This window comes from Choristoneura fumiferana, chromosome Z (genome assembly GCF_025370935.1).
Source record: "Choristoneura fumiferana chromosome Z, NRCan_CFum_1, whole genome shotgun sequence".
Classification (NCBI taxonomy): domain Eukaryota; kingdom Metazoa; phylum Arthropoda; class Insecta; order Lepidoptera; family Tortricidae; genus Choristoneura; species Choristoneura fumiferana.
The window spans coordinates 9,266,669-9,338,757 of record NC_133472.1 but is presented as its reverse complement, the minus strand read 5'-3'; the positions used below and the strand labels follow the sequence as shown (position 1 = coordinate 9,338,757).

At 36.9% G+C, this 72,089-nt stretch overlaps 4 protein-coding genes across 8 annotated transcripts in view; 3 read left to right on the top strand and 1 right to left on the bottom strand.

Moving 5' to 3' along the window:
• LOC141426407 (uncharacterized) overlaps window positions 1–6,516 on the top strand; it is a 39,061-nt gene extending 32,545 nt beyond the window's left edge. The window contains 2 exon segments of the mRNA XM_074085297.1: window positions 1,864–2,053; window positions 3,620–6,516. Of these exon segments, the coding sequence (XP_073941398.1) occupies window positions 1,864–2,053; window positions 3,620–3,735 (306 nt within the window). The 3' untranslated portion in view covers window positions 3,736–6,516.
• Window positions 6,517–24,908: 18,392 nt separating this feature from the next.
• On the top strand, window positions 24,909–52,933 carry Ctl2 (Choline transporter-like 2). Of its 5 annotated transcripts, none has more exons than XM_074085259.1 (15): window positions 35,181–35,259; window positions 36,384–36,622; window positions 40,247–40,369; window positions 40,457–40,620; window positions 40,851–41,043; window positions 41,203–41,420; window positions 43,398–43,563; window positions 47,343–47,571; window positions 48,230–48,407; window positions 49,262–49,400; window positions 49,860–50,013; window positions 50,117–50,408; window positions 51,729–51,824; window positions 52,003–52,132; window positions 52,327–52,933. In XM_074085259.1, the coding sequence occupies exons 2-15, from the start codon at window positions 36,580–36,582 to the stop codon at window positions 52,422–52,424; spliced, it is 2,223 nt and encodes a 740-aa protein (XP_073941360.1). In that variant the 5' UTR covers window positions 35,181–35,259; window positions 36,384–36,579; the 3' UTR covers window positions 52,425–52,933. The 5 variants fall into 5 exon arrangements, with proteins under 5 accessions (XP_073941370.1, XP_073941360.1, XP_073941378.1 ...); XM_074085284.1 differs by lacking the exon at window positions 41,203–41,420 and adding an exon at window positions 41,742–41,857 and having other exon boundaries at window positions 35,221–35,259; window positions 36,135–36,622; XM_074085251.1 differs by having other exon boundaries at window positions 35,222–35,259; window positions 36,135–36,622.
• Window positions 52,934–55,100: 2,167 nt separating this feature from the next.
• On the bottom strand, window positions 55,101–60,977 carry Rrp4 (exosome complex component Rrp4). Its single transcript, XM_074105350.1, has 5 exons — window positions 60,750–60,977; window positions 60,413–60,650; window positions 59,841–59,975; window positions 57,150–57,335; window positions 55,101–55,349 (listed from the first exon to the last, which is right to left on the bottom strand). Exons 1-5 carry the CDS (start codon window positions 60,887–60,889, stop codon window positions 55,101–55,103), a joined length of 948 nt encoding a protein of 315 aa, XP_073961451.1. The 5' UTR covers window positions 60,890–60,977.
• A 533-nt stretch (window positions 60,978–61,510) lies between these two features.
• Window positions 61,511–71,457, top strand: MED18 (mediator complex subunit 18). Its single transcript, XM_074085217.1, has 5 exons — window positions 61,511–62,091; window positions 64,712–64,843; window positions 65,306–65,510; window positions 66,999–67,114; window positions 68,101–71,457. Exons 1-5 carry the CDS (start codon window positions 61,996–61,998, stop codon window positions 68,224–68,226), a joined length of 675 nt encoding a protein of 224 aa, XP_073941318.1. The 5' UTR covers window positions 61,511–61,995; the 3' UTR covers window positions 68,227–71,457.
• The last annotated feature ends 632 nt before the right edge of the window (window positions 71,458–72,089 follow it).

Sequence of the window (72,089 nt, the reverse complement as noted above, 5' to 3'; positions counted from 1 at the left end):
AAAAAATCTTGATGGTAGTAAGTATATCAAACTTTCAAGGAAAACTATAACGGCTAAGTTTGCTTGAGAATTATTAGTAGTTTATGAGTAAAATAGGAAATCCTTAGAAAAATATTACTTAAATTTTTCGTAATGGCTACGGAACCCTATTTTGGGCGTGTCCGACACGCTCTTGGCCGGTTTTTTTTTTAATCTGTGGGCATAACTGCCATTTAGGTACTTGTTCGTCAAGCGGAACGCCGCTACCCCGATGCTACATCGTAATGTGATTGTATTACTTTTTTTCATTTCTCCAAGAGTTTTTTACCAAAGATTTTAAAGTTGAACACGTATATGAGCCAAAGTACCACATAGATCTTTTTACTGTCTTTTTGAACAAAAGTAAATTTCCCGGAAATTCACGTATATGGGCGTATGTACAATAACTTTTAATGAAAAAATATTTTATTAAAATGTATTCTTTGTGGTTGAAGCACAGTACTATTAGTTAGTGTGCCAAATTTTAGACGTCTTGGATACACCATCTCTGAGTTACGACAGTTTTTGACTTAGCCCGTCCTGTAAAGTAAGGATTTTACACTTAAGCCCTTGTAAGTAGGACCCATCGATTTAGCAAGCAATGTGAATGAGTGATACCTTAAGAGAAAGAACAATTAACAGGCATGTTTTTAAAAATGTTTGAACATTTAAAGGTTTTTTTTTATTTTTTTTATGGCACAGAAAAATGACTGTTCCAACCTTAGACATTTTTAGTAATTTCGAATGCCTCCATTTTGTTTTTGTGGCAAGAAAGATACTTAAAGATTATTTTATTTGGTCCAATACACATTAAACTATCCGAAATAAAAGATTTTGTTTACAAATTAACGCTCATTGGGGCAATATTGACTCGTGTCTGTCAAATTCTGGGTATTTTCCTAAAATTCCTAAATTTTCAATAAAAAAAAATCGGCTAAGACATATGGCTAATAATGTTCAAAAATACCTATCACCCCTTAAAGCTTTGCACGTAGCTACCAAACAGGCTGTATAGGTATGTTAAGGAATATTTACTTGTTTATTAAAGGTAGTTTATTGAGTTCATATTAATACCCACTGTTATCTTTATTAATCGGCGAGTGGGAACCCTGTGCTCTTGCCGCCAAACCGGTTTCGAGTCAACGGTGCCCAACGGAATATGAACGCTCGTGTAACATAATAAGTTTCAATTTCGCGTGCAAGTCGTAAGAGTTGCCTGGAAGAGATCGCTCTTAAGCGATAAGGCCGCCTATTGCTCACCTTGTAATATTTTTTTCTGTGTATCTGTTTTCTGTATCGCTTACTATGTCTGGTGTACAATAAAGAGTCTTTGTATTGTATTGTATTGTTGGTAACGCTTTCTACCTAAACTTGACTTATTCTGTGATATAGGTATGTACGCAAATTATGAAATTAATAGTATCCAAATGTTGTTAAAACCTGAAGTATTTACCACTGTAATATGTACTTTTCTACTACAAAACAGTTTCAACCAAATATATGTAGGTGAAATTAATATTGAGATGAAATTATTTAAATTATTATGCGGTTGCATTTAATTTTAACTTTACAATTTTATATAAAAATAAATTACTTATGTATGTTATTTAGAAAATTTAAAACTTACCGATGCAAAACTTTTTCATTTTATTGGCAACATGTCGTTTTTTTGGAATTTATATACGGCGTTGAGTATAGCAAGTCATAGAAACACTCTTTGGGCGTCCCGACCGGTGAGAGTCGCAGACGAGCGACTTTATTGTCTCACGATACGGCATGGTAGCCCCTGAAACGAACCGGCCAGGAAGGACTTGAAATGGCAACTGAAATTAATGTCTTATATAGATTGGCGGCAACAACGGTCGCTGCGGCGGCGGCGGCATGCCCCGCGGCGGCATGGCCGCGCCGCGCTACCCGGCGCCCATCCAGCGGCCGCACGCGCCCGCCATGCCCATGTATCGCGCGCCGCCTGCGCCCGCGCGCTCGCACCACGCGCCGCCGAGGCACAACCTGTACTACCACCACCACCAGCGCAGTCAGTATTACCATTTATTGCCCCCTTATTGTTAGTAATTAGTCTCGATACATCACATATTTTAACCATTCAGAACTCACTGACGTTATCCGATGTTGACCATGCTGCGGTCATGTTTGTGCTATATAGTATTTAAAACAAGAGTTAATAATAATAATAATAAATTCATTTATTTCGGGCAACTTGGCCCATACAGTAAATACCTTACAGACTAACATACATATTTATAATCAATATTTAAAACTAATTTGGTGACAAAACGGCGTGACCCCGTTGAGTCACCGGCCCCGATGCCTTACGACGTCGGATAACAATGATAATACGCGTGGGGTTCTAAAGGGTTCAGTTACTGGTATGCTATTTCTGGCTGGGTCTAGTAACTCGATCTTGCCACCAGTGCTGACGAGTTACTCGGGCCTAAGGAACTTGCACGTGGCCTGTTTTCTCGCTCCTCAAAAACTAAACCTTACGTCAGCACATTATATTGGATTTACTAGTTTACCCACGGCTTTGCACGTGTAAACTATTCGATGTGGTAGTTACAATTGAAATTCCGGGATTTTATAAAATTCCCTGGGAAATCCCAAAATTTATGTCGTTAACTTCATTGAGGTTTGGTTAAGAACAACTGTCCAAAATTTTAAGACTAAACACACCGTTCGAATTTTCAAGATGTTATCCCTATCCCGTGGGAATATCGGGATAAAGTAACCTTGTTATTATTCTAGAAGTCCAGCTACTATACCAAATTTAATGACTCTAAGCCCAGCGGTTGTTATTTCGAGATTTTATCCCTATCCCTTGGGAATATTGGGATAAAAAGTGCCCTATATGTTAATCCAGGGTATATATTACCTGAATGCCAAATTTCATGGAAATCCGTTAAGTAGTTTTTGCGTGAAAGAGTAACGAACATACATCCTAACAAACATCCATCCATACACTTTCGCGTTTAAAATATTAAGTGGGATTTCCGTGCGTGTGCCAGTTTGGGTTTAATGATGTTCTTTATTCTAGTCACAATTTGTCACGGTTCTTATTCTGATACGAATATAACTTAGTCTCAATTTCTTTCTAAAGTTTGCTATGCTTTCCTATATGCTATAATCTGAAATCAAATAATTTATTCAATAACTATTGCACGTGAATTTCTGTAAGTATTTATTTCTAGCACTTCCGTGTTTCTTAAAAGAGTAATGTTTCAGAATGACGTGACTGACCGATGACGCACATCTTAAATCACGAGCTAGAGACTTTAAATTCCCACAGAATAGAACAATGATATCTTTAAACCAGCAATTCAATTCTTCATCTCAGGTGTCATGAGATCTCGATCTCGAAAACTGCTTTCACAATTTAGATAAAATTTGCTATGTCGGGGTGTCGAGGTGCGAACCATCGATCTAACTTTTATCTCTTGAAAAACGCATGTATTCCGAGTTTTTGTTTGAGAGTAGCTTAGTCGGCCAAGTGCTGTCTCTCAATTAGTACTAACGGTGTTAGAATGTCGTTGAGTGTATATAACTGAAGGCAGCTTATGTTCATAGTAGTATAATGCGGTTCCAGACGGCGGCGGCGTGACGGAGCGCGCCGCGGAGGCGGGCGAAGCGCCGCCGGCCGAGCCGCCCATCGAGCCAGTCGCTGCACCCGACGCGCCCATCGCGGAGGTCAAGGCCGAGTGAGCCGCTACACGCAGCCGACCTTAGGATTTTGGTATTATAAGTTAATCGTAAATTATCGAAGATTAAGATTATGTGAGGTGCAAACACTAGCAGACGATTTTTTTTCATACAAATCTCAATGCACGCATGCATACAATGTTATTATTTTGATTATTGTATTTTCATGAATTTATCGCCATGTCCAGTAAGCGCGAAAACGAAATGGGTGGCTGATGCGATGGTAGGTATTGTTTTATGACGTGATACTGAATTTTCGCAGCTGTTGAATTTAATTACGCTTTTATAATTAGTTCTCTGTAGATTGGACATGACGATAATAACAACGATTGATCGCAAACTAGAATTTAGAATTACTACTCAATTAATTGATTTATTACAAAATATATAATAAATATAGTTTTATTATGGTTTATTGCGAAGTAGACGCTATGGTTTTAATTGCAAGCATGAGCTTCTGCGTACTTCTAATTGTAATGTTAGTTACTTAAAATATCTACGACCAAATTCCAATCGCAGCTAATTGACTCTACCTAAGTTCTATGTTCGACTTCTGTTGCTACCGTCCGACCGCACACTCTGTCTGATGTCAAAGAATTAAATGAGGCTCCATTGAGTTGGTAACATCAAAGCACCCAAGATTTCTCGTCAACGAAAAGGACACATTGCAAGGGCGCAAATATAATATCGCCAAATATATCACCGTGGCCGGTGAAGCTAGACTATTTCCCATGGACGGCCTCGAAAAACTTAGTAGGTGTAAATCAACATGATTGGATCATGTGTTGAGAATATTTCCCATTTAATTTCTGAGTCGCTTAGTAAGAAAATTTATTGTTTAACTAGAAATGTTGAGGTAGTCCATTCGAGCAGGCTTTATAAAGACCTGAGGTCATATTGTTTTAACGCGCTTCGCAATCACTATCGCATTCACCATCTCTTCCTACCGCTTATTTACTGTTTTATCGTTTGATAGCTTGAAAGCAGTGATCGTGATTGTGTCCTTGCGCGCGTTAGACAATAAGCTAACTTATCTTACCGCAGCCTTTTATGAGACGCGCCAACTCTTATCCGAGATCTTTTCGTTGAATAATTTGTAATGTTCTGTAGAAAGCCATGATCTGGATCCTCCACACAGAATGATACATTCATGGGCTACACACGGGTCTGATTTTAGACTTTATGTTATTCTTGTGAATTCCACCAGTTTTCATTACTCTTGAACTATATAATCTGTATCAATGTTTTCTAATTAATAATGTAATCGCAGTATACAAATTTAAAAACTTTAGAAATCATGATTATAATAGGATTATTTATTATAGATGATAATTAATGTAATATTTAAATGTATTATAGTAATGAGACTAATATCTTAAATAATAATTTCTACATTCTGATTGGAAATGAAACAATCTGGTTGGATGCCAGTAGATGCACTTCAAAGTTATATACCTATTTGATTGTTCCTTTTAATAAAATAATCACTTACTTTAAATGTATAATTCATTATAAAAAAATATTTATTTCTCTTTATTTCTTTTGGTGAAAGGGTAATTTTCAATTTAGACTTTTTAATTTCTAAATACATTATTAAGATTTCTTTCAATTAATTCTATGTTCAGTTTAGTTTCAATAAAAATGTATGGTAATATATATGATATTGTTCTATCTCTTTTTACCATCCGCTTGACGAATTAACGTTGTGACGCGTAAAAGACTGATTTAAATAATAACCATTCACCTAAAAGGTGGCATCATGTTCTTGACTTGAACACAAAACCTGCAGAAGGTTGAGCTGTCGAAAGGCTCTAATTTTACGCCAATGTCCTCACGTACTCGTATTAGTTATATAATTTAAAAGGCCCATGCGCGTTTCTATATTAATGTAGATTCGTTTTTGATGAGCAAAACTTCCAGTTTGAAACAATTAAACTTAGTTTTTTTTAGCATTAGAAAGAAGGTAAGCGATCTTGACGTGTCTTTTTATTGAAAAAAAACTTGAAAAATAACTCACAGCAAATATGTAACAATTATCAAGGTCATATTTACATTATTTTGGTAACTATAACTATAGTTACTGTTTTTTCAAAAACAGATTGTTTACCTTATTTTTAATGTTAAAAAACGAAGTACAGAAGCGGTCATTTTGCTATTCCTAAATAAGATAAAATTGTGTCGAAATAGTATAGAAAATAAAAACGATCGTTTCTCATACCTACAGGACCGTGGTAAATATTAGTATTTCATATTTCTTCTTATTTGCAACGTTATTTTCATTTGCAAGTATTTATAATATTAGAACGAAACTACTTTTGTATGGAAGCTTGATTGATCTCTTTATGGCCTATTACGTATAGCTTTTTATCAAGCGTCATCGAGGGGTTGTCAAAAATTGTTTTTCGTAACTTATGTTTGTTTTTGTCTTTTAAGTAACATGCCATTATTTTTATTTTATTAAGTCCCGTGAGTGGTTGGTGCGTGTCCTAATATACCATCTACGAAATGTTCGTTTTTTATTGGAATACTTTAAACTCTACAAAAATATCTCTATCCAGTTCGGTTAATTCTCTCCATTTGACGACCAGATGGCCTAGTGGTTAGAGAACCTGACTACGAAGCTTGAGGTTCCGGATTCGATTCCCGTGTCGGGGCAGATATTTGTATGGAAAATACGAATGTTTGTTCTCGGGTCTTGGGTGTTTAGTATGTATTTAAGTATGTATCTATCTATATAATTATATTTATCCGTTGCTTAGTACCCATAACACAAGCTTTGCTAAGCTTGTGAATTGTCCCGTGATATTTATTTATTTATACTAATTTTATGCTGCGCTCAACATGAGTACGTACAATGCAGTAAGTAAGCTTTTCAATTAGTGTGTATCAGGAATTGGTATTAGGATTATTTAACTCTAACTAGGACAATTTACCCGCTATTGCACTAGTCCGGACGCTGATACAATTTAGTAATCGTGTGATCAAAATAGACCAATGGAATATCTACCAAGGACCGATTTTTAAAAGCACATCAACTGAAATACCTTTTGGAAGTGGTGAAAATCTGTATATTGCTTTAACATTACCGCTGTAATTAAATTCTCGACTTCTTCAAAATTATTAAAGAACTCTTTTTTACTACACTTCTTAAAATTTGAAATTTAACATAGTTTTTCACCATTTATTAATAGTATTTCCACAGGCGGCTTCACATATCTATTTACGGCCAGGCTTATGTGAAAGGATAACACAATGAAATTTCCGTATCACTGTATTCTTTGATATAAGGCAGAGTTATAACACATTACAGCAGTCGACCAATAACAAGTAAATCCTGACATTGCGCGACCATAAAGTTCTGAATATTGACAAAACAATGCTCAAGTATTTGTTGTGTGATAGCTATAATCTTTTTCAAATAACTTGGGTAACGGTGTCACATGTCATTGAGCAATTAAAGGGTTGTGACAATGTAAATTCGAATAGTTTTTTTGCGGTTTTCGATTGAATATGCTAAGGGTATGTAATCTATTTTATTAGTGATTGATAGTTAATATTTTTAACTAGTTTTTGGCTGATGTTTTGCCCCGTATAGAAACTGTTTGCTTGTCTATCGGAATCTCGTAAACCGTGCGGGTTCTTTTGGCACTATATCAAAAATAATAGCAGTAAAAAAATTATCAAAAACAGTAATAACGAAATTTAATAACAAAGTAACAATTCAAAAGATCAAACAATACGAAAAACACGTTCGGTACCGGAATCGATCCACTAAGCTGCCTACGCATATCCCACAGCAGTCGCAAATACGTGTCACTGGCATAAAAGTGACAACTAAAAAGTCACAGTCATAAAACATTCCGGTGCCAGTAACGCAACGTTTGTGATCAAAAATTTTAACTCCTATGCGTCGGTGACGCATGTGTGTCAACAGAATTCATACCTCATAAAGGCTGGCATAGCGTAAGGGCTTAGCGGAATGTTGCCGGAGCCGAATGTGACGACGATTCACTAAGCTCTTACGCTATGCCTACGCATATCCCACAGCAGTCATAAGCACATGTCATTGGCATAGGAGTAAGAAATAAAAAGTCACAGACGTTGTGTCAATGTGTTAAGTTTTTTTGTTAGTCAGAATCATGAAATTTATTTCGCAACTTTCAAAAAAGCTTAATCGATAGATGATGGTGCTTTGGAACGTGATACCAATACCTAACGAGCAACAGCTAACAATTTTATTTTCAGTCTCATTTTCATATAAAGTTACGTCTGGTGTTAGTTATTTTCAACTAACAAAACGTTTGTATTTGTATTAAAACGATAGAAGATCTTTCAATGTAGTAGTATTTAACTGAAGCTTGACAAAGTGTCACAAAACGAAAAACATGTTTCAGGATTTACTTTTTATCCGTCGACCAGTGCAGTAACAATACACCAATGAATCATCTGAGAATTCATTTGGATTCAAAGCGACAACTACTCAGCAATTCGATCATCGATGGACAAGCGTACTCGCCGTGCATGGACTTACGGGACCATCTTGAAAAAAAAAACAGATTTTTAATGCTTTTTCTTTGTATTGTGGTCACACAGTCCACACGCACTTGCTTTGTTAGCCGCGAACTATGTTTTAGCGTAACTGGTAGCATATTATGTATAGGTACCTAATTAAAGTAGATGTGCAATCATTTTTGTTGTTGTTTATTTTTTGATTTGGCCTGCGTTTTAGCGGTATTTTGTCTGTTAATGTTTGGGTTCTCGACTCGAGAAAGAAAATATCCAGTATTATACACTAAAAGACATGACCATGACCTTTTTACTCTTAAAAGCAATAATGAAAACTGCCTTCACTAATAATGGGTTGTTTTGAATATTACCGTTTCAAGTTATAGTTGCAGTACCTACATATCCCTTTAGTTCTACTATGTGGAATAACGTGTCTTACTGGCGCTTCCTCTACAAGCAGTTTAACACAAATATTTACACTTGTAAGCTAGTCTAGTATCGATTTGCTGTGATTATTACTGATTTGCATTTCGTGTTATTACGTAGATTTACAAGAATAATTAAACATTATACTATCCATCAGATGATTTTGTAGTTAACTTTTCCAACGCAATATTATTCCCTCAATACATATTATTTAGATAACATTCATAGTTATTTGCAAAAGGTGCCAGCCACCTCGATCCGCACAAAAATGTACTGCGCGATTGGCGTCGATTTTTGCGCATGGCGATAAAATTTTCTGTATTGGGTAGAAAAATAACATTTGAACTAGGTGCGATTTTTGTGACGGAAGATGACCCAGGGACGTCAGATAACAGATAGATTTCATAGGAACTAGTATTTTTCAAACGTCTCTGACGCCTTTGGATTAAAAGATACACCCAACATAGTTAGACTAAGGACAATTTTGGAAAATGCAAACCAAGCAACCATTAAATATCAACATGTACAACAGACAATGTTCACCAAAAACAACAGTCGGTTTTTTAAATATTTACACTTAATGTAAATACTTATATTTAGAATCAAATAACACTTAGATAAATATTTGTTGTGCAAAACTTACTGCAACTGGATAATAAAATAACATTTTCAATATACGTTAGATAAGTCTTAATCATGTCCTTGTATAAAACAAGTCTCGACTTGGACAAAAAAGGTTTTTGAGCAAGTCAATGTGCCTGATGCTCGGACAATGAGTGTGTGGAGTGGTTTGTGCTATGTTAAGTTCTTTTAGTTATTTCTAAATGTCAATTTTACTGAACCTCACGGCTCAGTTACCATCTAATAAGACGGCTACTTGTTTTTAGCTTCAAGGGGAATCAAACAATTTCCAAGATTACCGTAATTTATGGCGGGGTCATGGTTTGTAACGTTTTCTAAAAGTTTTGCCAAACTAGTTATTTAAAACCAACAAGCTTCTTGCAAAAATTAAGTCTGTCAAGACTTTTAGTTTACACATGGTCACCTTTACTTAGCCAGCCGAGCTTCCTCGGCAAAGCCTTGTTTACGTAATAGTGTGTTGAAAAAAACTTCATTTCTATTGTTATGTACCTATGTTATTATTATATACGCTATGATACTGCCTTAGACTACTTCGAATTTAATGAGTGGTTCTCCACTAACTAGGTAGCAGGCTATTCTGATAAATAATGGTAACAATATTGTGGAGCTTCGGTATAATTACGGAGCGACAACTTTCGAGCTTAGGACCACAATTTATCCTGATCTCCATTTAGATCACTGTCAGTGACTTTGCATGTTTTACGTTGATTATATCGCATGATAGTCAAGATGACTTCACTTGTAATTGAAACCACCATTATGTACTTTCATTTTCACAAGTTATAAAGGATGATGAATTTAAAAGGGACAGTATGATGAAATCTGAAACTAAAATATAGATAAATTTATTCCAAGAAAACCAGACAACAACCCTAAAGCAGGAAAAACTATTTAAGAATTCTGAAACAGTTACCGTGCCCCGAAAGTTGAATTAGGCCACTTTCGTTGAAATTGATTTATACTTTCATTCTTAGTTTTCATTTATTTGTTGTCAAGTTTCTAACTGACTTTCTGGTCTAACCGAGACCGAAAGTTGGCTCTACTTCCGACATGTAAATCCCTTATTTTTCAAAAAAAAAAAAAAACAATTTTCGTAGCTCTATTTTAAATCGACAATATTATTCTCTATTTATAACAATTTTTCGGTCCATTGTATTTTAATTTCAGACTTTCCGATACTGGCCCATTTAGATTGATGACCCTGCATTTGTATTTGAGCCATGTAAGAGCATTGAGGCTTGCAAGAAAACGATCTGTTAGAGTATTTTAGAGTGTACGGTGTATTCCCGCCCTAGGCCGCCGCCGGCGCGGGCGCAGCCCCTGAAGTCGCCGCCGGAGCCGCTCTGCTTGTTTGTATGTAAATATATAAATGCACGGAAAGGGATGGTCTACAAAGACTTATATTTAAGTATAAACGCGAACGACGGCCTCCGCGCGACGGCGCCCGTATGGATGACGCATCGTGCTGACAGATGTTGCCTCTAGACTTCTCACTAGTGAATATGTAGCGACGATTATTGCAGCACGAAAGTTGATGCAATATAAATGAATATTATAATGTAATTTGAGGCGAATGCCGAGTGAGCAGCTGCTCATTCGTCGTCCGCCGATGATGCGCATTAGCGCTCAATGTATCATAATCAATTAATGTATGCGAATAAAAATATTATGATCGAAAATTGTAATTTTATTACTTTTGACAAAAAGCCAATAGCAAACGCTTTAGTATTTTATGCTGAATGCTTTGGCCTTTTGACTCCAACCAATCCCTCATGAGCAGCCCCCTATATGCTACAATTCAAAAAACATAATTGTTAAGTTAGTCGTACCAAAAAGTGACAATTATGTACCTAGAATTGTGGCACTTGTAACTTTCATGAATGATATACGAGGCAGGTGTTCTAAACAGCATAATGCCAAATTCATTGTTTCAACGCGAGCAGCACAACAGGCCGACAAGACTAGCGTTCCGCCAACTTGATTTCTTGTTTTTAACCGACTTCAAAAAAAGGAGGTTATCAATTCGGTTGTTATTTTTTTTTAATTGTTACCTCAGAACTCCATCATATATGAACCAATTTGAATTTTTTTTTTTTAGTTCGTCTAGGAATGCTTTCAATTAGGTCTCATAAGCAGCAAATTAGGATCTGATGATCGGATCTTAAGGAAATCGAAGGAACTCTTCAAATATTGTAGGGACGACACATATGGTAATTTGGATATATTTAGCAGTAACTCGTGCATTTGCTCTTGCAAATCATAATTTGGTTAAGTGGAACTGATGATGAAGACCAGATTTAACCAACGGAACTACTACAAGTGCCTACAAGTTTGCCGAATAAACTTTCTTTCTGTCTTCGTTACGCTTTCACGTCGAAACCACTGAACCGATTTTGATGAAATTTGGTATATAGGAAGTTTGAACCCCAAGGATCAACATAGGATACCTTTTATTCCGGCAGAGGGCGCCACCGCGCGATTACCTAGATCCGCGCAGATGAAGTCGCGGGCATAAGCTAGAATTTTATAAAAGCGAAAGTAACTCGTGTCTGTCTGTTACGCTTTCACGCCTAACCGCGGAACCGATTTTGATGAAATTTGGTACAGAGATAGAATAGACCGTGGGAAAGAACATAGGCTATCTTTTATCGCGAAAAAGAGGCTTTAACGGGTTGAAATAGAGGATGAATTTTATATGGTGGAAGTTCGTCATTGTCGAAGATAAAACCATGACACTTGGCATTTAGGCACTTAATCCCTACTATCCCTACTAATATTATAAATGCGGAAGTAACTCTTGTCTGTCTGTCTGTCTGTTACCCTTTCACGTCGAAACCACTGAACCGATTTTGATGAAATTTGGTATATAGGTAGTTTGAACCCCAAGGATTAACATAGGATACCTTTTATTCCGGTAGAGGGCGCCACCGCGCGATAACCTAGATCTGCGCAGACGTAGTCGCGGGCATAAGCTAGTAAGAAATAAGTCGATATTTGTATGAGCTTTTTTGAAAAGTTTATATGGAAGGTCGTTATTATCGAAGATAAATCGATGAATCTTTATTAAACTTTCCATTTCGGCACGTGCAAAGAGATAAATTGATATTTGTTCGCAAGTTTTTTAAAATTCTCCTTGTGAGGGGTGAAATAGGGGATGAAAGTTTATATGGAAGATCGTCTTGTCGAAGATAAATCGATGGTTCTTTATGAAACTTGGCATTTAGGCACGTGATAAGAGATAAATAAATATTTTTCGCGCATTTTAAAAAATTCTTCCTGTTAGGGGTGAAATAAGGGATGAATCTTTATATGGAAGATCGTCATTGCCGAAGATAAATCGATGGTTCTTTATGAAACTTGGTATTTGGGCACGTGATAAGAGATAAATAGATATATGTTCGCGCGTTTTTTAAAATTCTTCCTGTGGGGGGGTGAAATAGGGGATGAAACTTTATATGGAAGATCGTCATTGTCTAAGATAAATCTTTCTTTATGATACTTGGCATTTGGGTACTTTATAAGAAATAAATAGATATTTGTTCAAGCGTTTTTGAAAATGTTACCTGCGAGGGGATGTTAGCAGATGGGATGATGCAGTGTTAGCAGAGCCTTCTATGCTCATAAGCAAAATGTAGGGAATGTGGAGTCATTTTAGATGGCTTATTGACATAGACAGTCAGACATGAAAAATTATGATTTTCAGATTTTTCTTTTTTATTGTGCTATAAGAGCTACCTTTATGCAAAATTTGTATGGAAACACCTTTTTAATAACTGTAGCTTTTGATTGCCTTGACTTTGAGGGTTGGATTTTTTCACAGCTTTCGGGACTATTGACCTGAGTCTGAATTTAGGGTTTTAATTTCAAGTCGATACCTATACTCCGCGCGTTAAGGAGATAAAGGGTCTTGACAGACAGACGGACGGACGGACAGCAAAGTAATCCTGTAAGGGTTCCATTTTTTCCTTTTAAGGTACGGAACCCTAAAAATCAGTTCTTCGGGCGCTTTTCAAATTTCGACCTATTTACTTGAAAATATGGGGATGAAAGATCTTAAGGAATTCCAAACAAATGTATATAAGTATATTTATCAGAAATATGTGTAGTTATGCTTAGTAAAATTGCCGTCTTAATTCTGAGTCTTAATTATAATCCTTCCCTCCTAACTTACAAAAAGGACGTAAGGTGTCAAGAGTTCACTATGAAGAATTCCTTTTGTGTTGGCATGGTAGAATAAGTACACGTCGTATTGCTAAAATGTGGCTACCCGCAAAATATTCATGTTTTACCAAAGAACATCGGATGGATGGATGGAAGAACAAAAAAAATTGTTTATATTGATATCAATGTATTAAAATAGGTTATTTTCGGTAAACCGTAGAAGTTTCTATATACTATTGGCAGAATAGGTATCCTAAATAAATTAAATACTTTCGAAAGTTACTATTCCACGCGGACGAAGTCGCGGGCAAAAGCTAGTTGATACATAAATATATGGCTGTTTATGAAAATTTTGTGAGCTGTATAAAGCGAAGTCGTTCTCAGAATACATTTTTATGGACTTTTTTTCTTGAACTTTCTCAGAAATATCAGGCTTCTACCTTACATCGAAGTATTCAATGATAAAAGCTATGATGAAGACAAAAAATTATATTGACAGTAGGAATTACTCTCGCTACGCTAGCGCCTCTAGCGGCGAATTCATACGCGATAGCCCTCATTGACAGCATTTTTAATCTTTTCTCAATCTTTTCTGCATTTCTATTCTTCGTTGTATTTTTTTTGCAACTGTTAAAAGACGTTCGATACACGCGCGGAAATGTCACTCGTCCCAAGTAATAACATTCAAAATATCTGACAGCTGTCATTAGCGCGTTTTCAGATTATCCGATCCGATATCGGTATCGGGGCAAGTAAAATGTATGAAATATGTACCTGTCTTTCAGATTATCCGATCCGATATCGGATCATATTTCATAAATTTTATTTGCCGCGATATCGTATCGGATAATCTGAAAACGCTACACTTGTCATGTCAAGTTGTCAATTTACTTTGCTGTACATTGCTGGGCAATTATAATTTTGTTAACAAGTTAACAAAGTCTGAATTTCAGTTTAATAATTTAATTAATGTCATGGTTAAGTTACAGAAATACGTTACTTTAACCTCCCTTTAAAAGTCTGGCTCCGGGTAACACACTGCTATTCAAATGGAAGTTGATGAGAAAATAAAAGTCATCCCCACCTTACCTCTAAGTATAGGAGGTACCATTAAAAAAAATCCTACATTTTATTTTACCACTTTGTCGGCATAATTGCTACAAATTTTCAGGCAAATTTACAGCTTTCTAGCACTATGGTCTAAGCTAACCCGCGGACGGACGCAGACAGACAGACATGGTGAAACTACAAGGGTTCCGTTGATAAAGCCTTGCGTTGATAGCAATTATCTTAAAATCGAAACTACTTAAACACTCTTATCGCGCAGTATCATAGGCACTTCAAACAGCGCCAGGTAATTTCTACGTAAGTATATCCTGTTATTCACTGAGAGCACAAATGAAAACAAAATTGTTTTTGGTTAAAGCAGGACGTGCTTGGCCGGCGGCCAAAATAGCCGATACCAACCGGGGGTAGGTGCTCGTCCACCGCCACGACGGCGCCACCGTTAAATTACGCAACAGTGCTACGATTTCCAGCTCTCCAGTTCCGGCTTGTTTTGTTTTCCTGATACGCACAGAACTTGTAGCAAAATACCTACTCTAGGACGAATGGAAGTAGGTAATCTATAGGTTTTTCATTCCCCAGCAATTTGCATTGAAGCACCATTACTGTACTTACTTAAGTAACCTTTGATAAAGGTAATCAAGCTGAAATTAATATTAAATACTTAATACCTTTACGCTGTTGTATATAGTCTAAGCTTTACGCGAAGATACCTATAGTACATTGTTGTAGAGGCTAGAAAGTAAGCAATAGATGAACTTGTTAGTTTGAAGGCCGACACGAAGGGGAGGCCTCCGATACGATAATACGAGTTCATCTATTGCACTTTTGGCCGAGACTAAACATTGTGCGTGTCACAAGGGAGCAAAATGGTGTATTTACGGCGAGGGCGTACATTTAATCCAGAATGTAGCGAAGGATTCGCGAGGGATTCTAAAGTAGAATCCTGAGCGTAATGAGGGATTCAAGTGTTAACGCCCAAGATGAAAATAATTTTGCTCCCGAGTCGCTCATACAACTTTTCACACCGATCATTAAGAAACTTGATAAAAATAAATTCTAATTATTATTAAAGAACAACCAGCATAGAAAATGGCGTGGCTTTACAATTATCAACTCCAAAAAATGGCATTTGCAATAAAACACTTAGAAAAGCCTTGAACAGACAAGTTGCACTTTGCTCCCTCTCGTCAGGGAGGAAAAGTTACTTTTCTGAAGGAGAGATGTGAAAAAAACCTTTATTACAAGACATACAATAACAAGGCCCGGCCTTACGCTACGGAAGTGGCAAAATCGTGTCTTTTTGAATGAGCATTTTTAGGGTCCACTTTTTTATTAATTTATTATGGAACTGAATTCGACTTGACAGCGAATTCGCGCTGTCATCGTTCTTCCACCATTACCTCTCATATTACGTTTTCTAGAATTTTTTTACCGTACAACGGCAAAAACTACTAGACACTGGCAAAATTGTCCTCCGATGGACAGAGCCATATTTTTTTAAAGAAACAACAACAATATTATGGAACTTTGATCAAAAGGAATGAACATGTCAGTTCTAGACAGCCTAAACTATAAAAACAACACAGCCATACGATTTAAATGAGTAACGACTCGTGCCTAGAGGGACAGACATGTCCTCCAATAGCCTCCAAACCATGCCACAGAATGGCAAACCTGCGCACGGAATCTCTTACACAGTACTCAAACAAATGTCTACCACAAATGTGTCTACTCAGCTCACTTGTCTAAAAACCCGTACACAAATCTAGCAGCCTGCGACTGCGACGGGTTCTACGCGCTAGAATGAATGTTTATTCTTTTTATTTTCTACCCTTCCGGGTGGCCACCCCCACCGCGCAAGGCGGCAGATGAATAATTTCGGCATCAGAGACAGGCTGGGGCATCTAAGCTACTTATGCAATATCGGACACCACTACAGTATTAACCAGTTTTTTTTTACTTCATTCAAAATCCGCAGACGCTTCCCCCACCACTGGAACGGGAAACATTTATAACTTTTTTTCCTTCCTATCAACTAATCTATACAATCTAATAGGTCCCAACGACGCTCGAGTACCTAAATATCTATTTAGCAATTATCACCATGATGCTCTACTACTAATATGTTTAATTTCGTAGGTATGTCATCGACTGGTATCTAGTAAGGACAATATATTAGGTATTTATGTTCGTTATAATAAATCTAGGGGACCCGAGTCCCGGGTCAACAACCAGACGGCGGATCGCTTTGTCCCGATTCCCGGGCCGTTTACCCGCGACATACCCTAAGCTGTGACCCCTGTGAACTCCAACTCCAGACTCAAGCAGCGGTATCGTCGAACTTTGAAAACGGCAGGCAAAGGGCTGGCTAAATAGAGTGCAGTTATAACATAACATTGTGTCTAAGGGCAGTAAAAAGGGATTGCGTAAGAGAGTATCAGAATGAGTCGATGTTCGTAATTCCACTACCGCCCGTGCAACATACAATGTTTTTCATCACATTTGTGAGTAACATCGCAGCTCGGGGGCAGCGCCAGCATACCGTCGCCCCTCCCCCTCAACCGCCCCGTTGTATGTGTCAGAGGTGCGTGTACCTTTACCTTACCAACCCAGCAGTTCCGCCCAGCATCAGTACCAACACTCAACAATTCATAACGTCCTTATACGCAAAATCGAAAATTAAGTAATATTTTCCTAAGGATTTCGTATTTTGTACGGAATATTCCAAGTTTAGGTATATTTTATACCTTGGCTGCTATTTACTCTTAAAATACTAATAATTCACAAGAAAACTTAACCGTTAAAGTATAGTTTTCCTTGTAAGTTTGATATACTTACTACGATCCTGAATTTTTTTTAAATTTTCCAACCACCCGTTTAGATTTTAGAAGGGGGGGAGGGGGGACGCTCGATATTAATAAAAATTTGCAGTTTAAAGTTGAATATTTTGCAAACAAATCACCAAATCAAAAAATCGTTTTAGAAACTCCCGAATGGTTTTAAAATACTTATCCAACGATACCCCACACTACATGGTTGGATGAGAAAAAGGAGGTACCCTAAAAAATTTTTTTAAATGTTTTATTGTACCATTTTTCGGCATACTTTACATATAGTCGTGCAAAATTACAGCTTTTTAGCATTCATAGTCCCTGAGCAAAGCCGCGGGCGGACAGGCAGACATGGCGAAACTATAAGGGTTCCGTTTTTGCCATTTTGGCTACGGAACCCTAAAAAAAATACCCTTGGGTTTTATGAAGGTGATTGCATCCAAGCCTGTATGTTACAACACTGTTTACGAACAAGGTCGGTAGCTGGGGCCAGTTTTGATTGCCGTATTCCCGACCAATATTCTATGAAAATGATGATATTCAATCGAAATTTGGCCAAAACATGAGTCGTTAATATGTCGTTACTTATAAGTTGTAAATGCTTATAAAGCCGTGTCTTCACTGAGCGAGGCGCCTCGCGTGGCAGCCATTTTCAGTGTGAAAAATATGCCTAGGTAGGGTACTAGCTACTAAGTGTATGCAGTAAAAGGTAATTTTGTATGTAGAGTGGACCAAATTTTGTGCCGGTGAGTATAATATTATCTAAGAAGAAATAATAAAATAAGACTTAGTCTTTTAAATAACACTTAAATACGTCATAAATAATCATAAGCACGATTAGATAAAAGCTGGACAAATATTTCAAAGTAACTATAAGTTATGCTACTATTACTATCTAATCTAGGTCCTGTTTAATTAACAATAAACAAATAAAGGAAATACAATAAACAATAACGATAACATTAAAGAGAGAACTCGCCGATTAAATGCTTTTTCAGGACAGACGGCTATTCAAATCAAGCCGCATGCATAAAAGACACGATTTTTACGACAAAGTACCTAGTAAACAGGCTAAGCTTGAGTCGGGCTTCGTACGAAAGGTCCCGTGTAGGTAGGGTTCGTTACTGAAAACCTTTCTTAAATACTATTGGGAAATAATAGATTATTAGACTGCCTTTAATGTATAGTAGGTAATTTTATTTTCATGTTGGTAGCTTAATCCAGCCAGATTTGTGTTAATTTTTTTTGTGACCAAAACGTGTATTTACATGAAAATTCATACACGGTTGACGTTTGAGGTAAGTAGGTACCACCTAGTTTAAGAATGCAACTGTAGCCTCTACAGTAAAACTAAGCATAAATATAGCGCTGAAATCCACACTAATATTATAAATGTGAAAGTGTGTGTTTGTACGTTTGTCCGTCTTTCACGTCGAAACGGAGCGACGAATCGACATGATTTTTGGCATAGAGATAGTTTATGGGTGACATAGGTTACTTTGTATCCCGAAAAATGCACAGTTCCCGAGGGAACAGCGCGCGATAACCGAATTCCACGCGGAAGAAGCGACGGGCAAAAGCTAGTAGGCTTATATTTAAATAAGTACAAAAAATAACTCGCAAGCTCGCAACAGTCGCAACTCAACGGCCTTCAACAAAACGAAGTGTACCGAGAGAAATTGATTAGGTACGAGTGTGTTTTCTTCTAATGATCCCTAATTACCGATGGGAAGTACCTACTTACTTAAAGCGATTCACTAATTATATAGGGAAAACACTGCGATGAAATTGTGACGCATCTAAGCGGTACTTGTTTATAAAGCGATTTGAGGGGAATCATGCGACACTTACAGATACGAGTACTCGTAATCATACAAGTTTGTACAAATTAAATAACTCGTAGAGTGGAGTCCAGATTTTCAGCACCCCGGTTCTCTGACACATATTTAAATGTTACGTTAATAATTAATAAATACGTGACTTTGAATTAAGTTAAGTAAGTATAATATCAAGGTTTCAAGAATTTGCATGCTACCAGCCGTTCCGTGCGTATGTTGTAATGTACCTAGTAGTTATGGAATTTGCGCAGTTTTCATAGACTACAAACATATGTAGATACTACAATCTATAGATCCCTATAGCTAATAAAGATAATTTGAAGATTGCATTGCGGTGTACGGTAAGAAGAAGAGAAACTGAGGCAAGAGAGGATAAGTAAGATTAACAGGCTTGAAAATTAGCTTAAGAAGTGTAAAAAATGGATATGAAAGTCTGCAAGGGGAAAAGATGACCATAAAATTATAAATTGGAAAAACCGGCAAAAACCGGCCAAGAGCGTGTCGGACACGCCCGAAATAGGGTTCCGTCCGTAGCCATTACGAAAAAAATAAGTAATATTTTTCTAAGGATTTCGTATTTTGTACGGAATATTCCAAGTTTAGGTATATTTTATACCTTAGGCTTGTACTATTACTTATTCTGTGCTTAGGCTGCTATTTACTTTTGAACTACTAATAATTCTCAAGAAAACTTAACCGTAACCGTAATCCTTGTAAGTTTGATATACCTACTTACTACCATCCTGAATTTTTTCAAATTTTTCCACCCACTTGTTTAGATTTACTGGGGACGCTCGATATTAATGAAATTTTGCACTTTAAAGTTGAATATATTGCAAACTAATCACTGAATCGAAAAATCGTTTAGTAAACCCCTAATCGTTTTAAAAGTCCTATCCAACGATACCCCACACCACAGGGCGGCCACGCCATACAAAATACGCGTTCTTGAATCTACATAGGCACGACGACGTCTGTACACGCGTCAATGTGTGCGTAAGCTGCACAGGGCTGACTATTGCAAAACCGTATAGTACTACGAGTATATAAGTGCTACCAATGACATTTAAAGGTACTCATATGTAGGTATGGCTTAGATATGTAGAAATAAATGTAATCGTTACCTATTTCGAGGGTATTCTGGCAAAACAGAATAAGTAAAATATATAGTTGGTTTCCGATTCTTCTCAGCAGAGGTTTTTCCGAACCGGCGGTAGATTTTTTTTGACATTCATAAGTGCTTGTTATAGCCTAAATTGAATAAAGATATTTTGACTTTGACTTTGACTTTGAAGTGCAATTTTTTTTTAAGTGTAAAAAAGTTGATTGGCCGGATTGGCCCATATATACTACTAGCTTAAGCCCGCGACTTCGTCTGCGCGGATCTAGGTTATCGCGCGGTGGCGCCTACTACGGAATAAAAGGTATCCTATGTTGATCCTTGGGGTTCAAAATATCAATATACCAAATTTCATCAAAATCGGTTCAGTGGTTTCGACGTGAAAGCGTAACAGACAGACAGACAGAGTTACTTTCTCATTTATAATATTAGTAGGGATAGTAGGGATTAGTAGGGATTTAGATAATACGAGAGTGAGTGCCAGTATGATACGAACTTCGATTTTCGAATTTCAGAGTAGGCCCTCAGATATTTATACACGCTTTATTGTTTTAAATTTTGGTGCTGGTAACTGTAACCTTAAACCGGGTAATATGAGATTGTAAATTTTCCCGGCGAATTCTTTTATTACTGGTATAAATAGTAGATTGATAACCAAGGGTGGAAAGTGACCCATTTCACCTGAGATATTTCACTCTCACTTCGTTCGAGCGCCAATAGTTCGAGGGGAAATGGGTAATTTCACCCGAGTTAGACACTCTACTTTTCATTTCGACTGTGAAGAAAGTAAAATAGTACAAAAAAATGAAAATATCATTAAATTGAGGATATGAGGCATCCTTGTGTAGTGTGCATGTTACTTCGGATTGTTCGTTGTATATGATAAATGTTAGTTTTAGGTTTCCATTAATAACTGTTACATTATTACATTCATTGCCACATCTTCCAATAAGTCTTAGTGGGAATTGTTTTAGGATGTAGGCTATACTTATCGCATTATTTTAATTGACTCTTGCTATTAAATGTGTCTGTATCTGTTTTTTTCCCCAATAAAGAGAAAAAAAAAATATTTCAGTATTCAGTAAATTGAATTTACGTATATCCAACCTCCAACTTACCTTTTCGACCTGGCTACTTGCTTCGGCCGAGTATAAAAAAAATCGAGTTGGTCGCGACCAAGGAGTTTATATACCTATTACCTACAAAACTAGAGGTTGAACGCCGAACGAAGAAGTTTGACTTTTATTACTTATTTATATATTCCACCTCTTTCTTTCACATTTCACGAATGACACCCATCTCTTTCTTAACCTAACTAAAGAAAGAGATGGAATATGTTTGGCGTTCAACCTCCAGTTCAAGCTCCTTGGTCACGACGTGCATCTAGATGGCCATGCCGAAATGTGAAAAAAAGTGTCAATGACGTTACTCAATGAGGGCTATCGCGTATGAATCTGCCGCTAGAGGCGCTAGTGTAGCGTGAGGTCTCCGAAATGTCAAATCTCATAGTTCTTGGGTGAGGTACGCGGGTTTATTTAAAATTAGAATAATTTTGTGAATATTTTGCAATATCTCAAATTAATTATGGCAAATATGCGTTCCGCGGCAATGAATGTCTGTGTTTTGAGACAGTTTTGTCTTTCTGAAACCTTTGTCCTCCCTTTTTTCCGAACAAAACGGGGACTATGCAACACTGTGGCATGCTCGATATTTTTATGGTACGGTTTTAAGGTGTATTAAATATGATTTTAATCTAAACTTTGTTTTCACGCCCGTAATAACAGACTTTGAAAGCCATACTTAAAAACCTCACGCAACAGTGCGCCATCTAGTGAGACAAAAAACGATAGCCCTCATTATCTTCGACTACGTGGCTAATCGAAAATTTAAAAAAAATACTTTCCACCCTAGAGATGAAAACTCAATTTTCCACCCGGCTATCTACCCATGAAAATTAAACTTTCCGAACAGGAGCGATGAAAAAGCTCTATCTATCTGGTCTTACTTCCTAGTCCGGTCACGATCTATGGCAACATATTGAAGTCCGTTTACGCGTACTTACTTTGCCGTTCTTCGTCCCGACCTCTAGTGTACTTTATAAAGAACTGATGAATGGTTAGTATAACTAAAATGTACCTACTATTAAATGTTAAGCACAAATTCCGCCATTAATAAATATGAAATAGTAATTTCCAAATTAAAAACTGGTTACTCGTCTAAGTCTTAAGGCACTACATAGGCATTAATCTCTCAGAAAAAGACAGTACTCAAGAGGATAATCCTTTTTTTTGGGTAAGTACCTGAAACTAATTCGTATCTTTCACATATTCTTCTTTGACTCTAAACGTCGGCGAAGGACACCGGCAGCTTCGCCGCCTGCTGAGATAAGCTTAACTCTGTGTGAGTTGCTGATAACACTGCTGGAGAGAATAATGTCAAAGTCAACAAATGTATAATAAACTCACTAATTAAATTAATTAAAATATAACTAGGATTCCTAACACACCTACATACCTACGCTAAACGTTCAAAAATAATTAATGTTTAAGTAATTAATTCCACAGTAAAGTGGATTTATTTAAGCCAGGGAAGGAACTGTACGGTGGATAAGAAAAACATACATAGTAGCCATTTGCTGGAAAACATTAAATCTCGATTTTATCATCAAGCTTTACGCGAGGTAGTAGAGGTAGATGCCTATTTATTTTGTGCCTACTGCTGATTCACAAATTAAACACGCTTATTATTAAGTACATTAACTGTACCTACTTAACTACGAACGTATGTACGTATATTGTAATGGAAACTTTAAATTTGATGATTTCATATTGTAGTATTGACACGAAATTTGGTAATCCTTCCTACTAATATTATAAATGCGAAAGTTTGTGAGTGAGTGAGTATGTTTGTTACTCCTTCACGCTGAAACGGCTGGACGGATTTGGATGAAAGTTAGTATGTAGATAGCTGGACAACTGGAATAAAACATAGGCACTTTTTATCCCGATGTTCCCACGGGATAGGGATAAAATCTCGAACTAATAACCGCTGGGCTTAGTCATGAAATTCGGTATGTAGATAGCGCTGGACATCAGGAATAAAACATAGCCTACTTTTTATTCCGATATTTCCAGGGAATAGAGTCATGAAATTTGACCATGATTGTTTTTAATGTAACGTAAATGAAAACAACGTTTTAATTTTCGGGAATTCCCACGGGAATTTTTAAAAATCCCGTAATTTCAATTCAGCTGCTGAATCTCATGATTTACGTGTGCGAAGCCGCGGGTGAACACTAGTTATGCATAGTTATTAATGGCGACAATACAATAATATGGTACCATCGAGGTGATCTGATCTGTTAATGGATTCGGCAGCTAAAGCACAAGACGTTTTTGATGTGTATTATACTATTTTTATTCTGAATTTAACACGAAATTGCTTAGAATTGCTTTGCTCGCAGGCAGTGGCGGATTAGTTACGTAGCAAGAGTATAGCAAATGCTACGGGCCCCGCGCGTCTAGGGTCCCCGCGGACCAATGCTTTTCGATCGTAAAAATGTAAATTTTGATAGAAGCATGATTTTTTAAAATCAATGTGCAAGTACAATACTGCCACCACGAAACTAACACGAAACCACCGTCAAAGAAAGAGAATAACATTTTACTGATACTGTTGTAAACTTGAAGCAAATCAAGGGCCCCATGATAAAATTTGCTACAGACAGGCCCCGCGCTGACTTAATGCGGCTCTGCAGGGCTACTACGAAACTCGAAACTAGAAGTTCGTATCGTACCGTCCCTCTCGCTCTCGTTTTAAATAGAATAAGTGTCAGAGGGACCGCACGACACGAACTTCGAGTTACGAGCTTTGTAGTAGCCCTGCAGCTCGCAGGCTGATGGGGTGCGTAACATTTAGATAGCAACCTACATACAATGTTAGCACCATGATTATTATCGTGTTTGCATTTGAATTAACTTTATCTGTTTTCAAAGTAGACTAGATACACAACATCCATGTCGGATAGGTAGGCAGCGCATGGTTAGATTTAATTGCAGAGTAAAACCTTAAGTATGTACAGTTGCTGGCTGAGTATGAGAATTAAACAGATGATGAAACTATGATTTTTTAAACTGGGACAATTTGCTTGTCGGCCTGTAGACAAGACACCATACTTCAAACCGGGACATGTCCCGGCGTACCGGGACGTATGGCTACCCTAGTCTTGATACATACATACACACATTAGCGATTTGAGTATTTTGAGTAGAAAAGCCGTACACTAGCTCCTATACTAGTACCTTTTAGTGTCGAAATTCAACGCAAAAGTTGAATTTTATAAAATGTTGCCATCACACAGTGGCAGACTAAGCTTTGATTTGGGACTACTTAAGTAAATTGGTGTCAACTGTCCCATGATATTTTTTTTTCTCAAATAGGTAAAACCGTGCTAAACTTAAATGAAATGAATTGGCTCTTCGGTTAGACCCACGAGCGTAAGTAGTCACTAGTCTCGCGTACAATGGACCAATTCACTCCTGACTCAACTCAGCTCACAGCTCAGTAGTACTATTATATATTCTGTTGCTCAGTCTGCCGAGTCGCCTCCGCGCCGTCGAACGCGTCAGGTGCCGCGCGTGCTCGTTTATATCGTAAACTTTCACTCTTCAAAAGTAAACAAACTAAATGAAACATAATTTTAAATCATTTCGGCATTCGAAATAGATCTCTAAATTTATAAAACTATACTAAACTACGCCGTGGGTGACAAACAGCTCGATACGTTTCATAACAATGCTCGAAAGTTAAAAAACTAATGCCACCATCGCGGTTAACTAGCGACCTCTAATTGAATCACAGCGCAATGGGAAAAGACTACGGTAAGCATTACTTGTCCTAATTCAGAGGATAATAAAACAAAAGCAAAGGTAAGTATCATACATAACGTGTTTGTTTATGAGTAGGTAAGGAGCATTAAGTGTCTTTCTTTGTGTGCGCGATGCTCAATTGCTTTTTAACTGGTGACCTACCCACCAATTTGTGACATTTATTTAGAGAACAATTGGTGCGTTTTGTTGTCTTAATATGGAGAATTTCCACAGTTAGTTCGATCGAGCTAACAGGTGCCTGCAATGAACCTGACCAGGGCCCACCCAGTTTTTGGAAGCATATTAATATTAGGGGCTGTTTCACCATCCATTGATTAGTGTTAACTGACGGTTGACGGTCTCGATATGTTTTGCTCGAATAGACAGAGACGGCATCACATTTAACCGTCAGTTAACACTAATCAATGGATGGTGAAACAGCCCCTTGGTCTAATAATATTAGTGTTTTGTCTCATTTTCTCATACAATTTATGAGAAAAAATACTAATATTATTAGACTAATATGCTTTGAGAAACAGGGCCCAGTCGAGGAAACTGAATAGCATAACAGAGTGGGACCTTAACATAATAGGTACTTTTCGCTGCGATTTCTTTTAAACATCAGTAGCACAAAGGTTCAATCAACCCTGGTACGCGATTCAGTTTCTTTGACTGTACCTGCAAATGGAGTAGGTAGGTAGCCATTCATTGTCCCGAGTCGAAGCCGGTATGTGAAAATACGACATATTCTCTTTAGTCATGCACGCTTGTTTTATTTACATTGTAAGTTCAGTTTTTAAAGCAAAGTAGTACAGTCGCCAATAGATATTTCGGAGCGGCCAAGGTGCATGTTCCGATATTTTTTACCACCTTGGCCGCTCCGAAATACCTATCTGATGGCGACTGTACCCACCTACTTTAAATATTTTCCTAAGAAGTAACTTGAAATCACTTCATTTCTTCATTCACGTGCATTCGAATTGCAGAAGCGAGCTTTTACATTTTATATACATAATTATTAATTACCTAACTAGGTGAATTAGTTTATACCTAATCATGATATTTAAGTCAAAAAATAAGTATAACATTTTTCAACTGTGCTAACAGCTGGAATTTTATGAGAAGAAAAAATTTTACGCTGTAAATATAAATACTAAAACAATAACCCTCCTTCGGGCAGTCGGGTAAAAATCAAGGTTTAATCAAGATGCTGGGATTTGACTTTAAAGTGATTCACCCACGCAATATTTATTTAGAAGAGGAAAAGACAATGGTCCGACTTTCTTCCGAAATATCTATGGCCTTTCGATTTTGTCTCAAGAAGTTTTAAATCACATGGTAATTTAGTACATAGATACCGTACAAAATAATCTTCCTTCGGGCATTCGGGTACCTATATAAAAACAAACTGCGCACTCGTCAAACCCAGACTTTGAAGATTTTCGTATTATTTGAGAGAAACTAATTTTTATAACAAAATTTTTTCGGTGAATGAAATATGTAAGGAAACCTATAGTCACTCAAAGCAATTTTATAGATGCGTGTACTTATAGATCAGCGTAACTTGGATTTTATTAAACCAAGCCCTGAGATTTTAAGAGGAGACCTGCGTCCAGTAGCAGATGCGAATAATGTTCAACATGGTTTCATTACCAAAAAACTACACATCTACGTACTCTTGTGTTCAATTAATAGCTGACTATAACTTTATATGTATGTTTAAAGTTTGTTGTCCCCCAATTCTAGGTCAGACTGATTTCGAGTTTGTTAAAAATACGACAATCTTTTGTACCCATAGTTGTAGTGTACAATTTGTGTATCAGTGGGTATTTTCGTAAAGTATTAGTCACATAGCTGTGGTGGCCTAGTGGTTTGACCTATCGCCTCTCAAGCAGAGGGTCGTGGGTTCAAACCCCGGCTCGCACCTCTGAGTTTTTCGAAATTCATGTGCGGAATTACATTTGAAATTTACCACGAGCTTTGCGGTGAAGGAAAACATCGTGAGGAAACCTGCACAAACCTGCGAAGCAATTCAATGGTGCGTGTGAAGTTCCCAATCCGCACTGGGCCCGCGTGGGAACTACGGCCTAAGCCCTCTTGTTCTGAGAGGAGGCCTGTGCCCAGCAGTGGGACGTATATAGGCTGGGATGATGACTATACCTAGTACCATCCACGAAGCCGCGTGATTTTGACAAAATTTGACATTAATTACATTGTAAGAACCATGCACGGCACGCGTCATCGTGAATGACTCTACATACCTATAGGTACTTAAGTGTGCGACGGACGGAGTAATAAATTAAATTTCTGCGGTAATAGTAATAATTACATTATTTATTACTACTAATACGAGTATTCACAATTAAACAACACCATTCGTGTTCGGCTTGGTGAGGGCATGCTGTCGCCTTGCCGCCAGGTACAGACAGATATACTCGTAACAAAGGGATAAGTAGATTCGATAACAAAGAAGTGCGCTGCATCTTTCTGCTTATACTCGTTACTTGCAACTTCAACTTGGAACTTCGGGCGGTGATAAAATATAAATCGTACTTTTGAAAGGTGTTATTTAACACAACAACCGACGCGACTGTCTACCTCCATCCCGATTTTTGTAACAGATGTCTTGCTTAAAAGTCGCAAACGAGAGTTAACGGTATTTAACTGAAATTATTTCAGCGAAGGTTGCTATTTTAAGTGTATTTTTGTTTTTTAACAATTTATTCTTCATACAGTACCTTATTAGCCTTAAGTGGATGCGGGGAGCGGGGAGGCCACGCCAGTAAAGGAAGAGAAAATGGTACAGAATAGTAACAGAATGGTACCCAAACCCAACAGAATTCAAACAAAAAGATACATAGGTAGACCGTAGACCTAAAAAAAATGGGCCGATGACATTGTCAAAACTTGGAGTAGAATAGCGAGTAGCACTGATAAGAATGGAGAAGGCTCGAAAAGACCTTCGCCGAAGGGCAACCGGACTTACAAATGAAGAGCAAGGCACAAATAATAGAATACTAACCAATTAATTAACTACCCGAAATAAAGAGACTTAATACCTCTACACACACGCACGCACGCACGCACGCACGCGCACACACACACACACACACACATACACATACATAACGTATACATACGTGTCAAAATAATATGCAGGAATCTTATTCATTACTTATTTCTCGAAAAAAAATTAATGATGTGAAAAATTTAAGACATCCCTTGATGACTATATCTGACCCCCTGATTTTGGGAATTAATATTTTATACCCAAAAGAAACAATCCTAGGTATATTCTACTCGTATAACTTACAGACAACAAGAAGTGTTGGCTTTAAAAGCTACATTTTTTTTAAAGTTGGTACCTAAATGATAATTTTATTGACATATCCTGAGTACCTAAATAATAATAGATATACGAGTATAGTATACTCAGCGGCACAAAAATTGGCGCACTCTACATGCAATATTATCTATTGCTGCATACATTTGAGGGCGCGATTTTTTGCCGGTCAGTTAGTATATTTCTAACGTAGGTATTGTATAAGTGTGCTGCAGCATAATTATAATATACATAATAATTTAAACAGAAATGTACGATTTTTTTAAAGAATAGCGCATCGACTCATTGGGGTTTTACTGTGAAACAAAACAAATGAATCCTACAAGCTGTATCGGGATTTCCTGCTATAGCATTCGAAATATTGTCAATCGTATTTATAAAGGACAGGCAGGACATGAAAGTAGTCATCCTTATATGACTTCAAAGTGGGCATGTACGCAGGAAAAGGAGAGATGGAAATAAAGGGAAAGTAATATACGTTCTTAGATACGATAAGAGTAATTGAACTTATTAACCGACTTCAAAAAAAGGAGGTTATCAATTCGGTTGTATTTTTTTTATGATTGTTACCTCAGAACTCCGTCATTTATAAGCCGATTTGATTTTTTTTTGCGATCTTCTAGGAATGTCTTCAATGAGGGCTATCGTTTTTTGTCTCACTAGATGGCGCACTGTTGCGTGAGGTTTTTAAGTATGGCTTTCAAAGTCTGTTATTACGGGCGTGAAAACAAAGTTTAGATTAAAATCATATTTAATACACCTTAAAACCGTACCATAAAACTATCGAGCATGCCACAGTGTTGCATAGTCCCCGTTTTGTTCGGAAAAAAGGGAGGACAAAGGTTTCCGAAAGACAAAACTGTCTCAAAACACAGACATTCATTTCCCCGGAACGCATATTTGCCATAATTAATTTCAGATATTGCAAAATATTCACAAAATTATTCTAATTATAAATAAACCCGAGTAGCTCACCCAAAAAATATGAGATTTGACATTTCGGAGACTAGTGTAGCGCTAGCGCTTCTAGTGGCGAATTCATACGCGATAGCCCTCATTAGGTCCCATAAGTACCAAATCAGGATCTGATGATCGGATCTTATGAAATCGAGGGAACTCTTCAAATGTTGTAGGGACACCTATAGTAAATTGGATATATTTAGTAGTAACTCGTGCATTTGCTCTTGAAAATCATCATTTGGTGAAGTGGAACTGATGATGAAGACCACAGTTGACCATCGGAGTTACTACTGAATAACAAGTATTTCACGGGTTGAATTTTTATTACTTTGACACAGTTGCTAAGCAATTTATGCTCCTCGTAATGCATATGGTAAAACGGGTGGTGAAGCACCAGGGCTCCTCAATAATGAACGTTTCTGCATCGGAAAAAGCAATCTTTCGTAAAAGGTGACGAGCAGTTGATATTAAACTATTGTGTCTTAGATTATTTACACTAAAAAGCGTCCAAAAAAAATTTATAACGAAAAGAAACATGAAAATAATTTTCTACCAGTCTGAAGTCGGTCGGTGCCTCAGCACGAGCCAGCAGGAGCGATTGAAGCCCAATATAAAGTGCGGTGAGGTAGATGACTTCCTGCTGGCTCGTGCTGAGGCACTGACCGATTTCAGACTGGTAGAAAATTATTTTCATGGTTTTTTGTAGTCGGTTCAATTTTTTGTTATAAAATTTTTGCACGTAAAAGGTTTTTGTGCATAGCTTCGGACTGTTGAAGCTACGAGTACTTACGCCTAGTAATAAATAGTAAACTATGTATATTGGGGTACTTTAATTCAAACACAAAAGTAATTCGCGGGGATGTGACTAATACTTTACGAAAATACCCACTGATACACAAATTGTACACTACAACTATGGGTACAAAAGATTGTCGTATTTTTAACAAACTCGAAATCAGTCTGACCTAGAATTGGGGGACAACAAACTTTAAACATACATATAAAGTTATAGTCAGCTATTAATTGAACACAAGATGTTACCACCAAAATTCTGCGTCCCATAGGAACTTCGTGGTCGTTTTTCCAGATAAAATAATTTTATGTTAGTTGTAACCAAACATGGCAAAACTTTCTATGTTTATTGAAAGAGATTTCAAATCGATTTAACGCTGTTTTCTCTCGAACATTATGTACAGTACAGTGCCTACAACTTGGAACAGTCTACAACTGTCTGGAACATGGCTAAACATGATAAATGTTGTAAGCCCATGCTTTCGCTTTCCCGGAAGTCATAAAAATAAGAACTACTTACCAGTAGAGAAACCGTCCCAGAGATAAATTTGTTGTTGCATCACATCACACTCAAACGACATGATTGTAAACTTACTAACGCTATTATCCTTCATGATGCAAGAGGATAAACCGAATTAAATAGCCACTTATGCCTTCGTCATGTTCAGATTCAAATAAACAGTTTATTATACATACTATCTCATAAAAAAATCGTACGGTATGTATAATGTTTGTATGGGAGGTATGATCAGTTGTTTATTTGCGATTTCCCGTAACTACCCACTGTTTTTTTATCATTGTTATGTCATTGATAAATAAGTTAGACAAACGATTTACTAATAAGTTTATTTTATTTACAATACTTACTTTATTATTGTATCGTCATCGGACCAGCTTACATCCAATCCCGTGTGAATCAAAATTCATTGAAAGATTTAGCAAACATAGAAACAAACAAATATACGAAGCCAAGTTAATAAAGCTTGTGAAAAGAGTGTCCTTATTGAGATGGACCAGGGCGCAGCGTAATCGTAGTTAAATTCAATTAACAAAACGCGTTTCCATGGGTGTTAATTAGCTCAGCATGTTAACTTTGCCACGGTCGAGTCACCGAGCTGCCCATTAATACAATCATTCCAATCCAAACTCTCGAATCACAAAACATTATCATGAATTGATGACTTTATGTGAATGTCGCTGTGATAAGGAAAGTCAACAAACAAAGTTGTCATGAAGGAAGCTATATATACATACATATTTTAGCATAGTGAAGTGGGGTTTTTGCATCGCGCTGACTCATATGGTCGAACACGCAACTACGAGTATTTCCAAAGAGCGAATCTATGCACTCCATGCGATAGCGATAAGTGAATATGTGCATGATGCATTTAATTTAAGGCGTCGGCAATACCTTGCTAGTTCGACGTGCCTTTTATCGCAGTAGATTATATATTATTCTGCAATAGCAATATAGGTACTTTCGCTGACGAACAAAAATTAAAAAGGGGCACTTACTTTGACATGGCACTCTTCAAACAAAGTGACTCATTAAATCTAATTTCCCGAGGGATTTAAGTATAAAACACGTTTTCTGAATTTAATTAACACTAGAATAAAGGTAAGTAACTAAAATTAATTAAATTATAAACATTAGCTGTCAAACGAAGGTAAGTAAAGAAGTAAGCTTAGGTTAGGGTGCAACGCGACAACGGTTACAAATCGGCGCCCCGTTAACTAGCGGTTATTTAAAAACTAGTAACAATACTATTCATAGTAATATTGCATTTACATATGTTAAGTACCTATTTCTGTCTACATTATAAAATCTTAGTGCGACCATAATAAATACAGTAAATACTTTATTGGATTTATTTCAACAAAATGGCCCCTTTGCAAAAGTGCTAGCAAAACGTCAACCCTGGGTTACGTGTAATTAGTCCGACACTATCGATGATTTTGAGACCAATATTAGGCGGGCTTGAGCGGACCAGGCCCTATACTCTGAACACGAAGTGCAAAATTCGACTTCGTATCTTGCCGTCCCACTGACACTAATATTATTTAATACGAGGCGAGAGTGAGAGGGACGGTACGATACGAACTTCGATTTTCGAATTTCGTAGTAGCCCCTCAGGGTCAACTGCGAAACTCCAAGTTACTCAGCGCTAAGATTATTATTTTTTTACCCTAGACCGTGCAAGAGAGCCTTAGATATTAATACCGTCTTAATGGAAAAATATATCTCGATTTAGTATTATGTTCAGTTTAGTAAATAACAATATACTATGTGTAGGTATAAATGGAGTATGGAACTATTTGAACTATCTAGGTAAGTAGTTTAGAGAACGATTTATAATGGCGAAATATCCTCCTGAGTCCTCGCGTACTTTATAAAGGACTAATTAACACTAAGAATAACGGCCGAATGTACTTTATAAAGTACAAATTGTTAATTGAATAAAGAATTCTAAGAATTTTGAAATATAATCCAAAATAACAAAGCAGGTCAATCATGTCTAGGTCTTAAACGCTAAGTTTGTTAAAAAACGTCAGGACTCAGGAGGATATATCTACATATTTAATTTTTCCAGCCAGTGCGTCATCAAATAGATACATTTACGAAGAGACAATATTTAATACGGGTAAATACTTTCAACCTAAATTGGTAAGCAGGCATGTACGACGTCGTTCGGGCTAGCATGCACCGGCGGTCTATCTCTAATAGCTCTGATTAGCTCCACTCCACCTCTGATTCATTAAGCACAGGCGTTGGCTTGGTTGCTTACATACTATTTAACTTATACGTCTAGCTAGCTGCAAAACAAAATTGACTAGTGTTAGTACTTATAGGTACAATATTTAAAAGTGCCGTGAATCTAAACACTAGTTATATTAATTATTACTAATCTTTCGAGCAGACTGACTGATCGTTTGGTACAAACCAACAGCAAAGGCACTTAAGAATTCGACATCAGTTATACAATTTTTATGGAAAAACCTCTCAATATGTGTAATACATTTTTGTACCTACTTACTCGTACTTCAGTTTCTGACACTCTATTTGATCCATCATTCACGCACCTTTTCGAAAGTTTGGGCATTTGGTCCTAAAATACCTACATGTGATTAATTACCATAAAAGGCACTATTGTCTGTATCATACGTCTTAAGTATACACGCGACATAAAGGCCGCATAAGTCTACCCAGCTATACTTTTGCAGGTGGTAGGACCTCGTGCAAGGTCCGCCCGGATTGCTACCACCATCTTGCTCGTTAATCCTGCCGTGAAGCAGCAGTGCTTGCAGTGTTGTGTTTCGGCGTGGAGAGTAAGACAGCCGGTGAAATTACTGGCACTTAAGGTATCCCATCTTAGGCCTCTAGATTAGCAACGCATCTGGTGTTGCAGATGTTTATGGGCGGTGGTAATCTCTTACCATCAGGAGACCCACTTGCTCGTTTTCCATCCAGTTGAATAAAAAAAAAAACTAAGACCGTGTTTTACTTACCTACTGTCTCTATATTGTAGTTTGTGGTGGAGTGAATAAATACTTTTTTTTAAGTTACCTAAGTATATTGGGCTCATGCCCACACCACACCACAGCGGCGTGGTTCCATAAAATTGAGATTATTCGCGTCCTACAGCCAATGATCGCACGCCCGCGGGACGTAAATAAAGATACCGTCACTATTTAGGTACTAGCATCACCATCATTCACACATTTACCGTAGTGCACGTTAGCCGGCGAACATATCGGACATTCAAAATCAGCTGAGCACAAAGTGGCTTACTGCCTACTCTGTCTGACAGTAGGTACAATTTTCGTAATGGTAATAAATCAAGATGACTGATTTTCTGTTGACTTTGAGAAAATAGATATTTATGTCAGTGATGTGGTACATTATTGAACGTTAACTTAGCAATGCAGTTCTTTGGTTGCATAATGTACAATAACATCATGAGTTTGTGGAGTTACAAGTTATAACAAACAAGTAGCTGAGAATAGTTACATTAGTTGACAGAATTACAAAATACATATTTTTTTTAGTTCATAAAAACACACTATACAAAACATTATGGAAAGTGTTTTTCCATATTAACTAAACGCTTTCAATACTAGTTTCGTTTTGATTGAGAGTTGAGACCTATTGAGACCGTGATATATTTGTTCAGTAGGTACTTAGCTATGAAAGTGCAGTTTCACTTTCGTAATGTCGCACCTCAATTGCAACAACGACATAAATGCAATTTTTTTTAAAAATACTTAATTATGCGAAACGCTGCGATATATATATCATTTATAGAAAAAAAATGCAGTTGTGTCGTTGTTGCAATTGAGGTGCGATGTGTATAAATAAATAAATACCACGGGACGGTACACTTGACACCAATTGACCTAGTCCCCAAGTAAACAAAGCTTGTGTTGTTATTGTGCATGAAGCTATCTCTTGTTTACTTTTGCCTACCTAGCTCCTACCTTACTCTTACCCATACGTATTTTACCTATGTTAACTGTACTAACTTACCAAGCGCAATACTAAAGCAAGATTTTATCCATGAGCTACCTATGTCATCGAAGCATTGTACAGCGCATTGGTTTCTGCTCTGATTGGCGCTTTCTATTTTGTGATGGTCATTTCGGAGGGGACCTACCTATATGTGATATGACCCTCCGATCCCAATTTTATTTATTAATTTAATTATCATTTTTTTGTTATAATATAGAGAACTGTACAGATACACCTACACAAAGAACCTATTATCAAACAGCACGGCGTATCAACTCTAAGTAGTTAAGTATGAATCAATTAGTGTGACAATTAGTGGTTTTCATCAAGTCGAGACAAACCGGTGAATCTTCGGTGACTCATGTGAAGCGGTCTTTAGTTTAGCCGCTCTGCTCGCGTAGTTACACAAGCTCAGTGTCCTACGTGACGTTATTGGGTGTACATGTCATCTTCAAATGTTATCAGGTGATAAACAGTGAACACAGCAGTGTCCGTTTAAAAAAATATTTAAAGCATACGTTTTAAAATTTGTTAGCAATCCAAATCAAATACTAACGAGTTGTTGCGTTTGTTTAATAATAATAAATAATTTCAGGATACAGAAGCTAGATTAAAGGTGTTGTGTTGCAAATTGTTGTGTTTGCGTCTCGTGCGCGCGCGCAGCTGTGTAGGTACATTCGGCTCGTTTATCCGGCGCGATCGTCTGAATGTGAGCGCGTAAATTGTCCCATTTCTAAATTTACGTCAGCACCGTTAACCGCATTATTTATATCGCGGTTGGTAGTCAAAGTCAGCTAAATACTCGTACCATCCTATAACTTACAGCATACGGTAAAGTTATGCGAAATTATTGTTTACCTTTCCGTGCAATGGCCTTCGTGTAAGCCTAATTTGACGTAAAAAATATATGAGTAGGAAGTTTTTACTACGGCTACTATATGACCATGACGTAACTCACTATAAGACTCGGTGAAGTTTAAATACTAACCTACCATCACACATCATCGCGTTAAAATTATCCATAGATAATTTATTGAGTTTTCTTAAGTTACTCAACTATAAGTACACTTACAAATTATTATTCAAAAAGCCATAAAGACGTCATTTGAGTTACAACGTTGCACATAACGTTATGTACGATACCTTTCTGCAAAGTATTAAGTACTTAAGAGACGAAGAAGTTCTTCCCTCCTTAAGCAATACTTTGTCTTGTAACAAGGGACTTCCTAATCCGAGCTAATAGAAGACCCACTTGAAGTAATTAGCTCAGACGGCTTAATTATCGTTAAATGAGCAGTGTCTGCTCAACGTACTTAACTGGTTGTCGCCCTTATTTGCAGTTGCAGCAAGGCCTTGTTGAAAATATTCTGAATTCTAATAAATAACTCAATAGATACTTGTTTAACTCACGGATGTATCTGGTGCAAAAGCTACATACACTGGCATCGCGGTAACTAATGATAGCAATTACTACAACGTCGTTACGTTGGTGCCTAATTGTTATTTGACTACAAGACATTGACGGCCATAAACTCTAGTAAGCTATGACTGATACAAGTCTTAGTGTATTTTGTTTACATCCTCTCTAGCAAATTGGTCATTCACTGCTTTTCGGATAAAATCAACAGAACACGTTATCAATTTCTGATAAGGAGTATTCAAGCGTCGTCGCGCTGATAGTATGTGGTTATCCTCAACCACAGACACAGCGCTGAACCACCATTTTTCAAAATTAAGCAATGACGGCAACAACATACAATAAATAAAATAAATTCTGCCTCTAATATGGGTTGTTGTGGAGATTGCTGCGTGCCACCGAAAGAATCCAGTAAGTATTCAAAAGTTTAACCAGAGTAAGGTTAAGTTTGATTGGCGAGAGTCTCAAGGATTGCGATAATCGGCAGTCGTATCCGCTTAAAATAAACGGGTGTTGAATAATAGGTTTGTGGAGGAAGTTATATATAAACAGTTAAGTATTTTACTTTGATAACGAGCTAGCACTTTCCCATTGATTTATGCGGTGCAGCCAACGTCGATCTACCATGCACTTGATAACATTAGTAAATAAAACAATAAATAAGGGAACGATAAAAACACATTTTTAACAACCATGGTAGTAGTGGTACATAGGTACACATGAAAAATACGCATAATATTGCGTGTATGCGAATGCGCTCAGCATATATATATGTTCAAAGTCAAAGTCAAAGTCAAAATATCTTTATTCAATTTAGGCAACAAGCACTTATGAATGTCAAAAAAAATCTACCACCGGTTCGGAAAAACCTCTGCTGAGAAGAATCCGGCAAGAAACTCAACGAGGTATATATATTTTTTTAAAACAGATTTACAATATAATTAAATGATATGTATACATGACAAGTATTTAACACAACTTTATTTTTAACACAGTAGGTTCGCTATTTGAAGGGATCGCTAATGCGGATCGGAATTATTTCCAAATATCCCTGTCCATGATGTTATGGACCAAGTGATTAATATGGGCATTATTTATAATGCCCGGGCATTATGAATAATGACAAGCTATAACGGGCAAAGTGATAATTATTATCTAAACTTTATTATTTATCTATCACATTGCCCGGTCATAATGATTATGAATATTGCTACGAGTACATAATCGTTGGGCAATTTGATTAAAAAACTGATTTTTGGGCAACTGAATTCTGATTCATTCATTCGGAAAGTTAAGGTGTTAGGTTCAACTATGACCAAAGCTTTATTTACATGGACTAATTTCTTCTAGTATAACATACATTAGGTTTCGGCGAGCGAGCAAAGCGAAGCGAGTGCGCAAGACGAGTCAGTGCAGAAGCGATTTGGATAGGTCAGGTTTAGAAGGCTAAGGCGGGAGCTAGCTTTCATGAAAATTTGCACTTATAAAGTTGAATATTTCGCAAACATATCACTGAATCAAAAAATCGTCAAAGCAAATCCCTAATGGTTTTTAAGACCTATCCAACGATACCCTACACTATAGGGTTGGATGAGAAAAAATAAATCACCCCCACTTTACGTCTATGGGAGGTACCGTAAAAATTTTTTTTTTGAATTTTTTTATTGTACCATTTTGTCGGCATAGTTAACATATATATCCGTGCAAAAATACAGCTTTCTAGCATTGATAGTCCCTAAGCAAAGCCGCGAACGGACGGACAGACAGACAGACATGGCGAAACTTTTAACAAATTAATGTAAACCTAAAACATGTATAAACCTATGTTTTGACAAATAAAATAAATTCTAAATTCTAATTCTAATTCTAACTATAAGGGTTCCCTTTTTGCCATTTTGGCTCCAAAACCCTAAAAATTGCTTTGATTGCTTTCATCGAAGTCATAATATATGTTTTCAATCTTATGTGTTTCGAATATTATAGGTTTTAATTATTATATCAATTGATATTATATCTACGTAAATAACGTTATACCTTACAAAATTAGATATTTTGAAATTATACCTTTCCTTCATTATATCCAGTCAACGTTATACTAAACGAGCTTGTACAAAGTGCGCTTATATATTATGACTGTTAAGTATATGATAAGTTCTTATAGCTTATACCGGGAGTGGCTTGTAATACGAGCAAATAATTAAAACATAGATCATACTCGTCAAACTGAATTAACTGAACAACATTAGTTCAGTGACTTTTCAAAATAATAAGGTTTAAAAGTTTTATTACACTTTTAAGTTTATTCGAAAAAGCAATGTGAAGCAAAATGCTTGATGTTTGTAGCGTGACAGGCGGCGTCGGTTGTGTTCTTAGGATGGCGTACCTTGATAGCATATTTAATTTGTATGAAAAAGGGAAAATTCGAACTCTCTTCGACTCCATTATTTTTTAAAGTCGCTGAACTAATGTTGTTCAGTTTGACGAGTACGATCCATGTTTTAATTGTTTGCTCGTATTACAGGTCACACCCGGTAACTTACCCTATGATAGACATTACGTACCTACCTATAATGCCTGGTGATAGACATCGTATAATGCCCGGACAATTTAATTATTTGAACATTTATTATCAAATTGCCATCTGATATTCGGTCGATCTGAAAATCGGTCATTATTCATAATCCCCGGGCATTTACCACTTGGTCCATAATATATACATATATAACACGCTTCATATTGGCTTATTATTATTATCATTGGATTATTTTTATCCGGATTTTTACACGGATCAGAGTTATTAGTTTCGATGAAAATAAGTTTTTGGTATAAATGTAATTTTTAATACAAGCTTTTTTTGCTGACTGTACTGTACTTTTTGTCGACTTTACTTGCATTGTCACCCAAACTACAATTGCATACTAAATTTCACGATGATTCCATTAACCGTTGAAGAGTTCAGCCCTGCGGAGATGATCTTGGCTGGACTGGACTACTAGGATATCACATGAAAATCTTCTAAAAATTTACAAAATAAAAAAGCATTTTTTTCCCCCTAGCCGCGATGTATTATTAAATACTAGCGTTTACCTACCCGCCGCGGCTTCGCGGAATCATTAGATACAGCAGTTGAATTGAAATTCCAAGATTTTATTAAATTCTCAAGGGAATTCTCTAAAATTACATCATGGTTTTCATTGACGTTAAATTAAAACACCCATGCCAAATTTCATGACTCTAAAACCAGCAGTTGATATTTTGAGATTTTATCCCTATCCCGTCGGAATATCGGGATAAAAGTAGCCTGTGGGTTATTCCAGTTGTCCAGATATCTACATACCCAATTTCATGACTCTAAGCCCAGCGGTTATTTTGAGATTTTATCCCTATCCCGTGGGAACATCAGGATAAAAAGTAGCCTATGTGTTATTCCAGACATCCAGCTACCTATATACCAAATTTCATGACTAAGCCCAGCGGTTGTTATTTAGAGATTTTATCCCTATCCCGTGGGAACATCGGGATAAAAAGTATCATATGTTTTAATCCAGGTTATAAACTAACTTTTTGCCAAATTTCATCCAAATCCGTCCAGCCGTTTCAGCGTGAAGAAGTAACAAACATACTCACTCACTCACTCACTCACACAAACTTTCACATTTTTAATAAGTAGGATTAGTGACCCCCTCCAAAATTACAGGCTACGACCGCGCCTGGGGATGCTCCATCCAATAATAGGCTTGAAAACGATTTAAGAGTAGAATTGTTCTGTGAGTGTGACCACATAGGTACCTAGACTACACAGAATTAAATGGTCAGTACAATCAAACCATAGAAACTATAAATACAACCCATACCGGGCATTATTTTAACAGCTAACATAATACAAAGCATATAGCAAGCAATACCTACTCGTAGAAAATCAGTGCTAAAGCCAACGCGTCATCTGCTGAGCGAATCATTTTCTTTATTATATTTGGCTTGTGTATGCATATATTTAAACTTTTTTTCTCTTGTTAAAAAAACAATGATTTCCAGGAGAGCCGCTGCGGTACGATCCAGACTTCAACGGGCCGATACGTAACCGCTCCTGCACCGACATCATATGGCTGATCATTTTCATAGTTTTTCTTGGCGTGTGGGGATACGTCGGCTTCTATGGTACTTTGAGACTGCTTACAAATTATAAATTACTCGTTGTTTGGGCACCAAAAATTAATTTCAATAACAATTGAATTATATTCACAGGTATAAAGAACGGGAACGTAGAAAAACTTTTAGCTCCGTTGGATTCCAGGGGGAAACGATGTGGCCTCGACTCGGAACTTGAGGATAAGAAGTATCTGGTGTTCTTTAACATTGCCAAATGTCTATCACCCACCACGGCCATCACGGGCTGCAACACGCCACAGGTAACAAACTGGAAACATTTTATGTAGGTACTACACAAAATCTAACTCAAACTAGTCTTCTTTTAAATTTAAATCGATTCTAACTTGTAACTTTTTTGATCGAACCTAACTCCACGAGAGTATTTAATCACACTTACTGAGTATAGAATAAAAACAGATAATCACCACGAAAGTAATACTTAATCAATGCGCTCAAGAGCAATAAACAAATCGAATAATCAATTTTCCAGGTCTGCGTAAAAGAATGTCCGACGTCAACGAAAGTGTTCAAGTCGCCCGAGTACACAGCGAGCAACTTCAACACTTGGAAATCGAGTATGGTGTGCACCTACGATATTAACATAAACACAATGACTTACAATCAAGCTATGGATTACATAGATCAAGAAAAATGCGCCAGCTACGTGCTTAAAAGTCAACCAGGTAAAACATTACTTACTCGTAACTGTCTCGGGTTGTGCAAAAATATCGTTTTGAACATTTTTGATTGAGCTTTCTTCCTAGTGTTTTTAACCATAAAGGTACCTTCACCTTTTTGCTTTGTCTAACCGAACCCAATTGGACACCTTTAATACACTCCAGTGCTGTTTCGGTGCATCGGCGACCTGTCTACCCTGGAATGCAAGGGCCAGGAAACGAAGTCTCTGAGCGCGGTATCGGGACAGGAATGTGTGAGGAACCCTAAAGCGGCCCAGGAGACGTTGCGAGAGAAAGCAACGGTCCTGGACTCGTACGTGGGCTGGATAGCTGCGAGCTGGGTGACGTTCTTCACCAGCGGAAACGAGCGAGACGCACACATTGTAGGTAGCCCGGCCCGCCGCGGCCCACACCTCCTGCCGCACGTCTCCCTGTATATACTGACGCCGTATTAACTAACTTCTATTAACCTTGTATAGTTAGTCCTTTCCGCACTTATAAACTGACACCAATAACAGCACCCTAAGTTACGAATTTCGTACTCGTTTCCGTGAGTAGTCATTGATTCGGTGGCTCGTGGTTGTGGTTATTACAATTTTCCCTTGACATATGCTATATTATATCATATCCATATTCATTTATACACATTGTATTTACGCACTAACTCTACGGTGGATGTCCATGCATGGCCGGTGATGGCGCAGTGCTGGGACGCTGCTTCATCAACGTCACTGAGGCGATACAAACAATTGAAGACTTCCAGCATTTCACAGAGGAAGAGATCCTTAAAGACCTCAACAATTTGATTCGAATCCAAGAAGTAAGTTAACAGTTAATTTACGGAAACAAATAACGAAGTGAATTTTGAAGCATTTGTTTCAAGCTAAACGCCTGCCGAGGATATGAGTAGTTTCTAAATGCAAAACCCAACCGTAGAACTAACTCTTTGTATGAGCGCATAGTTTTAGTCTATTGCCTATCTGCTAGTATTATTCCCCACCCTAATTAAATAACAGCATTTGCATGCATCATATTATCCTTATTTAATATTCTCTTCACTTAATATTATTACATATAAAAGATATAATAATTGAGTAGTACTAATCAATAACCATCAGATACCAAAAGAAGGCATTGCAAAGCTCCCAGCAGTCCGCTTCCCTAATTCTTGGTAATTATTGGAAACCTTTATAATTATTATTCAGTAATTTGAAAAATAAAAATAAACCCGTTATTTTCCCATGAGAAACTAAGTTCTCAGAGTGCTTTATATCTTGCCCCTCTTAGAAACAATAATATTTGTCTTTATCGGGGATGTATAGTTTATGTGTAAAACCGCACGATTAGAACGTCGCGGTACAATGAGAGAACAAACTGTCCAAGATTGAATTAAGAGATATTTGTATGGTGACATTTAGTGAAAAATACGCAATTCTGATTCGAGTATCAGTGAAAAAAAAATAACGACTAAGAGTAGGTACGCGCGACCGGCGGCGCGGCAAGCCTTTTCTCTGGTCATTGAGCGGGCGCTGAGGCACAACTTCTTTCTGTCACGTGGTATAGATTGAGGGTGGAAAAAAGATGGTGAATGCGATCGAGCGCCCACACGCTAGACCAGTGTTTTTCAAACTTTTTCAGAACGCGGCTCCTTAGGTTTGAAGAATATATGGCGACCATCTACTTACTTCCACTTGCATACAGTTATTTGCATTATCTTACGTTGATAATACGAACATTGAATAATCATACACAATAACGGTTTATAAATACTGCGACCCCCATAAGTGGCATCCGCGACCCCCGGGGGGTCGCGATCTCGCGATGTACGGATTGAAAAACACTGCATTAGTGAATACAATATCTGAGGCCTCATTGTTTAACACACTCGGAGTCACAATCGATTTCACCACTTCTTTCTGCCAAAGTATAGGATGAGGATAGAAACAGATAGTGTCTACCCGGCCAAATAGCAATGAACAGAGGGCCTACTCCGAAGTTTGTATCGTACCGTCCCTTTCGCTCTCGTATTAAATAGTACAAGTGTCAGAGGGACCGAACGATACGAACTTCGAATTTCGTAGTAGCCCTGCTGAGCAGAGTAAACGCTCGCCAGCCACGCTGCCGTCTACCGTAACGTAAGCTTTCGTGGTCGGAGAACCGATTAAGCCCATCACACACAGACGACGGGTGCGGGTCGTGCGCGGACCCGCGACGGGCGTATACGACACCTTAACCTTACCTACATGGCGGTATAAATATGGACGCACGACCCGACCTGCGCCCGACCCGCGCACGTCGTCGGTGTGTGGCTTTAATCTCATATCATAATTAATAGAGACTTACCTGTCGTGTGTGTGCAGCTGTCTTCGCAGATTGTCCAGGACCTGGTGCAGTCACGCTGGTACATGGCCGGCGCGCTGGTGGCGGTCGTCGTGGTCTGCTTCCTCTATATCCTGGTGTTGCGATGGGTCGTCACACCTGTCGTGTGGGCCTCCATCGTGGGACTCCTCGCGCTCCTCGGCTTCTGTATGTTGCCTTAACTAATTACTATTGTTATCGTTATTACTGCCAAGCGGCAAAAGCATAGAGTGGACATAGGATAGGACTCTTACAAGAGTGAAATACCACGCGTTAAGTAGGTATGCCCGTAAGAGAAGGACAAGAAGAGTTAGGTACGTGTGAACTATTTATGCTACTAGGTGGCTTGTCTTACTCTCTAAACACCTTTGCAAGAACAGCGTTCGTATATTCTGAGCGTTCTGGTCGCTTTTAGTGTCTGATGGTAATTAAAGGCTAGTTGAAATTTTCTTTGGACTGAAAAGTACCTATGCGTTAGTTTCAATTTCCATTTGCAGTAACTATAGTTCCCTACATTTTAATATAAATATCAACCACATTGCAGACATGACATTTAACCAAAAGAACAAAAAATAAACATTTGTTTTCCTTACTTTTATAACTAAAAACGAAATCGAAAATAATTATCCTTAAATGTAAACTTGCTGCGCTTATAAACGGACATTGTGTTATAACCAACCATGTGTAGGTACCTAATTAGTAATATTACCTACACAAAAAATACACAATACTTATCTATTCATCGAATAAAATCGAATCTCTCAACCTTCATTATGAACGAACAGTTTTGTCTATTGTCTGTTAAGAGCCTAACCATTTCTCTAATCTACTCGTATAATTTTACTATGCATTAACATTTTACTATGCGTTAACATTTTACTATGCATTATTTATTAATTAAGTAAGTTTAAGTGCCAATAAAAGAATGGCCTTGTTAACTAAGACATCGGTATGCTACGCGCATTCGTACGTTGAAAATAATTTATAAAACAACTGTCACAAATCCGTAAAACAATATCCTGATGTTGATAAACTCAAGTGACACACTGCGAATATTTTTCAAGTGACCACTAAAAACAAGGTTCTGAAAATATGTTGTTATCTCTTAAATGACTGGACGGACGAAGATTAAAGTGGGTACCTACCTAATTGTTTTTTTTCTACGGTCATATTAAAAATGTGTGTATTTATGTATTTTATTTTATATATAGTTATAGATATTTTATATATTATTGTTTTATATATGTGTTATATATTTATTGTATATAGTTAGGTATTTGAGGTTTACATATGCATTTATATATATTCAAATAAGTTGCTCTATTTGTCGATCCTTGTTTTTTGATTGATCCTCTACCACTCAAAGTCCGCCTTTGTACTAAACACTTTACTGTTATTTATGTAACCTTTTTGTTTTTCCTTTTTGTACAATAAAGAGTATAAACAAACAAACAAACAAGGTCACACACACATTTTTCGGTCCATTTCCCAAAAACTATACTTACCCGCGCGAAACTGACGCGTGATTTTAAATTTGTAATATCTTTATAATTGAATTGCAGATTTGAATAATTCAAAAAGTACCTAATCTTCAAGTATTGAAGCACTCTTGATTACAAAATGATTTATACAAAGGTATGAATAACATGGTCTGATTTTGGTTGGCATTTCTATCAACCTTTAATCTCGTGAGGCCCATGTAAAATTTGAATCATTTGAATTTAAAACTTAATGTCAATTAGTGAACTTTGACATTAGCTTTGACGTATATCCTAAATTAAGGTCTTTGGGCCTTACGATTAATATAAAAAGTAGTTATAGTAACATAACTGTTGGACGTTACGTTACGTTACGTTTTTTTGTGGTTATTGACATATTCTTTCATATTGTAGAACATTTTTTGTTTTTCAATCATCAATAGGTTCCGCAGCCCATGCGACGAAAGACATGGCTAATTTTTTACACCTTGGATTACATTATTGAAGTTTTAGTTAGGAATCCCTAATTTTTTTCTAGTAATAAATCGTCACTACGTCAACAAAGACCCTTAAAACAACGTTCATTAAGTTCACTCGGAAATATCATCTATTTTGAGATACCAGCTTTTTTCTAAGTAGTGACGAAATATAGCCTATGTTACTCAGGGATAATGGAGCATTCTAATAGAATAGTGTAACAATTTTTGAAATCTTTCCTCTTTGTAATATTAGTATAGGTATATAAGTATAGATAAAATATTCATCTTCTTATCTTAAATTTAGTTCAATAATAATGGCTACACATGAAACACATACCAACTGATAAGAATTTACACTAATATCTAAATAGTTACAAAGCATTTCGTGGTGGCTTAGTGGATTGATCTATAGTTACTGAAGCAGAGGATCGTGATTCAAACCCGGGCTCCCATCTCTGAGTTTTTCGAAATTCATGTGCCAAATTACATTCGAAATTTACCACGAGCTTTACGGTAAAGGAAAACATCGTAAGGAAACCTGCGAAACAATTCAATGGTGTGTGTGTGAAGTTTCCAATCCGCCCTTGCCCCGCGGAAACTACGGACCAAGCTCTCCGTTTTGAGAGACCTGTGTCCAGCAGTGGGACGTATATCGGATGATGATAATAATTATAATTTTTATGGTTGATGATATATGTATGAGCATTTGTTGTACGATTGAATTTAAACACTTAGTCTGAGGACTTAAACATAATGCTGCTGATGGCTGGCTACTACGAAACTCGAAAATTAAAGTTCTTATCGCACCTTCCCTTTCACTCGCCTATTAAATAACATAAGGGTCAGCGGGATGGCAACATACGATGTTCGCGTTATGCACTTCTTAGTAGAGTACCCTTAGTGTAAGTTTTCGGTTACAAAATACGTCTCGAGCGCGTTCGCGTTAAAATGTTAATTTGTATGCAAACACGCACAGCGCCTCTAGCGGAACGTTTGCGATGTTCGTGTTTCCATACAAATTGAGATGTTAACGCGAACGCGATCGAGACGTATTTCGTAAGCGAAAACTTACACTAAGGGCACAGGGCCTGATTGTGAGCTAAATTTGAAGACGCGTTTTCTATTTTCTCATGGTACAAACAAGTGCATATAATTATCCATAGCATCGTTAACTCACCGAAACACGTGGCTCAGTATGCTAACTAATTAAGTGATCTGTACCATAAATACGGACACAAAAACTAACTACTCTTTTCAGAGCTAGTAAATAACGATTTTCTATCGTATTTCGTCGGATATCGTCACTCTGAAGCGATAAGGCCGCCTATTGCTTACCTCAGAAAGTCTCTGTGTATATACCCGTTTTCTGTAATTGCTTGCTATGTGTTGGTGTGCAATAAAGAGTTATTGTATTGTATTGTATTTATCTTGTTTTCTCAATTAGCACTACTATACATACAAACAATACAATACCATGACTCTTTATTGTTCACCAGAAATAGTAAACGATACAGAAAACGGGTACCATCAGCCAAATATGTGGTCTACCACCCTAAAGTTGATAATCGTTTGCATGTCATAAAACAATAATGCCAATAGACGTAACGTGTCTGTCAACTTGAAAGTTCGACTTTAGCGACATAGGTATTCATTTGATAGAAACTAGTTTAAAAATTGATAGACCATTTATTTGGCTGATGGTACATAGAGAGAAAATTACAAGGTAAGCAATAGGCGGCCTTATCGTTGGAGAGAACTACGATACAAACTTTTCCGACAAAATATGACAAAAAAAAACATGAAATGTTCGATTTTGTAAATAAAACAGCCGCACGAAACCCTACATATTGTGTCTCATCATCATCGGCCTATTACGTCCCACTGCAGGACACAGGCCTCTTCTTCGAAGAAGAGGGCTAGGGCCGAAGTTCCCACACGAGAGCCCCATGCGGATTGGGCATATTATGTTAACACTATTATTATGTTTCAGCGTGCTACCTGTGCTACAAGCAGTACGTGTACTTCCGAGATAACTCTGCAGGACTCTACCAGACCAGCTATAGTCTCAAAGGCGCCGCTCAGTCCATGTTCTCCAAGCACCAGACATGGCTCGCTCTGCTGATTATAATCGCGATCATTCTAGTCATCCTTACTTTGATGGTTATATTCCTGAGGAGCCGAATAACCATCGCTATAGCGCTTATTCGCGAGGGAAGCAAGTAAGTTAAGCATTTGTGGTGACAACTTGTCAAGTAATTATGATAATATATTCGGTACAGGTATATCGATGGGTCCCTGAGTCTAGGTATATTATGACATTTCACGAAACCATTTTAGACCCTAAAGTATATTCCAACTTTATAAAAATTAATATACGAGGTTGAGTCAAACCCCCCTCAATATCGAAAAGTGCTGATGAACTTGAGCATTCACTTGTAATGAGCATTCTAGCGAAGTTACATTACAAATAAAAGCTCACAAAATAAACAGAAGCGTTTTAGCGAACATTTTAGCGAGCGTCCTAGCGAGCATTTAAGCGAAACGACGGAAGATTTGCATTGAGGTTTTTGCCGAGGATCCGACAAACAATTTTTTTGACGAGCATTTACTAGAGCATTCCCTAGAAAGTTTACACTGTACCTAAACATTCGTAGCAATATTTGGCTCTAAGCTTGGCTCCGTTGTTCGTTGTTCAGTTCGACAAAAAATAAGGGTTCCTAGTTGACTACGGAACCCTAACAAGGCAAATGCTCGATGTTCTGTTACAACTGAATGCTCGAGTTTATCAGCACTTTTACAGAAGCATAGCAATATACATATTATCTTAGTTTTTATTTCGGACTTCGTCGCTTTCTAGCATTTGTTTATCTTTTACAGAGCCGTAATTGACATAAAATCGACGGTGTTCTTCCCAATATTCCCATGGGTGATTCAGTGCTTCGTGATAGCGTACGGCGTGATAGTCCTCATGTACTTGCTCTCTATCGGAGAGCCAGCGTTCCGGGTCGTCGATCTGAAGAACGATCCCTCTTGCGACTGCGGCGGATTTTATGAGGTAATTTTAGACATCGGCTTTAACTCTTAGCGTAAACTTTTCAAACTGGGGACATCTAGGTAGTCGTCCATCGCCGAATGACAAACACGGTAGTAAAATTGTTTTTTGGAGTCTTTTTGTATTTTTATTTCAACTCCAAATTTGTTACTTTTATCATTTGGATATCATGGGAGAAATTTGTGTTTAGACTTCTGTCCGGTGGTGGTGTAGGGATAAAGCACGCAGCACGGAATGCTGAAGACCTGGGTTCGATTCCCAGCGCTGGTCTCTTTCTGTTTTTTCTGTGCATGTTTCAATCTGTATTTTCGTTAAACACGGTAGTGTTTCCAACCAAAATAAAAAAAAAACTGCATTGCCTCATATTTACGTACACGACCCCTTTCCGGCACTGTTTCGCGCCCGTAGGTAATTTTATTCCAGTAATACTATCTACTCATCTAAACACTGCCACAATGGTCAGACAGACGCTTCCTATCTACGTATTCGTTGGTCCGATCAGTTCAGTCGAGTAGAGTCGAGGTTCCACCTCAGTACAGTATGCGATTCAGTTTCTTTAACTGTGCATTTTATAAGAAGCAGAACAGCCCATAGTTATTGCTAATTAATTTGTTTCGCCTATATTTAAATAACTTCTCAGTTTTGTCAAGTCAAATACTAGCTTTTCCTGCTAACCAATTGTTGTCAGTTTGTCAAACCATGCCAACTTAGATAACTTGCCTATTTTTAAGCCAGTTCGCAATCTGACATTTTAGTTTTATTAGAAGAACATTGAAGAGTCAGCGGGACTCTTTCACTCAAGCATAACGTTTTATTATTCGGTGGACCATTCACGATTTCCATCTGCTACCTCCCAGGACCAACAGAGCTGCGACCCGGTGACGTTCTTGACGAAGTGCCGCAACACCAACGCTTCGAGCCTCGTGAGCACGTGTGCGCAAGCCTCCTGCCACTTCTCTGGGTTAGACAGCCCACACAGTGTCGTCTATATGCACCGTAAGAAAACTATTTCAATATTATTGTACCTACTAAGTAAGTAATGCTGTTTAAATTAAGGAAGAGTTGAAGTTACATACTATGCGAAGGTGCTTATGTGCACTACCATTCAAACCATTAATACGAGTCTTAGTTTTGTTATATCATCATCATCATCCCAGCCTATATACGTCCCACTGCTGGGCACAGGCCTCCTCTCATAACAAGAGGGCTTGGGCCATAGTTCCCACGCGGGCCCAGTGCGGATTGGGAACTTCACACACACCATTGAATTGCTTCGCAGATTTGTGCAGGTTTCCTCACGATGTTTTCCTTCACCGCAAAGCTCGTGGTAAATTTTGGTTTTGTTATATATCTTTGATTAAAGAAAACCAAAAAGGCTTCAAAGACTTTAGGTATTAAAGCAGCGACTTTATATTTAAAGAGCAATGAAGATTTTTTTTGATGTTTGGTCTACAGTGGCGAACTTGCTGGGTTTCTTCTGGACGATGTTCTTCATCAGTGGAGTCGCTGACATGATGTTAGCTAGTGCGTTTTCAACCTGGTACTGGACCTTTGACAAGAGGAATCTGCCTTTCTGGACACTCACTACTGGCATCTCTAGAGTACTTTGGTAAGTAAAATCATGTCTAATGACGTAACGAGACGACTCTCTTTCAGTAGATATTGAGTAATTTCATTAGTATCGTTTTGTGAATCACATATTTATTTTTCAGTTACCACTTAGGCACTGTGGCGTTTGGCGCCTTAATCATCGCCATTGTCCGGGTCATCAGGGTCATCTTAGAGTACATAGACCACAAATTAAAGAAGTTCGACAACCCGTTCACGCGCTGCATCATGTGCTGTTGCAAGTGCTTCTTCTGGTGTTTGGAAAGCTTCCTTAAGTTTATAAATAAGAATGCGTATATTATGTGCGCCGTGCACGGGAAGAATTTCTGCTCAAGCGCCAGAGACGCTTTTTCTTTGCTTATGAGAAATATCATCAGAGTTGTAGTTTTAGATAAGGTAAGGGATTTTGAGTTTGAGTCCACATCCTCTGATTCCTCAGTATAGAAGAGTAGCTCATCTCAGCTCTAATTTTCTTTTTGTAACTATGGTTGTTAAGATATATTATATTTTATCTACATACATAGATATCATAAGTCCTCTATAATGCGTTCAAAAACCAGCATTAAACAACCGATTTTACTATGAAAACTTTCTTGTCAAATTCAAATTCAAAAAATGATCTTAAAATAAGTTTAGCACATGTATTCAGCATTCTGTCGCAGTCTGTGGTAGTAGGTAACAGCAGTATCGTAATGTTCATTACAGTGTCAAATATAGTACTGTAATGAGTTTTAGGAACAGTTTCAAATTTGGAACAGCTGTAGATATCAACACAAATTAAATGGGCCTCTATCCTGTATCCACAGACCTACGGATAATAGAATTATTATTCGTAGCCATAGACACATATTTTTCCCGATACAAAAATGTCACTTTGATGTTTTTAAATATATAAATCGCACGACAATTTGATCTCGAGCGACATAACAATAAGGACTTTACTGAGTTGCATGTCTTGAAAAAACTTTCGTGATTTGTCTTGTCGCCCCATTACTGTTGTCATTTTGTTTGGGTGACACTCTTCCCGGCCCGGATAATACCGACCGAAGCTCATGTCAGTTTCTATGGGCGTATACACGAAAAACAGGCTCGGTATTATCCAGGGCGGGAAAGAGTGTCAACCATTTTGTTTGTTATTTTTTGCTGTGTTGTTGTTTAAAGTTTATAAAAAAAATATTCCATTTATTTATTTCTTAAGTACCTAAGTACATTAGTTTAACACCTATGGATATGTTACTGGTAGAACAAGTCAGTAATGCAATGCAGGTCATTGTCATCGGTTTCTGAACCCATCTTAGAGAACTCATAATATGTATGTAAGTAGATAAAATATTGTATGCAACTGTACCTACGTGATTAGGCCTTAAAACACTCATGTGGTGGCGCGTTTCATAAAACCACTCGTGTTTTAAGGACCCATATTACGTAACAGTTGCATAAACACCATTGGCAAATCAATTTATTTCATTTACTGTAAAATGCTTGAATACTGCTGTCGAAAAAGAGAATAAAAAAAATATAAATATGTAATTTTTAAATTAAAAACATATTCGAAACTTAGGCACGACCACTTTATTGCTTTAATTAAAATATCATCATCTTTCCTAACATTAAGTTGTCCAGGTACACATTTAAGTGAAAGTGTACCTAAGCCTCGAATTGTACAGTGCCCATTTGCTCTTCATTTTTGTACACACGATGACCTTTTAATTCCAGGTGACAGACTTTATATTCTTTCTCTCGAAGCTGCTGTTGTCGATAGGCGTTGGCTTTGCGGTGTACTATTTGTTGGAATGGAACTTCGTTTATGAGGTACTTACATTCGTTACAATATCTTTTCTAATATTTGCTGTATTTTATGTTACACTGTTTCTGCATCAATAAAAACTTTTCATTTCATTTCATATGCTAATGGTTCAGCAAATCGAATTAAAATAGGTACAGTTTATTATTGTAGCTTTTTGTTAACAATAAGTTTTTTCAATTATAGGTGACGCAGGGCGGGCGATTGCATTATAACTACGTGCCTGCGGTCGTGCTCAGCGTGGCCACTTATTTGATCAGCACGATATTCTTCAACGTGTACGCTATGGCAGTGGACACTCTATTCCTATGTTTCTGTGAGTTTCGGTTTTCGTTCTGTCATCCCTTATTTCCGTAAAAGGAAAAATATGTATAGTCACGATTATTTTATGTGATGTCGTGTCGTTTCTGTTTAATCGAACTAAGTAAACAGAGACGGCACAGGTAGCCTCCACATAAACATATTTGAGATCGTAGAAGAGACAGATTCTAATTATATGATTCTTTACAGTGGAGGACTGCGAGAGGAACGACGGATCACCGGATAAAAAATACTTCATGTCCAAAAACCTAATGAGGATTCTCGGTAAAAGAAACAAGAAAGAGTAATGCGTTAGTGATAAATTGATAATAGAGACAAGAATCATTACGCATAATATGGATGATTTTTACAAGAAATGTGTACCTATGTCTTTGTACTTTGCTACCTAAAAAATAAGTCCCTTTCGGGAACGTTGCAAGTGCTCGCGTTGAAGACATTATAAAAATATTTTAATGATAAATGATATTTATTTAAGTTTTTGAATACTTTACTAAGTCCAGATTATTAGGATATCATTTTTGAAGACTTTTATCGCTATGTACTTTACTATGTAGTACTAAACTATTTTAATATAATGATATAAATGCAAAAGCCAAATGAATGGAGTAGGAGTAAAGACGCACTAAAGTTTTTTACCTATTTTATCAACAATTGTCTCAAATTAACTTTAACGATTATAATACTGTTAATCATTTGTGCAATTTGGAGTGCCACAGATTTTTTTACATTTAATATTAGTATTTAACTACTAAATTGTGATATAATAGTAGACTTTAATACATAATTTTAATTGATAGCACATCTTTTATTGCCCTGTCTGATCCAAAATAAACCTTTATGTTTGAGCTTCGTACTAGAAATCCCACTAATATAATAAATGCGAAAGTTTGTAAGTCTGTTTGTTTGTTTGTTACTTCATCACGTTTAAACCGCTAAACCGATTTAAATGAAATTCGGTATACATATAGTTATCATCCCGGGGAAGTACATTGGATAGTTTTATCCCGGAAAATGCCATAGTTCCCGCGGGATAGCGAAAACCGAATTCTATGCGGACGGAGTAACGGGTAACTGCTAGTACTGTAGTATTAAACAACAAATCTAGGGATTATTTTGAGAAAAACTCATTTGTTGATACCTAGACTTAGTTGATTGTTGTAATTTAATTTGTTGGGGTTCTGTTCATATACTAAATGTGAAGTTGCATGGTTTGTTTATATTGCTATACGACAACAACGATTATCAATTTAATGAACTTAACAAATAAAAAATCTTGTAACTATCGCATTTTGACAAAACACGCAGAAACAATTTCGTACATAAAGTTTTAGTTAATTTTTCATGTTTTTTTTTTACTTTTTAGGTATTAACGTTTTCTTCTTTTGTTTGTTACAAGCCAATGTAATAAGAATATGTTGAAATTACTACTACTAGCTCAGTTCGTATATTATAAAGCTCAATAAATAAATATACCTACAAGTCTCTTGGTCAGAGAGACCCTGCATGTTAATACTGAGGCCGCTACAACGTAGCTACACTATATAGGTAAGTACATAATAGAAACAATAGTACATTGTGTCTTTAGGGCGGTAAATAAGGAATTACGTACGAGTCTATTAGAAGCCCGAAGTCGAAGACTGAAGGCTTTAATGAGTCGATGTTCGTAATTCTAGTACCGCCCGTGCGACATACAATGTTTTTCATCACATTTGCGAGTAAAATTCTATATTTCTGAAATATACTTAATTGTTCCAAGTATTGGCGATACCTTAGGCTGCGTTCTTGGTAGCGCGGCCCTCCCCCTCCCCCTCCCGCAGCATGTGCCGCAGCGTGCGTGTGCAGGTGGGCCTGCAGCAGCGCGCGCACGGCGCAGCAGCTTCAGTACGGGCACTGACTCATTTACCGACCTTGGGCTTCATGAAAAGAAAAATTGTACGCGCAATGGCTCATTTACCGACCACGGGTTTCATGACAAGCACATTAAGGTTTTATTTGGGGGGTTGCAACCAAGGTAGCCTGCATGTTTCGACACTGTTTACGAGCAAGTGTGATGAAAAATCTATTTATATTACATCTATTATACTTATACTACAGAACTACGCTTGATTAAAGTTTATTCACGTCTACGTTTTACATGTAAGAGGCCGCTACTTTAAATAAATGATAAATAAAGAACTTACATGGTCAGAAAAAAAGGACTTCCCAGAGACTTCATCCGAAAGCGCATATACATTGTTCCTAAAAATTAACAAATTTGATGAAGGAAATTAATTTTATCTTTTAATATCATTTGTAAGATGATACCTACATTTATTGTTTTATTCAAAAAAATAAGAATGGAAATGGATCTAGACTAGACATAAGGTAAATTAATCATAAGTAAAAAAAAAGTAAAGAAACTACCTAATTAAAATCACGAACAGTGTGCAAATATCGCCCCCACTTCCCATCACACAGATCTCAGTCTGACGAGGAATAGCAAAGATAGAATCGTACGTGTACGGGGCCCCCAAGAGCAAAAGAATTTGAAAGAAATATGGCGGGGTCGCCGATGAGAGGGTGCGGTTAATGTACGTACTGTAAATGTCAACCCGTAATACACGACCAGGGCCCAATTGCATAACAAAATTACAATCTAATAGTATAAGTGAATTTCAATACAAAATCGCTCATACTATTAGCTTGTAATTTGTTATGCAATGGGCCCTGATAATTTATGCCCTCATGTAATTTACCATAAGAACACGAATTATCAGGGGCAACAATAAAGTACGAGCTAACAGTTTTAGTGGACTTCAATACAAAATTGCTAATCGGGCCCAGGTCGTACATTCCGGGTCGACAAATTCTTGGCCGTACAAGACTTACTTTAATTTCACCCCGATCGGATAGAAAAGTGCAGCTCTATATTATTGACACGCAAAAGAGAAGACAGTAGAGCCACTAGTAAAAAACGTTAAGTTTTACGAGAAGGTTTTAAGAATAAAACACTCAAAATATCCTTCCATGAAGCTTTTAATTCTATGCTGGGTGAGGAACGCGACGTCAAGCATCGCCTCGGGCTCCAGGAACTCCTTGACGGACTCGTACTTAAGGCTCTCTTCGTACGCGAAGTTTATGCTGGTGGCGTCCAGTTTGACGTCGGACGCGACGAGCGCAGCGATGCAGTTCTTGACGCGCGACATCGTCTCGCGGTCTGCTCTGCTCACCGGCTGAAGAAAAAATGCGGATTTTAATCTTTTCAACACCAACGACAGAGTAGTAAAAGTATTTTTAAATCTTCATACCGTAACATAATTTGCAAATTAATTAGGCTTCCGCCAGTATGCAGACAGCCAACATGAAAATTAAAACTTTTTGTAGGTAATCTTTTTAATATCTTTGTTTTTGTACTACCAGCACGCTCAGAAAGACCAAAATTGACAAGAAACGAAGCGACAAGAAATTAACAGTGTAATTTTTTCAAAACAAAAACTCGTATTAGTATTCAGTTAACGATTAATTAAAGCAACACAAAGTTGTTTTTATTAGTGGTTAAGTAGTATGGGCTTTTCTTGTGCGATCTGTGCCCTATTTCACGAAGCTACAAGTTAAAATTAACCAGCGGTAGTGTCTTTTCAATGCATACTGTTAAACAAAGAATACCGCTTGTAAATTGTAAGTTGTAGTTTCGTGAAATAGGGTACTGGTCACAATCCACTAAACTATTTTTTTAATTTGATGAGAGTTGTACGTACGTTACAATCACCTTAGTGTATAGGTTGTTATAAGGCTGAAGACCTTATTAATTTTCTTTTGGAATGTGATCAGAATAAGGACAGCAGAGACAGGTATTTGGATGGTATGGGCTTGTTGAATGGAGGTGTAGATGTGATTCTGAGTCGCCCGCTTTCAGAAGAAGCAGTGCTGGTTTACTGGTTCATTAGACAGGCCTTTGCACCCAGAGACGTGGTTTTAGTGCAAGGGAGAGTGTAATATTTGTTTTGTGGTGTATATATTTGAGGCTTCCCATGAGGCTGACATAGTCACATTTGGTGTACTAAAGCCTCGTTAAAATATAAGCTTAAATATATATACATAAAAGACAATTATAAATATAGCTCTGTGGCAAACATTCAACTGAAACTAAAGCAGACCTCCGTCCTATGGTAGTTTTTATCAATATTTGTTAGATAGAAGAGACCTCAAAAACTTGTCACATTTTAGGAACAAAATATCACTAGATGGCGCCATTGATTGACAAGACGCCCATTTGTCGATACAGCTTTGATTGAGATTGGCTCATTTAGTTATAAACTAGGGTTGTAACGGAGGCCTTCTTAGCGGAGACGGAGGCGGAAGCCGAGGCGACGAGTTTCGCCTCCGCGGAAGCGGAGGTTAACGGAGGCGGATGCGGAGGTAAAAGTGGATGTGGAAATAATAGTAGTTTATACTTTATTTAACTCAAAAATCTCTAATATTTCTAAAAAAAACTGCCAAATCTCATCTCATCATGCATGTGAGTTAAATAAAAAAATCGCGGTTCAATCAAACATATACATTACAATGTCGTACGTCCAAGCAACAAGACAGGTTGATTCCTGTCTTGTGTTATTTGACATAGGCCCGCCCCCACCCCGACCGCGTTCCCGCTGCGCGCCGAGATAATAAAATGAGAAACAAACCTCCGTTATAACTCCGCAAAAAAAATTGCGGAGGCGAAGATACGATTTCTTGCGGAACTTCCGCAGTAATGGAGCCGGAGGCGAAGTTCCGTTACAACCTTATTATAAACCATTACATGCAAAATCAATCATAAACATAACACAAATATCAAACTACTAAAGATATCACGATACTAACGCCATCTAGCGATATTCTACCTATCAGAAAACCCTCGATGATGAATACTTCACATCACAGATTTTATACTCTGGATTTTGTAGGTGCTTCCCCAGGGAAATAATACTGGATTCCAAAACAAAATTGCGATCAAAAGCTAGGAAAGAATGATATAACATAACAAAACCAACCTGCAATTCGTCATTCTGAATTTCTTCTTTGTTCTCCTCGATCATGATGTTCTGGTGCAAGGGGCTGATCCATATGTAGCCATTGTTGCCTATGATCACTGATATGCCGCAGGGCAAGTTGTGGAAATGGTTTTTCCGGCGTTGTATAAACGATGGAAACACCTTCACCAGAGTGCCTTGAGTAAGCTAAAAGATAAATCAACTAGTTTTAATATTTATAACTAGCGCCCCGCCCCGGCTCCGCACAGGTGCAATGTTCAAAATAACCCTCCTTTGGACATTCGGGTAAAAAGGTCTCCGCGTCGGCAGCCCGTACTTTCAAAAAACTGGCCAAGTGCGAGTCGGACTCGCGCATGAAGGGTTTCGTACCGTTAGCAAAAAACATTTACCAAAAGGCATTAGCAAGCAACGGCAAAAAAATCACATTTGATGTAAGGGAGGTCCCTTCAAATAATTATTTTATTTTAATTTCATTATTTATTTTTAAAGTATTTTTCCGACTAAATATGTATACTGTGAATATTTCAAGCGTCTACCTGTTGCGGTTATTAATATCGAGAAAAAAAGGCAAAAAAAAAACACGTTTGTTGTAGGGGGCCCCTATTTATTTTATTCTTAGTATTTATTGTTATATATAGGGATGCGATAATCACGGTTCATGAGATCCAGCCTGGTGACAGACAGACGGAGAGTGGAGTCTTAGAAATAGGGTCCCGGGAACCCTGTATTATTATTATTTATTTATTTTGTATTTTTTTCTTAAATTGTATACTGTAGTTTTTAAGTATTCTATTTGTAATTATATTATTATGAAAAATGACTTTCTGCCAATTTTCTTGCGGCACATTCTTCTTGGCAATGATGGTCTTTTCGAAAGCGCTGATAGTTCAAAAAATGAAGTATACAAGTGCCCAGTGCGGCCTATTTACTGAATAAATGATTTGAATTTTTGAACCTTAAAAAGATCTGTAGTGTAGGGCACTTCACACACATTTTTCAGCTCCATTTCCCAAAAACTACACCCGACCCGCGCGAAGCCGGGACGCGTTGAGGTAAATGCATTTTTTGGTTTATCTTTTGAATGGAACTCCCCGATTTGAATAATTCAAAAAGTAATCTACAGGTATTAAAACAGTCTTGAATATGAAATGATTTATTTAGATAAGGATTCATACAAAGGTATGAATAAAATGGTCTGATTATAGTCGTCATTTCTATCAACTTTTAAAATGTAAATAGTAGTTATAGTGATATAACTACAATAGTTCGACTTTTGGTATTGCGAAGTTTTCTGTAGATATTGATATATTCTTTAATATTGTAGAACATTTTTTTGTTTCATCTTTAACAGTCTCCGCAGTGTTTTTTTTTTGTGACTATTTTTTTACACCTTGGGTTACATTATTGAGGTTTGAGAACAGATCCCTAATTTTTATAAATATGATATAGCCTATGTCATTCAGAGATAGTGTAGCTTCCCAACGGTGAGTTTTTTTTTAATTGGTCTATTCAATGCAAACAAACAAACAATCAACAAATCTTTCCTCTATATAATATAATATAATTTTTAATGGCTACTTGCTGGAAAACCATAAATCTCGAGTTAGCGTTAAGCTCAGTTTAGTAGTGTCAGATTGTATGGAACTCTCAAGCTTAAGCTTGGATTAACTACTTAATCTAGATTTATTTTTTCCTGCCTTAATATATAAAAACGAATCCCTATTTCCCTTGGTGACGGCATCACGCGTGAAAGGCTGGACCGATTTTACTTATTCTTTTTTTGTTGTGTTTGCTATTGTCAGGCGAAGGTTCTTATAAAAGATTTTGAAAATGATAAAAAAAACACTCCGGGGGCGAAGCCGCGGGCACCAGCTAGTCTTAATATAAAAATTAATCTCTATTTCCCTTGGTCACGGCATCTCGCGTGAACAGCTGGACCGATTCCACTAATTATTTTTTGCTGTGTTTGCTATTGTCAGGAGAAGGTTCTTATAAAAGAAGATTTAGAAAATTAAAAAAAAAACTACACCAGGGGCGAAGCCGCGGGCACCAGCTAGTATATTTAATATAAAAAGTATAGACATATTATATATTGTTCATATCAAAACCATTCTAAGTCATGCACGTTAAAATTCTACATATAGCAAAGAAAACATAATATTTTTAAACTGTTCTTTTTAATTACCTAATATCTATAAGTGTTTACAAGTTTTACAACATTCACATGTCAAAAGTGAAGACTGCAAACCATTAGTCCTTCTGAAACACAAGGCTGTATCTTTTGAACAGTAATATGTAGACACTTGAAATTTACACAGACTACCTAAGGTTGTTTTAGCAACAAATAACAACAATCAAGTAAAAGGGCTAGGGACTTTGTACAGGAAGGGTACTAGAAACCAGTCTTTTTTTACATCTTGTGTTATGTTAACTTGTGCGACGTCCCACACAGCACAGTGGTGTGTAACAAACTGTTCATAATTTGCCAATTTTTTAAATTAGGTACATAAAGTAAATGACCCAAAAAACTCATTGCTTAGGGAACAGGTTAATATTGAAATACATAATGATCGAAATGAGTGTGTAACCTCACATGCGCAACTTGCTTTGGGCATATTACATAATAATTTCATTGATTATGTTAAACCATGTTAGGTATGTACATTATTTATTAATGCTAAAAAGACATACCTTGCCATACTTCAAACTCCTAGTGTGCAATGACAAGGAGCCGTCATGGAACACACTTTGGACTTCTGCACTGATAAGGTCACCCTCCTGGAGGTGTTTACGCATTAACTGTGCATCCTCTGCAGACCTGCGCCTCTATAACCATTATAAAATTAAGATTATTTAATGCATCAAGTTTAATATCAACATATCTTCAAGAACTTCGAATATCACTTACTACTTAATGCTTAAAAATAGCATATTTGTTATCATGTGACAAGATATAGTTTAATACATACAGAGTACACTGACATGATGAAATCTAATTAATACTACAGGGTATCATAGACTGACTTATACAAGTTTTACAATAACCTCTTAATTCAATAAATTAATGACTGTAACACCTTTGCATTGTAGCTTCAGTAGTACACGGGCATAGTTGTCTAAAAATCGAAAAATGAGAAAATTAAAATAAGTGGATTTATGCCCTTATTCCACTGAAGGTACAATATGTTCTTGAATTAACCAATGAAATAAACAAAATGCAATAATATTTTATAGGTTGGTTAAAAATTACATGGTCAACCTACCAGTTCCCCTCCAGGGAGATTGACAGCAGAAAGCTGCAATATTGAATCGAGCCGCGAATTAGTTTCGATCTTCCAGCGTCTCTGCTGCACCTCTACCACCCTTCCGACCACGACGTCGCCAATCTCGCCCACGTACCGGCTTCTTACAGGCTGCACGCAGATCAACTTGTTCACTTTCTGCAAGACACCAGCCACTGACGACACCAGGTTATCACCTACTGTCGATGTACCGTGGCCACTGGAAAACAGCAAGCAAATTTTTGCTAAAAATTTGTAGTTACAGTTGGAAAAATACCGCCCTTATCAGTAATGAAATTACTTTAAAACAAACAATTACCGCATGAAATCTTGCATGCCTGTTATAACCTCACCGGGCATGTAAAACCTCGGTAAATCTGTAGTGCTCGCAACACTGTGATTTACTCTATCTGAGGCCAGTCTAATATTTCTATAAAATTCACTTCCGTGAATATCCATGTTTTGATGATTAATTTATGTTATAAGTCCGAGAGTTTCACGTATTTTTATTATATTCTCAGAGTAAACAACGCGAAGTTTCCATTTGTGACTGTCTATCTGACAGTGACAGTTAAGTTGGTGAAGACAGATACATAGATAAAGGTGATCATTTCGAACCATGGGGCAAGTTCAATTTTTCTATCAGTATTAATTTATATCTACATATATTGGTCAACATTAGTTTATAGCAAAATTAATACCCAACGAAACATATTTCAAATACCGCTAGTTAAATGAATGTGATAACTTAGAAAGAAATATTGAACTACTACATGAGACGATGTGAAAATCAAATAATCTTAGATTATTGTATTGTTACGCAATTTACAAAAGTATACCAAATTTCAAGTCAATCCAACTACTGGAAATTGGTCGAATTTAACTTGCAAGATTTGATTACAGACAGAGACAAACAGACAGACCGAGACAGACAACGGGACAGGTGAAAATAAATAAAAGCTGGTAAAAAAAATATATATATAACAGTGGCGCTACCGCCTACGTGAATGTGTCAGACTTGTTCAACAACATTAATTCCGTTTTTATCCACTCTGTCTGTGCATCGCTTGAGATGGATTAGGTTAGGTTGGAGCACGGTTGGAGTTGGGTTGGAGATTAGGTGACACTCTTTACCGGGCCGGATAAGACCGACATGGAAATACCCGTCCTGTTTTCAAGTACACGGTACACGCCCAACACAAAACGCCCGGATAGAAGCTCATGTCAGCAGGGCTACTACGAAACTCGAAATTCGTGTCGTGCGGTCCCTTTGACACTTACACTATTTAATACGAGAGCGAGAGGGGCGGTACGATATGAACTTCGGGTTTCGAGTTTCATAGTAGCCCTGCAGTTTCTATTGGCGTGTACACGAAAAACAGTATTGGTATTTCCATATCGGTATTATCCGGGCCGGTGAAGAGTGTAATGAATGATATGATATGATAATGATTCATTCGCTCAAAGACTCATTCGCTTGTATCATGTCATCGAGTTGATTATTTTTATCTACAAAATAAAGGACAGTAAAATATCATCTGTTTGTTGCTGGTACAGCAGTAACAATGTCCGCTGCTAATGCAGCTCCCATCACTGCTACGGATAGCCTCAGCCAAGCATTAAAGGCCAATATAATTCCTAACCAGGAATATTTATTACAGGTATGTCATGTACATGAAATATTTTTCGAATGAATAGTGACGTCAATCAGTATGACCTTTTATTCAGCTGCATCGATGTAAATAAAATAGTATTAGCTCTAAGTGATATTATTCATACCTATCTTGCTAAGGTTTCTGGCTTCAATTATAAAATATTAAAGGTATTCAATTTGTCGGTTTACATGGAAGTTTGAGAGATGTAACTTTAGAAGTAACATTGGCAGCTATGGAACAGATCATCTCTGCCTATATACAATACTAGCCTTCTCACAGCATGAGTGTTTCTTGTGCTGTAGTCCCCACACCGGCCCAGGGTGTATTGGCAAATTCGTATGCATTATTGAATTGTTCCGCAGGTTTTGAAGGTTTCCTCAGAATGTTTTCCTTTAGTGTAAAGCTCCCAATTTCAAAGTTAATATTGCAAATCTATTTCAAGTATTGGAACCCACAACCCTCTGCTTCAGAAGCCATAGGTCAAAACACTGGAATATCATAGCTTTGTGACAGAAGATTATAGATTTCATTGAAAAGGACCAAATTGAAATTATAAAGTTACTAGGTGTCGCCCGCAGAAGTATGACAAATAGGTTACATGCTATTCTCAAACCTACCGAATATACCCAATACAACACTGTGACACGAGAATTTTATATATTAGATGACATGTTTTCTTCATATTTTTTTGTACCTGGTCAGAACAAACAAGTTATATTTATGTTTAGTTTTAACCTAAAAAAAAAACCTGCATTTTAATGTTCTTAGTTTCAAATATTAATAATGTGGATTAAGATAAAAATACAAAAATATGAAAATCTTAAACTAAAGTCTCATCAATTGTAATTACAGTACTTTCATCGTAGCATGGTGGGTGTGGGTGACAGCAAGCTGTCAATATCACGACTAGAGAGTCAAAGTGTCAAAACTTGAGTTGATAAAACTAATAATTTACAATCTTAATCATAATTAAGAGAAGTTTCCCTGCCGGCCGCGTTAGGTATTTGTTTGGAATATTGCTGTCTTTATCGCTCGTGACATAAGCGCTCGCAGCGTCCCCCCCATGCCTTCCGCAACGACGTCCGTAATTTATATTGAGATAGCTGTAGGCTTCTCAAGATTTAGGCGGTTGAATTTTGGGTTTCGTTGTCCTCAAATTATACGAAAAGTACAGCACAGAAATCAATGATATTTTAATTGATATTTTACAATCAAGATATTCATTATATTTTCTAAGCCTGTGGTTTTTTTCAATTTAAAAAAAAATACTTTATAATTCTGTAATTCTCGTGCAGTTGACATCTTTTTTTTGTCGACTTTTGAGCTCCTGTAATTCTGATATTACACATTTATATGAAAATCTGAAAAACCACAGGCATAGATGAGCTAACTTTGGGGGCGGCAGACGTGAACTTGCCTTCGAAATCCAAAAGTTTAATGGTTACTTGACCTGAAATGTATATTTCAGAACTAAATTATTGTTATTATTATTTTAAAATTTATGACGGTGGAAGCATTCTACACTTCCACTGAACGTAGATATAGTTTAGAACCCCATACATCCCTGTATTTCTTTTATTATTATTTTTTGTATTTTTTTTCTTTTATTGTATAATATAGTTTTAAGTATTTTATTTGTAATTATATTTTTATGAAAAATGACTTTCTGCCAAGTTTCTTGCGGCGCATTCTTCTTGCAATGATGGTCTTTCCGAAAGCGCTGGTAGTTTAAAAAATGACGTGTAAAAGTGCCCATTGCGGCCTATTTACTGAATAAATCATTTGAATTTTGAATTTTGAGATAATTATGTCTAGTCCATAATTACAAAATGTTATCTATTTCTGTTGCCTAGTTTTCAAATGAGACGGGGACTATGTTTGTATGGAGAATGGAACGAAGAGACTTCTCTTAATGGCATCATTAATCTGATTATTATGCTAATTTTGATGAGAATATTAGTGAAATTCTTATTATTATTATGTTATTATTATTACTATATTATATTATATAAATTATCAGGCAGGCAGTTGCAAGAATATTTGTTACTTACCAATTAATAAATACCAATATAACTCAAGATCCATTAGGTCCCATCACTAAACGAGTCTCTGGTACGTTTCGCCACTTAATTGTACTTTGAATTTAATTAATTGATTATAAAAATCTGATAGCTTAATTTTATTTCGTATTACATAGTTCTTTATGTTCAAATATTTTACGCCAGTCAATATTCAGCCTACAACTGAAATATACTTCGATATATTTGACGGCAGCAACTTTTTTTGAGTAAAATGAAACATGCATCAAGTTTCACCCGCACCATGCTAGAATGAAAGCACTGGAAATAATTGGAGGTGTATCAGGCATGCTGTTAATTTATATACTTGAAAAAAATGTTTCTGACAAAGAAAATGAAAAACTGTAACAAATACGGAAAATACAATTAGCAGTGCCCGGCGGATGATCTCATATGAAATTATATAAAGTTTACAATACTGACATCCTGTGCAGATCATTTTTAGCACCAGCATCACTCCTGCTACTGACAGTACTAAATGAGCTCTGAATTAATTATAATTCTATAATACTAATTCTCGTAATTCTTTTCTTTTTAATATGACTTAGGGCTCAGTATTGGACTCAGCTGTAGAAGTCTTGCTGCATCGTCTTCGAGGCTTATGCGACAATGTTGATGCTGGTCCAGAAACATTTGATGACCAGGAGGTCTGTTTCAGTCTCCGGGACCCTAATCAACAGGTATGAATCAAACCGAATTCAATCATGAAATTATCCTTTTTTGTATGCTCAATAAAAATATTGGCAATGGCTGGCTATCTCCCTCAGTCAAGGACCCTGATGAGATGACTAAGGCTAAAAAATTACAATGACAATTTAGGGTCCAATTATGACAATATCGTTTTTCAGAGCATGGATGTTGTTGAAACATCTTACAAGATACCTATGAAAAAAGTCTATTTCTGAAATGGCATGTGTTTTTGCAAACTTTAAGATAATGATGATTATTTATTTTGTGCTTTCTGATTAGCATTCAAAATCAAGACATTATATTTTACTTTCTTACATGGTATTAATTAATATCCATGTACCAAAACAAGAATTATACCAGTAAAGGAATAGTCTTTAAAATTAAAATGCTTGCGATTTTAAAATGTTATATCTAGTCATCTAAATAAATGTATATTTATTGCATATTTTCAGTCTGCCCCACTTATGTTAAGGGTGCGCAAAGCTTTGGATGCCCGAGACATGCCATACCAGCTCCGCTATATTGGACAGCCTGACCTGGGAGACAAGACTAGGCCCACTGTTGTTCGCTCCAGCCTCGATATAGCCTGTAATGGCATGCTCATTGAGTTTCTTAATGAACTTGGCTGCAGAATCGAGTTTGAATATAGCGTTAAAGGTATGTCTTTCTTGCCATAGTATGCAGATAGGTTGGATAGAATTGCCACTCACAAGGCATCCTTATATCACTAGGGATACTATGTAAAATTCTTCACTATCAAATCTATGTTAGGTATACCAATTACCAATATGATTATTTGAAGTTTAATTTTATTAAAAAATAAATTTAAAAAAAAGGAAAAAGATTTTTACAATGCATAACATCTGTCTGGAGAGAGCTATTGTGGCCTAGACAAACAAGCTCTATTATTAATCCATTTTATATTATTATTTTTGTTTTTTTCTTATTTCATACTTTTTAGGGTTCCGTAGCCAAAATGGCAAAAACGGAACCCTTATAGTTTCACCATGTCTGTCTGTCTGTCTGGCCGTCCGAGGCTTTGCTCAGGGACTAGCAATGCTAGAAAGCTGTAATTTTGCACGAATATGTAAACTATGCCAATAAAATGACAATTAAATTTTTTTTATTTTTTTTTAGTTTACCTCCCATAGACGTAAAGGGGGGTGTTTTTTTTTCTAATCCAACCTTGTAGTGTGGGGTATCGTTGGATAGGTCTTTTAAAATCATTGGTTGGAGGGTTGCTAAAACGATTTTTCGATTCAGTGATTTGTTTGCAAAATATTCAATTTTAAAGTGCAAATTTTTATAAAAATCGAGCGTCCCCCCTCCTCTAAAATCTAAAACGGTGGGTGGAAAATTTTGAATAAATTCGGGGTGGTAGTAAGTATATCAAAATAACAAGGAAAACTATAACGGTTAAGTTTTCTTGAGAATTATTAGTAATTTAATGACTACTTGCTGGAAACGGAAACACATAAATCTCGAGTTTGCGTTAAGCTCAGTTTAGTAGTGTCAAAATGTATGGAACTGTCAAGCTTAAGCCAGGTTTAACGACTAAATCTAGTTTTTTTTTTCTGCAAGACGGCCTAAGTTATAAAATATACCTAAACTTGGAATATTCGGTACAAAATACGAAATCCTTAGAAAAATATTACTTAATTTTTTCGTAATGGCTACGGAACCCTATTTCGGGCGTGTCCGACACGCTCTTGGCCGGTTTTTGATTGCTCTTATGGAAATGTGCTAATTATAGTTAAGCTTCTATTTGAGGCCCATATTATTACAGTTTATAAAATCCTCCTCCATATTATTTTTCACAAAAAACTATTTTTTTGTTTGTTTGTTTTATCAAATAGCTGGCAAACGAGCATGCGGGTCACTTGATGGTAAGCGATCACCGCCACCCATGTATGTTACAAATACGTAACAAGGGGCACACATATGCTGGCAGACATTCGTGCAAATGAGATACAAAAAATTAAGAAAATTAATGGAAAGAAAGAGCATGTATTTTATTCTTAAAAACATTGATTCTAATTCATTCAGTCAGAATGATCTTATCCAAGTCAAAATCTATTTTATTTCTCTGTCACAACACAACAAATCTTTTCAACTCTTCCCCTATATCAGAATCATTATTTGCAGGTTACATGTTTAGAAAAGGGAGGATGAAGATCACTGTTGCCAAAGTGTTCAAGATATCACAGAGTTCTGCAATGCCTCCGGAACCTATCTCACAAAGCTATCTTGTTGAACTATCTGTAAGTAACAACATTTACATCATTTATTCATAATACTAGGGTTTATGACTAAAAACCTAACCATAATTATTTATTATTTAATTTATTTATTTTTTATTAGAGCTTTTTTCCAAAAAAAAATTAGTAGTTTTATAATTTTATAGATAGGTATTTTATGTGTGAGGCTTTTGTGTCCCAATGACATGCCACATTGGGACACAAAAGCCTCTTCCAGCTTTTTAAGTTCGCCAGACCATCGTTTCCTTTGCCTTCCTCTTTTCGTCTAGAATCTAGGAGTCCGTTCTGTTGTATTTTTTGTCCGTTTATTTTTATTTTCTCTGAGCATATGTCCTACCCACTCCCATTTGATCTTTTTTGTTTTGGTCACATCTATTTTTGTTATGTGTTTTACGTCCGTAGCTCTTTTTCTGTCTCTCTTTGTGTAGCCTGCATGCTTCTCTCCATAGCTCTTTGGCATGTCATCAGTTTTGGGCCCACACGATTTGTAGGTCTGTGTTCGGCACAATGGCGGCCATTATGAAAAAATTATATTTCATTTTTTACGTAATATATGATTTTTCGGGAAAAAGATGTTTTTATTCATCTCAAAACTTATGATCATACGAGGTTACGTTCTATTGGTCACCTCACCTGTGTCTTCTTTATATAACACAAAATTTTCGCTTCTATTAAACGTAACCGCCACGTGGCGACATGCAAGATAGAATGTATTTTTTTTTTCCCAAAATTCAAAGTTTCGAGATGTGTTAAAGACGTGCAAGTTAGGTTGACTTAAATACTGGGTCCGGTTTAATTCTCGTTCTTTTAATTAAATATCGAGGGATATTCAGGCAGTCGGGTAAAAACGCAAATGTTTGAGACAAATACGGTGGTAATGGACTTTGTGTACATTTATTAAGCAGTGTTGGGTTGATTCTAATCAAGTATCCAGAATGACCTGCGTTGTGTTGTGGTGCCTCTTAATTTTAGGTTCTATTTATTTTTAGGTGTTGGCGCCGCAAGGGCAAGACGCAATAGCAGAAGACATGCGAGCATTCGCGGACCAGCTGCGACCGCTGGTCCAGCTCGACAAAATCGACTACAAGCGGCTCGGGCATATGGCTGTTACCTAGCCCATGTACCTGGCTTAGGCCGGCCTCACACGTGCCGCGTGGCACGTGTGAAGACGCCCTAAGCCGTGTAGTTGACTCACAAAGAGTCTTCATACACATTGCAGCTGAAAGCAGTTGGACCTCGTATATACCATTTCGTGTCTGCGTGTTATACTAAGGGCCATTTCAGACGGACTCCATACTTACTGCACCGTGACTGCCGACTGCCCACACAGTTTCCTATTGCAGACGGAAAAACTGCACACTACTGCACGCCAACTGCGAATGTAGCCTATGGGTAATCGGCAGTTATAGTTACTTGGGTTGCAGTGTGTCTGTAATGGCTCTAACGTGTGTACCAACGTATTGGTTTACGTTTACACTTTTTCTCACCGAATGAGTCGTTGCCGGGTGACTGATTTAGGTTCCAGTGCCTAATGAAAGACAACTTTCGTTTATTGATTTGTGTATTACTCTGCCAAACCAATTGCGGTATAGTCAGCAGCAAATATCGCAGAGGTACGGGTGAGCTGAAAAAACTCAACACTCCTGGTGCTGTTCTGCTATGACTATGATCATAAAATGGAATGAACTTTCATCTACCTACTGTTTTTTCTACAGCTGACTACATGCTCTACTGGCTTGACAATGACAATTTATTGTTCTGACTGTCCTCCGTGTGTATCTGCTGCCGACTATACTTTCTCAACGGACAACTCAGTGTGATATACTTTGTTCCTTAGTGGAAAAATATTGTTACAATTATTTTTGCTTAGAAACGAACTAACTAAATGAATCGGCCAATTGCGTGCTGGACCACGCTTGACGAAGGGTTCTGTAGTTGAAATGAAGTACAAATGATTATCACAAAAATCACTAAGGCGTTACCACCACTTATTTAATTATTAATAAAGATAAATGCTCCCTTTGTTTCCTGTTTTAACTACAGAAATATGTTTCATTTCCCGGACGACATCCCTTCAATATTTAATTCATGTAGCTCTTAAGGCTCCTATGGTTAAATGGTCAACAGAACTACACTAAGGGTTTCGTTTTACCATTTCTGCTATGGAGCCCTAAAAACTGACTCAAGGAAATTAACATACAAAATTATTTGTAAGTTAGTGGTAAATAGGATAGACTGACTTGCTAATATTATGATTGGAAACATAATGAATAGTTAGAAATATATTGTAGACTTTAATTTTAAAGTAAGCTAAGTGAGTCGCCAGAAGATAGTGTGTAATTTATAATAGAAATTGGCGGGTTGGCGGCTGGTGTTTTTTTTTTCATTGTTTTATATTGATTCTATCTTAGATAAACACAAATAAGCCGAAATGTTGCATATTATCTTAAACTTGTATACTTCTTTGTGTGATAAATATACTTAACATAATTAAAGTCTCATCTCAAATAATAATAAATACATTATGTAAAATGTCAAAATGTATAAACATTAAATTTCGAATCTCACATGAGTCTTGAGTTTAAATAGGTTCATACATTTTGATATTATACTACCTTTCATCCTTTATTATATTGCAATTGTTAAGCATTGCTCGCCTTTTTCTGTCACTTTGATTTTTGACTTTGGCTGGACACAGACAAATTATAACTTTTAGGGGCTGTTTCACCATCCATTGATTAGTGTTAACTGACGGTTAAATGTGATGCCGTCTCCATTTGTTTTGTTCGAATAGACGGAGACTGCATCACATTTAACAGTCAGTTAACACTAATCAATGGATGGTGAAACAGCCCCTTATCCTTTTGAGTTTTAGAATAGGTATTTTGTATACAAATGGGAAAATTGCCAAATGCATTGCGTGAAGTATAAATAGTTCAATGAATAAAGAACTTCAAATATGCTGAAGTAATTGGGATGTCCCAATTTTTGACAACATATAATAAATCGAGAACCATTTGGAGAAATTGGCTTTGTGAAGCGTTTTCAGATATCAGATTCCAAAAATGTGATAAACTTAATTAAATAAACAAAATTTAAGTAAGGACCCTCATTTGACCCCTGCAATGTCTCGTCACAAAGGCAAGTTTTAATTGTTGCTGTCCTGCTTATAATAGTAAAGAGTGACAAAAATAGAACTTTAATCACATGATGCGCACCCGGCCTTAAACAGTTGTCATTTATCGTACAGTCCGAAATGTATACGAGTATTTCCTATGTATTTTTACAAATTAAATTATTAAATTACTACGTTACAAGTAAATACAAAAGAATTTAAATAACAGATTTAAATAAAAATATCTATTTACTATCTATCACACTATTAAACAAACAGGAATAATCGAAGCTGAAAGAAGAGAAATAAATAAAACTATTTGTCATGGTTCATTTAGGACCCTAAGCCGTGCTTGAATTATTGTCAAATTGTAATGCCACAGATTATGTTACGTACGACCTGAATTTTTCTAGGCAATGGAACGTGGTTGTCTCACTGTGACGTCATCCAGCGTATTTCGTAAAAAAAATATAAAAAATTTAAATAATCATCCAAATTCAAAAACAATGAAAATGGTATCTTAAAATATCCTGTTCTTTCCAAAAATAAAATAAAAACTATAGGTTAGTTTTTTGGTGCATCCCAATGAGGGCTATCGCGTATGAGTTCGCCATACATGAGGTCTCCGAAATGTCAAATCTCATAGTTTTTGGGTCAGCTACGCGGGTTTATTTATAGTTAGAATAATTTTGTGAATATTTTGCAATATCTGTAATTAATTATGGCAAATATGCGTTCCGGGGCAATGAATGTCTATGTTTTGAGATAGTTTTGTCTTTCGGAAACCTTTGTCCTCCCTTTTTTCCGAACAAAACGGGGACTATGTATCACTGTGGCATGCTCGATATTTTTACGGTACGGTTTTAAGATGTATTAAATATGATTTTAATCTAAACTTTGTTTTCAGGCCCGTAATAACAGACTTTGAAAGCCATACTTAAAAACCTCACGCAACAGTGCGCCATCTAGTGAGACAAAAAACGATAGCCCTCATTGAACAGATATGTAACTTTGATTTAAACTTAAACTCCTGTCAATAAATTCCTTTGTTTTAAGTAAGTTTTATAGCTAAACTAAAGTTTTGTATCCTAGTTAAGCCAGATAATACCAGAATTAATTATTTAATATAATTTTAACTGGTTCCCTGCGTTACAGGTGAAGCCTAGTGAGGGGACCCCTGGTAATTCTTGTCAACCACTGTATATTTTTAAATAAACATATTTTATTTTTATTTATTCATTTAATACTTAGGAAACATTATTTCGTTGAATACAATTTAAAATTGTATAAACAAATATCACTTGTTATTAGTTGACACGTCATAATTAAATGTATTTATTACATGCATACTTCAAAATGTATCGTTATAAGTATTACAAACGGCAAATATAGTGTCGGCACGGCGACTCGCTTTTCAGTGTGATTTGGCACGTGGTACTTAACGTGGGAGTACGGTATTTGACAACTCATGAATTGGTCATATTATCCATACTTAATATTATAAATGCGAAAGTGTGTGTGTGTTTGAATGTTTGTCCGTCTTTCACTGTCGAAACGGAGCGACGGATCGACGTGATTTTTGGCATAGAGATAGTTTATGGGCCAGAGAGTGACATAGGCTACTTTTTATCCCGGAAAAATGCACAATTCCCTGAATTCCCGAGGGAACAGCGCACGATAACCGATTTCCACGCGAGCGAAGCCGCGGGCAAAAGCTATAGTAGGTAAATAAGCTTTCATTTTTTTTCGTTCAATAACACGCACCGACCGACAAGCTTTGATTTATAAAAAAAGGCAAAAACCGTAATTCACCTTGTATTTTTTTATTGACTGCTAGCTTATGCCCGCGACTTTGTCTGCGCG

Bases quoted from the DNA above. Each gene is read 5' to 3' on its own strand.
- Rrp4 (XM_074105350.1), bottom strand. From the start codon at position 60,889: ATGGATATTCACGGAAGTGAATTTTATAGAAATATTAGACTGGCCTCA. The intron at 60,651-60,749 runs GTAATTGTTTGT...GCTGTTTTCCAG, and splicing joins GGCATGCAAGATTTCATGCG to TGGCCACGGTACATCGACAG. The intron at 55,350-57,149 runs GTTGGTTTTGTT...TTTTTTCTTCAG, and splicing joins TTCAGAATGACGAATTGCAG to CCGGTGAGCAGAGCAGACCG.
- Ctl2 (XM_074085259.1), top strand. From the start codon at position 36,580: ATGGGTTGTTGTGGAGATTGCTGCGTGCCACCGAAAGAATCCA. The intron at 43,564-47,342 runs GTATGTTGCCTT...ATTATGTTTCAG, and splicing joins CCTCGCGCTCCTCGGCTTCT to CGTGCTACCTGTGCTACAAG. The intron at 50,409-51,728 runs GTAAGGGATTTT...TTTTAATTCCAG, and splicing joins GAGTTGTAGTTTTAGATAAG to GTGACAGACTTTATATTCTT.
- MED18 (XM_074085217.1), top strand. From the start codon at position 61,996: ATGTCCGCTGCTAATGCAGCTCCCATCACTGCTACGGATAGCCTCAGC. The intron at 62,092-64,711 runs GTATGTCATGTA...AATATGACTTAG, and splicing joins ACCAGGAATATTTATTACAG to GGCTCAGTATTGGACTCAGC. The intron at 64,844-65,305 runs GTATGAATCAAA...GCATATTTTCAG, and splicing joins TCCGGGACCCTAATCAACAG to TCTGCCCCACTTATGTTAAG.